The sequence below is a fragment of the Ceratotherium simum genome, chromosome 7, assembly GCF_057802395.1.
Source record: "Ceratotherium simum simum isolate JZ-2026a chromosome 7, ASM5780239v1, whole genome shotgun sequence".
NCBI classification, from domain to species: Eukaryota; Metazoa; Chordata; class Mammalia; order Perissodactyla; family Rhinocerotidae; genus Ceratotherium; species Ceratotherium simum.
The window spans coordinates 45,440,073-45,512,161 of NC_141906.1; positions in this window are offsets into that span (position 1 = coordinate 45,440,073).

A 72,089-nucleotide genomic window follows, 5' to 3' on the forward strand; every position below is an offset into this window, starting at 1 on the left:
AGGTAGGCCTAGCTGCATTTGGGCTCAAATAAAGGCAAAAGCTGTTTTTCCACTGAGAGTATTCAAATTTAAGTTCCTCAGGGCAACCTCTGCACTTTTTGCCTGCCATCATCATCACAGCTCCTTCTTCAGGAGAGAACTTCTTCTAGCATGTCAAAGAAAAGTCCCAGAATTGAACGTCTGTGGCTACAGTCCTGTGTTCATTCCTCAGTCAAGGAGCTTAGAGTAGGAAGGCAGCTTCACTAGAAGCAGATGCACTGAGATGACAAACATTTCCATCGCCCCTCAAATTTTTCTCATGCCCCTTTGTAATCCATCTCTACCTGTACTCCTGCCTTTAGACAACTACTGATCTTCTTTCTGTGATTATAGATTAGATTGAATTTTATAGAAATTTATATAGATTCAATCATACATATGTATTTTTTCCGACATTTCATTCAGCATATTGACTTTGAGATTCATTTATATTGTTGTATGCGACAATACTTCTTTACTTCATTTTATCACTTAGTATCATTCCTTGTGTATGAATACACTGCAGTTTGTTTACCCATTTACTTGTTGATGGACGTATGGGTTGTTTCCAGTTTGGGACTATTACAAATAAAGTTGCTATAAACATTGATGTGAAAGTCTTGGTGTGGACATATATTTTTATTCCCCTGGTAAATACCTAGGAATGGAATGACTGGGTCATTTTTCAAGTGTATGTTTAAATGTTTAAGGAACTGTTATACTCTTTTCCAAAGAGATTGTACCATTTCACATCCTTGCTAGCAGTGTATGAGAATTTCACATCCTTGCTAACGCTTGCTATGGTCCATTCTACTAGATGTGTAATAGTATCCCAGTATGGTTTAATTTACATTTCCATGATTATTAATGATGTTAAGCATCTTTTCATATATGTATTGGTCAGTATATCTTCTTGTCAAGTGCCTGTTCAAATCCTTTACCAATTTCTTAATTGGGTTGAATTATTATTGAGTTTTAAAAGTTATATATTCTGAATGCAAGTAGTTTGTCTTATATATGTGTTGTAAATATTTCTTGCAATGTGTGGCTTATCTTTTCATTTTCTTGATGGTGTCTTTTGAAGAGCAAATGTTATCTATCTAACTACATATACATATACAAGAAATGCTTTGAATCCATTTCATGGTATAGATTTATTTAAGATAGTTGCCATTGTGTGTGCATATATATATAATAAAAATTGCAAGATTATATATATTTTATATACATTTTATATATATAAAATTTTTATTTTCTAAAAAAGCAAGATATTTTCATAGTAGAAATTTTATAGTTTTAAAATTTACTTTTAGGTATATGATCCATTTCAAGTTAATTTTTGTGTATGGTATGAATTAAGTGGTTGATGTTCAATTTTCTCTATACATATATCTTGTAGATCAACATCATTTGTTGCAAAAACATTCTTTTCTCCCATTAAATGACCTTGACATCTTTGTTGAAAAATAATTGACTATATATGGTTCTATTTCTTGACATTTTGTACTGTTTCTTTGATCCTAATGTCTATAATTTACCGATACCAAATTGTCCCGATTTTTGTATCTATATATTAAGTTTTAAAGTTGGGTACAATAATTTCTCCAACTTTGTTTTCTTTTTAAAAATTGTTTTGATCATTCTGTATCAGTTGTATTTTCATATAAATTTTAGAATCAGCTTGTCAATTTATACAAAAAGACTGATGGAATATTGATTGGAATCCATTTGATGCTATAGATTCATTTGAGATAATTGTCATATTAGTAGTATTGACTCTTTCAATCTCTAAAAATGGTATATCTCTCCATGTATTTAGATATTTTTAATTATTCTTATCAATGTTTTACTGTTTTCAGTGTAGAAGTCTTGAACTCAAATTGTTATATATATTCCCAGGTTTTTATTTTGGGGGGGACACTACTATAAATTAAATTAATTTTTTTAATTTTATTTTTCAATTGTTTCCTCATAGTACATAAGAATAAAATCATTTTTTAACTAACCTTTAACCTGTGACCCTGATAAATTTATTTGTTTAGTTCTACTCATTATTTTAAATATTCCCTGGGACTTTTTATTTAAACAATCACATGATCTCCAAATAGGGTATACTTTACTTTTTCCCCTCAAACTTTATGACTTTTATTTATTTTTCTTGCATTCATTGCAATAAGCTACATCCTCCAGTATAATACTGAAACGAAATGGTGAAAGCAGGTGTCCTTCACTTGTTCCCAGTCTCAGGGCAAAATAATCTTCAGAATTAAGTAAGATATTGGCTGCAGGTTTTTCATAGATGGGCTTAATCTGTATGAACACGTTTGTTACTTTTGTTAGTTTACTGAGAGTTTTCTCATGCGTGGTTATGGCATTTTGTCAAATGATTTTTCTGCATCTGTTGAGTTAGTCATGTGAATTTTCTCTTTTATTCTGTTAATAGGTGAATTACATTTTTTTATTATCCAATGTTAAACTAACCTTGAATTCCTGCAGTACACCCACTTACCTCATTATATATTATCCCTTGCATATATTTTTGGATTCGATTTACAAATATTATGCTGAGACTATTTGCTTCTATAGTCACGAGAAGAATTGATCTCAAACTTTATTTTTAATGTGTTTTGTAATAACTTTGTTGAGTTTTGGTATTGCAGTTATGCTGGCCTTATAAATCCAATTGAGCAATGAGACCTCTTTCTTTGTTTTCTAAAAACATTTTTACAGGATTGGATGCTATATCTTCTTATACGATTGATAGAATTCATTAAGGAAAACACCCCAGCCTAGAGTTTTATTGTTGAGAAAGTTTTGATTAACAAATATGATTTCTTTAATAGATAAAGCGATATTCTGATTCTCTATTTCTTCTTGTGTAAATTTTGGTAACCTCTACTTTCAAGAAATACGTCCATTTTACCTAACATATCAAATTCGTTAGTATAAAGTTGTTAATTATTCTTTTAATATTAGTATGATCTGGAATTATAATTCCCTTTCCTTTCCTGATATTGGTGAATTGTCTTCTTGCTCTCTTTTTAATTTTTTTCTCAATGTGACTGTCTGGAGGATTGTCAATGTTGTTAATCTTTTCACAGACAAACTTTTTATTCATTAATTTTCTATGGGTTTTTTTTTTTTTTTTTTTTACTTTTTTCCTCCTTAATTGCTCTGCTCTTATTTTTATTATTTCTTCCTTCTACCTAATTTGGATATTCTTTTCTCTTCTTATTCCCTCTTCTTAAGGTGGAACCTTAGATCATTTATTTCAGGTATTCTTCTTTTCTAATATTAGCCTTTAAAGAGATATGTTTCCTTATAAGCATTATTTTACAGCATCACACAAATTTTGATGAGTTTTAGTTTTATTGTCATTTGGTACAACATATTTTCTATTTTCCCTTATGATTCTATCTTTGACATGTTAATTACTTAGAAATGTGCTGTTTCTAGATATTTGGAGTTTTCCTAAATATCTCATCATTATTAGTTTTTATTTTACTCCATTGTGGTAAGAGAATACATGCTTTACGAATTTGATTCTTTTGAATTTACTAGGAGTTGACTTATGGTTAAGATATGATCTGCCTTGGTGAATGTACCATGTACATATGAAAATAACATATATTCTGCAGTTGTTGGATGTAGAGTTCAATAAATATCAGTTAATTCAAGAAGTTAATTTTGCTGTTCAGATATTTTATGTTGTTACAGATTTTTTTTGTCTAGTTCTATCAATCAATTGCTGTGAGAAAGGTATTAAAATCTTCTACTATGATTGAGGAATTATCTATTTCTTCTTCTAGTTTGTCTATTTTTGCTTCATGTATTTTGAGTCTTCATTAATTGGTGGATACACATTGATAATTGTTATATCCTCCTGATGAACCTTCTCTTTTATCATTATGGAATGTCTCTATTCATCTCTAGTAACATTCTGACATGAAGTCAGTTTTATTTGCTATTAAAATAGCAATGTCATCCTTTTCATCCTTATTATTTGCATGTCGTAACTTTCCCCCCATTACAGGATTAATTATATTCCTCTAAAAATCCACATGTTGAAGTCCTAACTCCTAGTACCTTAAAATGTGACCTAATTTAGAAAAGGGATCATTGAAGATGCAATTAAGTTAAGATGAGGTCGTACCGGAGTGGTGTGGGCCCCTAATCCAATATGACTGGTGTCCTTATAAAGGAGGAAAATGTGGGCACAAAGAGAATGCCATGTGAACATCAAGATGACCCTCTACAAGACAAGGAAACAGGAAGTGTAACAGATCTTTTCCTCACAGCCCTTGAAAGGAATCAACTCTGATTCCTTGATTTTGGACTTCTAGCCTCTAGTACTGTGAAACAATAAATTTCTGTTGTTTAAGCTACCCAGTTAGTGGTAATTTGTTAAGCAGCCCTGGCAAACTAGTATACTCCTTTTTATGTTTCAAAGTATCTGTATCTTTACAGTTAAAGTAGGTCTCTTTTTTTGTATCCATCCTCTCAATTCTCTCAATCTTCTCCTTTTAATTGTATGTTTAAACATTTTTTATTTAATTTAACTGTTGATAGAATTGGATTAAGTCTAACATATTTTTTCTATTTTTTTCTCTATCCCCACAACCTGTCTTGTTTCATATTTTTTGGATATTTTTACTATTCTGTTTTGATTTATCTTGTGGCTTTTGGGCTATATATATTTGTATTATTTAATTGGTGGTTGCTGTATGGATTTCCATATGCATTCCTAATCATCACAGTCTACTTAGAGTTAAAATTGTACCACTTCACATAAAGTGTAGAAACTTTGCAAACATATAGGCCCCTTTACACCCTCTGCTCATCTTTACATTACAGCTGCCATATGTATCACATATGTATTCACTGACCAACCCACCAGAAAAAATGTTTTCATTTTTGCTTAAATAGTCATACGTATTTTAAGGTTAGGAGAAAAAAGAGTCTTTTGTATTAACCCAGCTATTTACCATTTCTGTTGTTGTTCCCTAATTGAAGAAGATCCAAGTGTCCTTGTGGTATCACGCCTCTTCAGCCTAAACAATTTTCTTTAGTATTTCTTGTAGAACAGATATGCTGGCAACAATTTCTCTTGATTTTCCTTTATCTGAGAATGTCTTTATTTTGACTTCAAGCCCGATGAATATCTTCTCTTATTTAGAATTCCAGATTTCAGTTATTTTCTTTCAGCATTTTAAAGATATGTTCTACTGGTCACTGGTCTCTACAATTTCTTCCTTGTGCATAGGTTGTTTTTCTGTAGCTCTTTTCACTATTTTTTTTTTTTTATCTTTGATTGTAATGTATCTAGGCATAATTTTTTAAAAATTTATCCATTCTGATGTTTCCTGAGATTCTTGAGCTATAAATTTATGTTTGTCACCAAATTTGATATTGTTTTTTGCCCTTTATACCTTTAAATACTTTTTGGCCCAATCTCTTTCTCCTCTCCTTTGATGACTCTGACTATTCATATGCAAAAAATTTTTACATTATTCTACACGTTCCTGATGATTCCTTAGTTTTTTGATAATCTTTTTTTCTCTGTTCTTCAGAACGAGTAATTTCTATTTTTCTGTCTTCAAGTTCATTGATTTTTCTTCTCATTTCCATTTTGCTAGAAATTTCCTTCAGTTTTTAATCTCATATACAGTATTTTTCAGTTCTAAAACTTTCATTTGGTTCTGTATTGGTGTTTCTACTTATGTTCTAATCTTAGTTTTTTCATTCATGTCAAGTGTATTTTCTGCATGGAACACAGGTTTAGTTGTGGATATAAAGCCTTTGTCTCATAGTCACAACACCTGTGTCATCTCAGGATAGGCATTTGTTGGTTGTCTTTCCTTTTGAGAATTGGTAATATTTTCCTGAGTCTTTTGATGTTGAAGATATTTGTATTGTATTCTAGACATTGGAAATGATATGCACTAGAGGTGTTGGGTACTGTCATGATCCTCTGAAGAATGTTGATGTTTCTGTTTTCATAGGAAATCAATTCAATTCATACCATCAGTTCTAAGTTTATAAATTAGTATATATCTATATAATTAGATATATAGATATATATATATCTATATCTATATATATCTGCTCAGGGTGCCATACAAAATGCCATGGACTGGGTGACTTAAACAACAGAAATCTATTTCTCACAGTTCTGGAGGCTAGGAAGTCCAAGATCAACATACTGGACAATTTGGTTTCTGGTAAGAATTCTCTTCCTGGCTTTCCGATGGCTGCTTTCTTGCTGTGTCCTTACGTGGCCTTTCCTCAGTGTGTGCACACGGAGAAAGAGAGAGCAAACTCTCTGATGTCTTTTATTATAAGGACAAGAATCCCATCATAAGGGTTCAACGTTCATGATCTCATCTAACCTTAATTATATCCCAATGTCCCCATCTCCAAATAGCATCACGTTGGAGGTTAGGGCTTCAACATATGAATTTGGGGGAGGAGGGACACAAATATTCAATCCATAAAATTCCACTCTTGCCCCTCCCCAAGACAAGTCCTTCTCACATGTAAAATAAATTCATTCCATTTCAACAATCCCAAAAGTCTTAACTCGTTCCAGCATCAACTCTAAAGTCTAAGATCCAAAGTGTCATTGAAATATCATCTAAATCAGGTATGGGTGAGACTTGAGGTATGATTCACCCTGAGGCAAAATTCCTCTCTAGATGTGAAATTGTGAAACCAGATAAGTTATGTGCTTCCAGAATATTATGGTGGGACAGGCGTAGGATAGACATTCCCATTCCAAAAGGGAGAAATAGGAAATAAGGAAGGAGTGAAGGCTCCTAAGCAAGTCTAAAACCTAGCAAGGCAAATTCCATTAGATGTTAAGGTTTGAGAATAATCATCTTTGGCTTTATGCCCTACCTTCCAGACCCATTTGGGTGACAGTCCTATCTCCTGCAGCTATGCTGGGTAAGAATAATGTCCCCAAAGCTCTGCCAGGCAGTGACCATGCCTCTACAGCTCTGCAGGACACACTCACCCCAAGGCTTTGGTCAGAGGCTGTCTGGTCTGTTGAAATCTAGGTGATGACTCCACTCTTTGAAATCAAGGAGGCAGCTCTGATAACCTTTGAATCACCTTCAAGGTCGTTCTTCCATTTTCTAGAAGAATAGCGCTGATTTGCAACCAAATAGTTGTATAGTCCAGTCTGGTAGGATCTAAGATGTCCAACAGTCTTCCTTCATTTTGTCCCACTTTCTGTGTCCTGTTTAACTCAGTGTCTTTGTTGGTCTAATTCCACCTCTATTTCTGGCCTTTGCTGAGATGGCTGATTAAGTTTATGAGTCACACCCATGATCTCTTTGTCAAATAGTTGTTCAGCCACACCCTTAGTATTCTCTTCAGAACAAGCTTTCACATTTTTTACAATGTGGATAGTCTGAGAATTTTCCAAATCTACAAGATCTGGTTATTTTTTGCTTAATAATTCCTTTTCAATTCAGTTCTCTCCTTTTGTATTTTACTATAAGCAGTCAGGAGGAACCAAGCCTTTTCTTCAACACTTGGCTTAGAAATCTCCTCAGCTAAATATTCAGTTTCATTACTTACAAGTTCTACCTTCTACAAAATACTAAAACACAGTTTAACCAAGTTCTTTGCTACTTTATAGCAAGGATCATCTTTTCTCTAGGTTCCAATAACATGTTTCTCATTTGCATCTGAGACCCCACCAGAGTTGCACTTAACATCCATATTTCTAGCATGTACCTCAGAACTCTTCCAGCCTCTATCCACTACCCAATTCCAAAGCTACTTCCGCATGTTTAGGTTTTTGTTTCAGAAGCATCCCACTTCTCAGTATCAAAATTTGTATTAGTCAGCTTTCTCCAGAAAACCAGTAGCAATGAGGTGTGTGTGTGTGTGTATGTGTGTGTGTATGTGTGTGTGTGTGTAGATAGTTAGATTTCTTATAGACAATTGCTCATGCAATTATGGAGGATGAGAAGTCCCAAGATCTAGAGTCAGGAAGCTGGAAACCCAGGAGAGTGGATGGTGTACTTCCAACCTGAAAGCAGACAGGCTTGAGATGCAAGAAGAATCAATATTCCAGTTCAAGTCCAATGGCAGGAAAAGACCACTGTCCAGCTCAAATAGTCAGGCAGGAGGAGTTCCCTCTTACTTGTGGAAGATTCAGCCTTCTTTTTCCATTCAGGCCTTCAGCTGATTAGATGAAAGCCATCCACATTAGAGAGGGCAATCTGTTTTACTCAGTCTACTGATTCAAATGTTAATCTCATTCAAAAACATCCTCACAGACACATCCAGAATGTTTAACCAAATATCTGGGCACCTCATTGCTCAGCCAATTTGAGACATAAAATTAAGCATCACGGTTCTCTTCTCTAGTCTTTATCTGTATTGGTTTGTGTTTATTCCATTTACACATAGCTTACTGGTTAGTCTGAGACTTGTGCAAGTAGGTCACATTTCAGTTCAGTTCTCTGCAATTTTTCTATGCTAAATTGGATCTGCCTTTTATTTATATTGCTCAAGGATTAGTTAGTTTGAGACTTATATTGTTTCATATATAGAATTAGAGGATCTCCTTCTCTGGATACCAGCCAATAATGGTCCTTTTTCCTTGTTTCTCTGGCCAGAAAGATGGGGTTTTTCTTGGAGTTTTTCCTTTACACTCTAATGCCATGCCTTTCCATGATTAGGGCCCACCTTCAGGGCAAAGCCACAAGGGAAAATAAACAAGAGAAACACGCATGTCCAGGTTGCTCATGTAAGTTTTGATTTCTCTCTATAATTTGCCTACTTTGTTAACTTTCAGAGACTTCAAGGTGTTGCTTTTTATTTTGTTGGAGTTTTCAGGTGTAATCAGCAGGAGGATTGGGCTGTAGTGGGCTTACAGCCACATAGAAAACTAGAACTCTATACTCTGTTGGTTGTTTTAGTGTTGTTTTTCCGTTGGAAAATAAGAACTAGTGTCCGTTACATCTACCATTGTTTCTCCACAGGTAAGAACAATGTCTGGAAACTAGGAGTCCCTCATAAAAGTACTTTTAGGGACAATGCTTTTGAATTAATATTTCTTATGACACCAATTGCACTATACTTGCCTTTCAAAAATATATATAATATACATAGTAAAAACCACAACAGTAAAATGTCAGAATGAGGATAAAGTATAAAATCTTTGTTATTAGGAGCCTTATTTAAATTATCAACCATAGATACAACCAACTGTTGTATATTCTACTGTTTTTCAAAAATAAAGAAACAAATTATGAAGTATAAAATGAAATGGATTTAAAAAAATCACAGATGAAAAACTTTTTTCAGCTTTTAGCCCATAAATATATATATATTTATGTTTGTACAATATACAATAGAATATATAAATAGTCTAAAACTTTGCATGTGCATAGCTTGCAGAAATTTAAAAGGCTTCTAAATAACTGTCAGTACCCTTTGGTCACATGATTTATTCTTTTGAGGCTCTAATTTCTCTCTTGGAAAAATGATGGGGCCTAGAAGAAAAAATGTGAATATCCTTTAAAATTCTTTGTATGTAGGAGCTAAAGAAATCATGAAAAATCCAAATATGATTAAATTTGAGAAGTCCAGGTAAAGATTAGCTTTTTCATGGCCCACAGTAAACAAGTGAAATATCTTCCCATTAGTTCTCAATAAATTTTAATATCATTAAAAAGTGTAAATGTGTTAGATAAAACACTGCCCTTATTTTCATTTTTCATTATAAAAAAATGACAATTAAAACTGCTGTTTGAATGAGGTAACACAGGTATTCTTAATTTGATCATGAGAGTATAATTCATAATAAACATTTTGTGAAACTTTTATGAGTGCATATCTAAATATACATTTATAATATATATATGCACATATATGGATTTATCTATTTATATCTAATAAATATATCACATAAATATTATATTTGAATAATATATAATAAATAACAACTATATAGATATAGTAAATAATATAAATTATATCAATATGTAAAAATAATACAAAATAAAAGATCAGTGCAATCCTAGCAAATAGCTTGACTGCAACCTCATGCAAGACCTTGGCTGAGAACCACCCAATTAAGCTGCTTCCAGATTCCTAACTCACAGAAACTAGATTATAAATAATTGTCATTTTAAGCCATGCAGTCTGCTGTAATTTGTTAAGTGGGACTAGATAACTAGAATTCCCTCTACCTAATAAAGAGCATCTATGAATAGCAAGTAATAGCATACTTATTGGCGAAATATTGAATCTTCCCTCTTACATGAGGAACAAAGCAAGCGCAACTGCTCTCATAATTTCTGTTCAACTAGAGTTTTTAACTAGTGCAATAAGGAATGAAAAAGAAATATTAACATCCAGATTGTAAAGGAAGAAATCAAACTCTATCTGCAGTTTTCTCTTCTATGTAGAAAAGGCTATGGAATCCATAAGTAAGCCAGTAAATATAATAAGTGAGTTTATTAAGGTTGCAAGATACAAGATCAATCTATAAGAGTAAACTATATTTCTATTATGAGCAATGGAAAATCAAAAGTTGGCATTTAAAAAATATCATTTATAAGATCACCAACAATATGAAATATTAGGGATAAATGTAACACAAGGTGTGCATACTAATACACTGGAAACTACAAAACATTGCTGAGAGAAATTAAAGACCTAAATAAGTGTTCATGGAATGAAAGACTTAATATTGTTAAGATGTCAATTCTCCCTAAGTTGATCTATAAATGCAATGGTTTCCTAGTCAAAATCCCAGCAGAATTTTGTAGAAATTGAAAAGCTGATTCTAAAATCCATGTGGAAATGCAAAGGACATAGAATATCCAAAAAAACTAACCAACTCTGTAAAAGAGGAACAATGCTGGAGGATTTCACTACCCAACTACAATATTTATCAAGAACAATCAAAATCCAAACAGTGTTGTATTGGAAAGTAGATGGAAAAATAGATCAATGGAACAGAATAAAGAGTCTAGAACTACACATACATACACACACTCAATTTATTTTGGCAAAGGTGCAAAACCAAGTCAGTGGAGAATAGTCTTTTAAACAAATGGTGTCAGAATCTTTCGATATCCGTATGCAAAAAAGGAACATAAATTTATACCTCACACGGCACATAAATTAACTCAAAGTGGATTAAAGACCTAAACAGAAATCCTAAAGCTAAAAAAGCTTCTGAAGTAAAACATTAGAGAAAAACTTTGTGACCATGGATTAGGCAATGATATCTTAGATAAGACACTATAAGCACGATCCATATAAGAAAAAAAATTATAAATTGAACTTCATCAAAATAAGAAACTTCTGTTCTTCAGCAGATACTGTTAAGAGAATAAAAAGATAAGCTAGAAACAGAAAAATAAATATTGCAAACCTCATGTTTGACAAAATTCTTATATCTTGCAGAACCATCAAAATTTATTAATAAGGAAATAAACATCCCATAAAAGATGGGCCGAAGATTTGAACAGACACTTTTCTGGAAAAGATATACAGATGGCTAATACGCACATAAAAATATCCTCAACATTTTCAATCATTAGAGAAATTACAATTAAAACCATAAGGAGAGAACACTACAAACATATCAAAATATCTAAAATTAAAAATACTGACCAGACCAAGTGTTGGTGGAGATATAGAGGACATCAAAATCTCAAACACTGTTGAATGGAATAAAAATGGTGCAAACACTTTGGGAAACAGTTTAACAGTTTCTTAAGTATTAAAACATACACCTACCATATGATATACTTACTACCACATACAAATGCCACTTTTAGATATGTATACAATAAAAAAATATGCAAAAGCCATGTGTAAGAATGTTCATAACAGCACGATTCAAAAGAGCCAAGAAATTAAAACATCTCAAATGTCAAATAACAGAATAATTGATATGTAAATTTTGCTTATTAATATAATCAAATAAAATACAGCCGTGAGAATTATCAAATGCAACATACAGAGGAATCTCACAGCCATAATGTTGAGCAAAATAAATCAGACAAAAATGAACTGATTGTATAATTCCGTTTATATAAAGTTCAAAAATAAATAAAACTCATCTATGGAGTTAAAAATCCGGATATAGTTACCCTTGATGAGGTGGGGGAAGACACCGGCTGGGAGGAGGCATGAGGGGGCCTTCTCTGGAACAGATAATATTCTGTTTCTTCATCTGGATGTGCATTAAACAAATCTTGTATATTTTAAACAAAATAACATTATTAAAGTGTAATTGGCATATGATACACGGAAATATTTAAATTGTATAATTGGATAAGTTTTGACACGTATAGATCAATGAAACCATCACCATAGTCAAGTTAGACCATATACTCCTCCCTCCTCTCCTTCCCTTACACTTGCCAGCATCTACTGATCTGCTTTCTGTCACTACAGAAATTTATTGGCATTTTCTAGAGTTTTATATAATCATTCAGCTTACCCTCTTTTTTTATCTGGTTTCTTATAATCAGTATAATTATTTTCAGATTTATCCATGTTGTTGCATGCATCAATAATTCATTGTTTTTCTTTAGGAATAGTATTCTCTTATACAAACGTATTATAATTTGTTTATCATTTCACCTGTTGATGGACCTCTGGACAGTGCCCAGTTTGTGGCTATTACAAATAAAGCTGCTATGAAAATTTGGGTATACATCTTTTCATGGATATATATTTCCTTTTCTCTTGGATAACTCACATTTTGAAAATTCAACTTGCAGTGCACTTATAACTTGTGCTGTCCTCTGTATGCTATATTTTAATTAAAGTTTACAATAAAAAAAGACTTCATGAGAAAGTAATCAGAATATTTAGCACAGAAGCAGTAATGAAGACATACTTTGAGAAAATTTCTAGAATTAGAAAATAAAAACAAATATGTCTGAGTATAAAAATGGAAGCTATTCCATGTCAATAGAAATATTTTACACAAAACAAATCTATGCTCTTGTTTTCAAAAATTGTAGCCAAATATTTGAATCATTCTAGTAAAGAATTTTCTACAGCTGGTATACAAAACTCACACAGACATAAAACATGCTGGAGAGGCCACAATTATATGATGTTCAGTTAGATAATCCCAGTTGAGTTCCATCTTCCAGTCATCACTGCCAAGATGCCTGTCAGGTGAATAAAGCCATCTTGGATCTTCCAGACTTGCCCATTTGCCAGTACAATAACTCCAAGTCATCTCTGCAATGTTATGTGTGATGAAAGTTCTCCCCATTGAACCCTGCCCAAATTCCTAACCCATAGCATCCTGAGATAGAATAAAATGATTACTGCTTTAAGACACTAAGTGTTGATGTAGCTTATTCTAATAGGTAACTGAAACAAAAGGCTTGGATTGGATTTGTGTGATGGATAAGAGAAGGAGGACAGTAAAGAGAAGAGAGTAGAAAGAAGAGGAACAGAGCACTGATTTTCAATCTTAACGGAACATTGGAATCACTGGGGAGTTAGTTTTTTAATGTGAATGCCTGTGTTCCACCCTCAAGTTTCTGATTTAAGTGGTATTGAGTATGGCCTGGGCATTATGATTTTTAAAATCATTTCAGGGGATACCACTAATCAGCCTACATTTACAACCACTGGTATAGAGTATATTTATTCCTCATCTTTGAAGAGGAATGAAAATGTATATTTTATTATTTTATTTGATAATCAGAGAATACAGATCACACGGTAGCTTGGAAAAACTTAAAACTAACTCCTGATATATTTAAAAATCACTGAAAAAAACATACTTCTTATAGAAAATAGTAGAAAACCATAAAATGAAAAAGCATAATTGTGTAACTAAACCAAACTCAAATCTATCAGTTAAAAACAAAAAATATTCTCATAAAATGCTTTTGTTAAACAACAAGGATTCTCACAATGAATTATTAAATGCAAAATACATCAAAGAAATATCCAGCTCCTATTTTCCTCAGGCAAATGGAGATAAATAGAAAAAAAATTAATGTTAATTTTTAACAGTCTAGAAAATCCACTGAACAGCAAAAAAGAGGATTATTTATAATAACTAAAAGTAAAAAAAAATAATGAAGTATTGCTCCCCAAATAACAAAGAAGAAAAAAGAAATAAGACTTTATACATATCTTTGGTTTTTGTCCTAAGAAGTAGACAAAAATTAAATAGGAATGAAGAATTTGAATATTAGGACTAATAAGTTTAAATTAATAGATAATACATCAAACTTGATAGGCAAATGAATTCAATTTGCCCTTATCAACCTCAAGCCATATATGTTGAAGTCATCTCTGAAATTTTACTTTATATGCTACATCTTTGCAACCACCAAGTACAGTGAATTCTACAACTCAAGCACGTCCTAAATATACCAGCTTCTCTCCACTTCACATGTATGTACCACTGTGTGCCCACACCACAATCGGCTCTCAGGTACACCATTTACTGCCTTTGTCTCCTCTCTGGGCCCTCCACATTTTGACTTGACCCTTGTCAAATTACTTTCCACACTGAAGCCAAAGTGTTCTAAAAATGCTAGTCCTGGGCTAGCCCCAGAGGCCTAGTGGTTCAGTTCAGCATGCTCTACTTCAGTGGCCTGGGTTTGGTCCCTGACTGAGGACCTACACCGCTCACCTGTCAGTGGCCATGCTGTGGCAGTAGCTCACATACAAAAAAAAAAGGAGGAAGATTGGCAGCGGATGTCAGCTCAGGGCGAATTTCCTCAGCAAAAAAAAATGCAAGTCATATGCTATCACTTCACCGCCATTTTCCTGTGATGCAGTAAAAGACAGAAGCATGCTTATATATGAAATTTTTCTCTATGTGATTTCTTTTCAAGTGAAAAAAATTGCTAGATGAGTTTTCACCCAATTTTCAAAGAAATTTTTGATCCTCTAACTTGAAAAATAGGCTCCCTGAGGTATACAAACTCACTGCTGGGAAGCCCCTGAGGGTAACTCAAAGAAAGAAGCAGCATCATTCTCCACAGCAGTTTGGAGCATTGATTTGCTCTCGAGCTGATGCTGCGCGTTGGCTTGTGGATACACAATTCTAGGATCTGAAGCAGAACGTTTATGATGCTACTCAGCAGCATTGTGTGTCTATAAAATATAAGTTAAAAGACATGAATGGATCTGAAATATCTTCTATCAAAAAGAGTGAATAAACACTGATGTTTGAGCTTGAGTGTTTATTCATATTACATGTACATCTACATATATACACACACAAAATAAATGCATTAAATGTTCCAAACACCTTACTGTGGTAAACAAGACAGATTTATTCTTGCCCTCATGGATGTAAAATCTAGGGTTGGAGGTTAATTATATACAAAAAATTGTACATATACTTTATTAAATTACAACTATTAGGAAGGATCTTTATTTAAGTCCTGATTCTCGGCTATACTCTCTTCTAACAAAATTGCTGCATAAGAAACCTTTACATGACTATTACTGTATATGTTGATGATGGCTAGATGGGGCCAAAGGATTCTGGGCTTTCGCAGAAAGAAGATATAATCGCCCCTTTCCCAAACTTATTATATATCTCTACATTTGATCCTGCAGGGATGTGTCTCATGGTACTATCACAATGAAAAGGACATTTCAGAGTAAAATTACGAAAAAAGCAAGCCTCATTCCAATTCTCTCCAAAGGAAATCACACAGAATTTTAGAACTAGAAGTATTCACAAATGATCTTTTCCTCCTTTCAGGAAGTAACTGAAACCCAAAGAAGAGAAATAGCTTGCCCAAGATCACTCAGCTGTTCTGTAGCAGAATCTCTCGATTCCATTCCATCAAAATAAATATCATGTGACATTACTTTTGGAGGGCAGGAGTATGGAAATAAGATTACTTTCGAGGATCTCTAAATTAATCTTAACTCTTTAATCCATTCATTTAATCAATAAGTATTTACTGAGCACCTACGAGCAAGGTTGCAGGAAGGCTAAAGTTCAATGAGACCTGTTCTGTGCCTTTAAGGAGATCACAATGTAGTTGCAATGATAAATCAGATAAACAAACCATTTTAACAAACTGGAGATTGAATAATAAACACACAGCTTATTACCTCTGTAAACTTGGGCTCATTTTTATTCAGTGAGGGTATGAGAATTAAATGAGATAAAGTATATCAAAGTGCCTGAAATAGTAGGTAATTATCAAATGTTTTTCTTTAAAGTTACTAATTGCTATAAAATCATTAAAAGATAAAAACAACAACCACAAAGTCTTGGTAAAAGACAGCACATCAAAGAAATAGGTACCGATACATTTTCATTGAAATGCAGAATTGAGCTTATTCTCCAGATAATTAAACAGGGCAACCTATAAATCTCAGTGATCTGGTCCATTTCCCTGCCTTGGAGGCAGCAGTTTCCCTTCAGAATGGAGTCTCAAAGCCCCAGCCTTCATTGTTTACTGATTCGGCTGATGGACACGACCTGAGCTTCCATGGTAATGCACTGATTGCTATTTGCTTCTAGAAATAAATGTGGCTCAACTGGGCTTTATTTATTGATTAGTTGGAATAGGCCCAGACTGCCGATAAAGTCTGGAGGAGGAAGCCTGCTTTCAGAAAAGGAAACTTTAAAAATGCCCCTCTATCTGTGTTGGTGCTGAAACAAATTTTCCAATGCCAGGCATGCCCTGGGATGTCCCTTTCACTTTTGTTTAAACCAGTCTATATGGTTGTAACAAGAAGAGAACAAATACTACTTGATGCCACAGAAATGAATTCAGCAAACTCTCCCACAACTTTGGAGGCAGGGGGGATGATGCTGCAGATGGTAAATTGCCTGACATGAACACAAGCTGACAAGGGTTCCAACCTCCAATGATTATACAGAATCATTTTCTCTTTAATGCAGGATTCCCACCCCAGAACTTCACTTTATATTATTATTTGCTGTAGGGCAACTGTCAGCTTCAGGGCAGGAGTGCTTACGAGACTGCAGTGAGCCGCTTAGCCACAGCTGTTTTCAAAACCGGGAGATAAGATAAAAGTGAGGAATGACTCCACTTGTTCAGGGGAAGAGCTGTGGGTTAGCTCAAGAGCAAGAACAATCCAGTGTCAGGAAATATTACAGCAGTCTCTCCATATTGAACTCTCCTGAGCGGGCAGCAGACAAAACAAGAACAATAGTAATGTTAATATCTACTACATACTGAGAGTTTTCTATGTGTGAAAAGCTTTATATCCATCATTTCTCATCTTTACTCAACTCTGTGAGATATCTAGGATTATTCCCATTTTACATATGAGAAAACTGAGGCTCAGAGAAGCTAAGTGGCTCATCTGCAGCTAATAAATGGTTGATCCTGGAAATAAATACAACCTGTCTCATTCCAAATCTAATGTGTCTTTCAAAAGATCATATTATCATACCCTATCTTGATGCACACCAAATTCAGGATAGTGATTACCTCTGTAAGAAGTCAGAAGGATAGATGAAGAGTCAACTACAATTGATCTATAATGTTTTATTTCCTAAAGTCTAATGATACAAAACAAATATATGGCACAATGTTAGTATTTACAATGGATTTTTGTTGTATTATTTTCTACGGGCTTGAAGTATTTCATTTAAAAAATTGTTCCCACTAATAAATGGCAAAGCTATGGTTACTTCCTTGTTAAGGGAATTATGTCAGGAATCCAAAACATTACTCATAAATGAAAATAGGATGACTCTGATAAGAAATTAAACCCCTTCTGTCTTCTTCCTACCAATACAGATTAATAACTGTCATGAATACAGTCAGCTTCCTTCACAAAGGATAAGGATTTTCTTTGATAACAATTCTTTAATGCTATGCAGTTCTAGCTTTGTACAATAGTTTGTTTGTGCTTGGTCAAGAATGTTATCTTTCTGTGCATTAATTTTTGCATCTATAAAATGGTGAAATTAATAGCTGTTCATCTTATCTCATGAGATTGCAGGAGAGATAAAATACAATAATGTACGTGAAAGCATTTATTTAAGTATATTAAATGAGAGAGAATTTAGATTCAAGACACAATCCGTAGCTTATTTACTGTGCAACTTTGGAGAATCCACTCAACTTTTATGAGTTCCAACTTCCAGTTGTGAAAAAATGGATATATTATTAATATCTAGTTCATGTGATTGTGTGTCAATATATATCTGATGTGAAAGTGCTTTGTAAAAAGCAAAGCATCAAGCAAAGTTAATTTCTCTTATGGTGTAGTTATTATCAGAAGATCTCTATCATGAACTTTTCCTGAGCCAGTACTTTCTTCTCAATGCTCTCTACTGGAACACTGGTACCAGATTTAGATTCCTTGGGACCACTGTTCTAAAGTACGGCTCCCAAAACAGCAGCATCAGCAACACCTGGGAACTTGTTAGAAATGAAAACAGTTGGGTTTCACATATCTAGATTTCTACCAAATCTGAAACTCTGGAGGTTGAACCCAGAAATTTGTGTTTTATCAAGCCTTTCTGATGATTCTTACACACACTAAAGTTTGAGAACCACTGCTTTAGGACAACTTTGATTCTAAGACTTACCTGCATATTTGTATCAACTAGAGTGCTTTAAACAATATTGATACCTGTTACACCCTCAGATTATAATTTAATTTGTCAGATGCAGACTAGACGAAAGCCGACACTTAAACACATAAAAAAATAATATAAAAAAGCACTAGACTTCAATATTTGTCAAATTCCATAATGATAAGCATATCAGGGGTGCAGGGACTATGGAAACCAGAAAAAGTTCTTCAGAGAAGCTGAGATTCAAAATGATCTAGACAAGAGGGTAAACTGTGTTAAGTGGAGAGGGATAGCTCTATATGGGCAATAGGAACATTGGCATCAAGACAATATAAAATGACTCTTGAAAGAAAGCTACAAAGATATAAAATATATAAAGATAAGCCTATTAGTCCATCAGTAATACAATAGTTCATTGAATTTATTCTGCATTGTGAAGAAGGATTTTTTTTTATTATTTTACAAAGATGCCTATAAGGCAACAAGCTAGAAAATGTTGTAAAGTCCTTTTTCTTCAACAGAGATATTGGATCAATTGTGGTTATGTCAGGGATGTAAGCTTGCTTTAATATCTTAAGATTTATCAATGTCATCCACCACATCAACAGGAGAAAGAAGAAAAGTTGCATGAAAATATCACTTAATGCAAAAAAAGCATTTGACAAAATTCGACACCCATTTATAATATAAAAACTCTCAGAAAACTAGGAATACAGGGGAAATTTCTCAAATAGATAAAAAGCATCTTCAAAAATACTCAAGATAACATCATACATGTTTGTAAAAGACTGAATGCTTACCCCCTAAGATCAGAAACAAAGCAAAGATGTTCACTCTCACCACTGCTATTCAACATTGTAATGGAAGTAATAGTGTAAAAAATCAAAAGGAAATAAAAGGCATACAGAGCAGAAAGGAAGAAATAAAACAGAACCTATCTGCAGGTAATATAAATATCTATACGGAAAACCCCAGGAAAACTACAATAAAATCACAAAATGCTACTATAAATCCTAGCCAGAATCATAAGATAAATAAAGAGAAATGAAATGTATCATACTTGGAAATTAATAGGCGAAAATGCTCACTATTTGCATAAAATATAATTGCTACAAAAAGCATCAAGGTAAGACTTAGTAAAATTTAGAACATTCATCAATCTTTCTAGTAAAATTTCACTCTCTGGTTAACAATAGCACTCTTATTAGTCTTATTAATAGCCAGTGCAATAATAATAATAATAATAATGATAATGTTACCAAGTAACATCATTATGAGATGCCTGCAAACAAACATACAGAAAGAAGTGAAGATTTTGTTCAAGAACATAAAAAGACGTGAACAAATAGAGATACATACCATGTTCATGGAAAAGAGGATCCAATGTCACAAACATGTAAATGTCTCCAAATTAACCTATAAAACTAATAGAATTGTAATTAATATTTTAATAGGTTTTCGACTTTTTTGTATAGCCCCAATCATAAATTCATATGAAAGTAAAAAGAAAATACAGTATAGTTTACAGGAATCAGGTAGTAGGGTTAATCTTACTAAAGATAATTTTATAATAATGAGCCCAGAAAGAGAGCAATACCTTTATACAAATTTGATTTAGGACAGTAGTTGCATTAAAAGTCAGTAGGAAATTTCAGATTGCTCAAATTATGTTGGTTATCCTTGTGGAAAAAATAACTATACATTTAAAATAAAATATTTCAGATGGGCGTAAATATTTTCTTTAATATTTAGATGTACATATTTAAATTTTTACCAAGTCAATATAAGACAATATTTTTATGATCTTAAGATGGGAAAATATTTCTTAAAGAATTCATGAATAGCAGGACATATAAAGGAAAATATTAAGAAAAGTTAGTACATTAAAATTTCTGTGAACAGGGGGGCGGAGTCAAGATGGCGGCGTAGGCAGACTCTGAACTCACCTCCTCCCGTGGACACAGCCAATTTACAACTACTTGTGGAAAAATTACCACTGAGACAGAACTGAAAACTGGATAATAGGAACTCCTGCAACAATGGACAATCCTAACTGAGGTGGAAGAAGCAGAGACTCCCTCCTGGAGCGGAAAAACGCCGCCTTCACAAGCCGCCAGCTTCACGGCCTCCAGGAGCAGCGCACAGGTACGCAGCCTCCCTGAAGGCGCAGGGTACTGAGCCGGGGAGCGCCCCCGCTGTGGGCATTTTGTGGACCCAGCACAATTGACACAAGTGGCATAATATCTGACTTTGCCTGCTACTAAAGCATTGGGTAGCACCCCCAGAAAACCCGGTCCACAAAGAAACTAAAACTGGCTCTTAAAGGGCCCACACACAAACTCACCCATTCCAGAAAGCATCTTAAAATCACCAGAAAGAAAGGTGCACAGTGCTTCGGTGACAAGAGACTCACCTAATAGGCCCTGAGTGCATCTCGGTGAGAGGTGAGACCTCTCCAGGGACTGGGACATTGGCGGCGGCCATTGTTGTGGCCTGGTGTGAGCGTGCTGACACAGACGCCATTGGAGTTCTCCCTGAGACCTGCTAGCCCAGGGTCTGCTCCACCCGCTAGAGCACCGATTTAATCCAGCTCAGCCAGGGCAGGCAGCCCACCCTAGAGACTGGCCCGACCCAACAACAAGCCCTCAGGCAACTTGTGGGCCTGCATAGATTGGTGACTGGATTCTCTGCAGCCTGGCAACTGAGCTGACTTGAGCGGGGCAGGGTGTGCACAAGGAGCTGGTGGAGAGTGTGGGGTGGTGGCGGAGTGTGTGGGGCTCCCGCCTTGGAGAGACTGGGTACGCTTGGAGGGTCAGGGCGCTCACACGGGGCAGGACTGTGTTGACTATGTGTGTGGACCTGTGGGCAACAGGGCTTGTCAGCTGCAGAAGACTTGTGCTTCTCAAAGACCCACATAGGAGGTTTGCCCCACCTTCCAAAGCCTGAAACAATTGGGTGCTCCTATGCCTGAGGGCAGCCCCACCCAGCTGCAATCCTCAGAGAGCTGACAAGAGACCTAATAGGCTAGAGGTTTACAGCAATTGTAAGGCCCTGAGCCTAACAACCTGCCACACTAGGGGCCTACTCACTTAAAAGAAATACTGCAACACAAATGTGGTATTAGAACTTACAGCCTACTGTGCTGGGGCTCCCCACACCTGATAAAGAGACTGAAGGGCCCACAACAACTACAAGCAGCTGAGCATTACAACAGCTGGCCAGGAGCATAACTCAGCCTCCCTGGGCGCCTATAGGGAGAGCTAACAGGCCACAATAGAAGGACACACGTAGCCCACATAGGGGCCACCCCTGGAACATTGAGAACTGAGGGAAGCATAGTGGAAGCCTCCTAAGGCATCATTTACATAAGGTCACCTATCCAAGAGCAGGGGACGTAGCTGACCTACCTAATACGTAGACACAAGCACAGGGAAAGAGGCAAAATGAGGAGGCAAAAGAATACATTCCAAGTAAGGGAACAGGACAAAACCCCAGAAAAGGAACTATGTGAAACAGAAATGAGCAACCTACCTGACAGAGAGTTCAAACTAAGAGTGTTAAGGATGCTCACTGATCTGGGGAGAAGAATAGATGAACTCAGTGAGAATGTCAACAAATAAATGGAAGATATAAAAAAGAACCAATCAGAAATGAAGAATACAATACTGGAAATGAAAAATTCATTAGAGGGACTCAAAAGCAGAGTAGAGGATACAGAAGAACGGATCTGTGAGCTGGAAGAAAGACTAGAAGAAATTACCCAAGGTGAACAGGTAAAAGAGAAAAGAATTCAAAAGAGTGAGGACAGTCTAAGGGACCTCTGGGACAACATCAAGCGCACTAACATCCGTGTTATAGGTGTCCCGGAAGGAGAAGAGCGAGACAAGGGGGCAGAGAATTTATTTCAAGAAATAATAGATGAAAACTTCCCTAACCTAAGGAAGGAAACAGACATCCAGGTACAGGAGGCACAGAGAGCCCCAAACAAGATAAACCCAAAGAGGCCCACACCAAGACACATCATAATCAAAATGTCCAGAATTAAAGATAAAGAGAGAATCCTAAAAGCCGCAAGAGAATGTCAAGTTACATACAAAGGAAACCCCATAAGGCTATCAGCTGACTTCTCAGCAGAAACCTTACAGGCTAGAAGAGAATGGCACAATATATTTAAAGTGCTAAAAGGAAAAAACTTACAGGCAAGAATACTCTACCCAGCAAGGTTATCGTTCAAAATGGAAGGAGAGATCAAAATTTTCCCAGATAAGCAAAAATGAAAGGAGTTTGTCACCAAGAAACCAGTGTTACAAGAAATGTTAAAGAAACTGATTTAAGGGGAAAAGAGAAGACCACAAATAGGAAAAATTATCTATTTCCACGATTAGAACGTAATGGACACAAATGCACAAAAAAGGGGTTAGATATGATATCAAAAACATAAAAGGTGGGAGGAGGGTAGTTAAAGAGTACAGGTTTCAGACAGAGGTCAAACTAAAGTGACCATCAATTCTGTATAGAAGAAGGAAGGAACAGAGAAGGACTACTAAAACACGGAGGAAAAAAAAAAAAAAGTTAAAAAATGGCAGTAAGTACATACTTATCAATAGCTACTTTAAACGTCAATGGACTAAATGCTCCAATTAAAAGGCAGAGGGTGGCTGACTGGATAAAAAAACAAGACCCATATATATGCTGCATACAAAAGACACACTTCAGACTTAAAGACACTCACAAACTGAAAGTGAAGGGATGGAAAAAGATACTCCACGCAAATGGCAATGAAAAGAAAGCTGGGGTAGCAGTACTCATATCAGACAAAATAGACTTTAAAACAAAAACTGTAAAAAGAGACAAAGAAGGGCATTACATAATGATCAAGGGAACAATCCAACAAGAGGATGTAACACTTGTAAATATCTCCGCACCCAATGTAGGTGCACCCAAATATATAAAGCAATTATTAACAGACATAAAAACAGAAATAGACAGTAACACAATAATAGTAGGGGACTTTAACACTCCACTTACACCAATGGATAGATCATCCAAACAGAAGATCAATAAGGAAACATTGGCCTTAAACGACACACTAGAACAGATGGACCTAGTAGATATATACAGAGCATTCCATCCAAAAAGCGAAGAATACACGTTCTTTTCAAATGCACATGGAACATTCTCCAGGATTGATCACATATTAGGCCACAAAACAAGTCTCCATAAATTTAAGAAGATTGAAATAATACCAAGCATCTTTTCTGACCACAACGGTATGAAACTAGAAATCAACTATAGGAAGAAAATAAGAAAAGCCACAAATACGTGGAGATTAAACAAAATGCTACTGAACAAAGACTGGGTTAACGAAGAAATCAAAGAAGAAATCAAGAAATACCTGGAGACAAATGAAAATGAAAATACGACATGCCAGAATTTATGGGATACAGCAAAAGCGGTTCTAAGAGGGAAGTTTATAGCGATACAGGCCTATCTCAACAAACAAGAAAAATCTCAAATAAACAATCTAACAATTCACCTAAAGCAACTGGAAAAAGAAAAACAAACAAAGCCCAAAATCAGTAGAAGAAGGGAAATAATAAAAGTCAGAGCAGAAATAAATGAAATAGAGACCAAAAAAAAATAGAAAAAATTAATAAAACCAAGAGCTGGTTCTTTGAAAAGGTCAACAAAATAGACAAACCTTTAGCTAGACTCACCAAGAAAAAAAGAGAGAAGGCACAAATAAGTAAAATCAGAAATGAAAGAGGAGAGGTTACAACAGACACCTCAGAAATACAAAAGATTATAAGAGAATACTATGAAAAGCTATATGCCAACCAATTCAACAATCTGGAAGAAATGGATAAATTCTTAGAATCATACAACTTTCCAAAACTGGATCAAGAAGAAGTAGAGAATTTGAATAGACCAATCACCAGTAAGGAGATCGAAACAGTAATCAAAAACCTCCCCAAAAATAAAAGTCCAGGACCAGACGGCTTCCCTGGTGAATTCTACCAAACATTCAAAGAAGACTTAATACCTATCCTTCTCAAACTCTTCCAAAAAATTGAGGAGGGGGGGAAGCTCCCTAACTCATTCTACGAAGCTGACATTACCCTGATACCAAAACCAGACAAGGACAACACAAAAAAAAGAAAATTACAGGCCAATATCACTGATGAACATCGATGCAAAAATCCTCAACAAAATACTAGCAAATCACATACAACAATACGTTAAAAAGATTATACACCATGATCAAGTGGGATTTATTCCAGGGATGCAGGGATGGTTTAACATTCTCAAATCAATCAACGTAATACACCACATTAATAAAATGAAGAACAAAAATCACATGATCATCTGAATAGATGCAGAGAAAGCATTTGACAAGATCCAGCATCCATTTATGATAAAAACTCTGAATAAAATGGGTATAGAAGGAAAGTACCTCAACATAATAAAGACCATATATGAGAAACCCACAGCTAATATCATCCTCAATGGTGAAAAACTGAAACCTATCCCTCTAAGAACAGGAACCAGACAAGGATGCCCACTGTCACCACTCCTATTTAACATAGTATTGGAAGTCCTAGCCAGAGCAATCAGGCAAGAGAAAGAAATAAAACGGATCCAAATTGGAAAGGAAGAAGTGAAACTGTCACTATTTGCAGATGACATGATTTTATATATAGAAAACCCTAAAGAATCCACCAGAAAACTTTTAGAAGTAATAAACGAATATGGTAAAGTTGCAGGATACAAAATCAACATACAAAAATCAGTTGCATTTCTGTACACTAACAACGAAGTAGCAGAAAGAGAAATTAAGAATACCATCCCATTTACAATTGCAACAAAAAGAATAAAATACCTAGGAATAAACTTAACCAAAGAGGTGAAAGATCTGTACACCGAAAACTATAAAACATTTCTGAAAGAAATTGAAGAAGACACAAAGAAATGGAAAGATATTCCGTGCTCTTGGATTGGAAGAATTAACATAGTTAAGATGTCCATACTTCCTAAAGCCATCTATAGATTCAATGCAATCCCTATCAAAGTTCCAACAACATTTTTCACAGAAATAGAACAAAGAATCCTAAAATTTATATGGAAGAGCAGAAGACCCCGAATAGCTAAAGGAATCCTGAGAAAAAAGAACAAAGCTGGAGGGATCACACTCCCTGATTTCAAAATATACTACAAAGCTATAGTAACAAAAACAGCATGGTACTGGCACAAAAACAGACACACAGATCAATGGAATAGAATCGAAAGCCCAGAAATAAACCCACACATCTATGGACAGCTAATTTTTGACAAAGGTGCCAAGAACATAGATTGGGGAAAAGAAAGTCTCTTCAACAAATGGTTTTGGGAAAACTGGATAGCCATATGCAAAAAAATGAAAGTAGACCCTTACCTTACACCATACACAAAAATTAACTCCAAATGGATTAAAGACTTGAATGTAAGACCTGAAACTGTGAAAGTTCTAGAAGAAAACATAGGCAGTACGCTCTTCCACATCGGTCTTAGCAACATCTTTTCAAACACCACATCTGACCGGGCAAGAGAAACAATAGAAAAAATAAACAAATGGGACTACATCAAACTAAAATCTTCTGCACAGCAAAGGAAACCATCAACAAAACAAAAAGACAACCTAACAATTGGGAGAAGATATTTGCAAACCATACATCTGATAAGGGCTTAATCTCCAAAATATATAAAGAACTCATGCATCTCAACAACAAAAGAACTACCAACCCAATTAAAAAATGGGCAAAAGACCTGAACAGACATTTCTCCAAAGAAGATATACAGATGGCCAACAGACACATGAAAAGATGTTCAAAATCACTAACTATCAGGGAAATGCAAATCAAAACTACAATGAGATATCACCTCACGCCCGTCAGAATGGCTATAATTAACAAGACAGGAAACAACGTGTGTTGGAGAGGATGTGGAGAAAAGGGAACTCTCATACACTGCTGGTGGGAGTGCAAACTGGTGCAGCCACTATGGAAAACAGTATGGAGATTCCTCAAAAAATCAAGGATAGAACTACCATATGATCCAGCTATTCCACTGTTGGGTATTTATCCAAAGAACTTGAAAACACCAATTTGCAAAGGTACATGCACCCCTGAGTTCATTGCAGCCTTATTCATGATAGCCAAGACTTGGAAGCAGCCTAAGTGACCATCAAGGGACGAATGGATAAAGAAGCTGTGGTATATATACACAATGGAATACTACTCAGCCATAAGAAACGATGAAATCCAGCCATTTGTGACAACATGGATGGACATTGAGGGTATAATGCAAAGTGAAATAAGTCAGAGGGAGAAGGTCAAATACCGTATGATTTCCTTCATTAAGTAGTAGATAATAACAACAATAAACAAACACATAGGGACAGAGATTGGATTGGTGGTTACCAGAGGGGAAGGGGGGAGGGAGGAGGGTGAAAGGGATAATTCGGTACATGTGTGTGGTGATGGGTTGTAATTAGTATTTTGGTGGTGAACATGATGTAGTCCATGCAGAAATAGAAGTACAATGATGCACACCTGAAATTTTTACAATGTTATAAACCAACGTTACCACAATAAACAAAAAATTAAAAAAAAAAAAAAAAGGAATTTAACAGACAAAATAGAAATCAACCAAAAATATTTGTTTTCTCATTAGAGGTAGTAGTTCTTTAAAAAATCCCTTCAAAGTGAAGTGAAAACACTTAAATTTTTTCAGTTCTTTTTTTTATTCTAAACTAGTCCCATCTTTGGTCAGTGGGAATCTTTGAGTTGGTTCTTGTGTCCTTTTGACATGGTCCCACTAGTCTGTGGTACACTTACTCGTTTTCTGATATTTCAAGATTTCCTGCCCTACACCTGAATTCAGCCATTTTTTTTCCCCTTAGTAGTCCTGATTCTTCTTAATGGTGAATAGTTTTTAGAGACTATACCTTTGGTTAGGGATTGCTATGAACAATTTTTTTGGTAAATATTTATTTAAGTGTTCAAAAGGATTTTTCAAATTTTTTAGAATTGGTAACAACTTAGTCTTCCTGGCTCACATCCAAACTGGTTATTGTCATTTTTAAAAATTCCAATTTTATAAAGAAAAAAGAGGATTTGCATTGTTTTTTATTAACATTTATGTATTTATTAGCAAGATTGAATGTTTTGTTAGGGTTTATCAGTTGTTTATATTCTTTTGTGACTTGCCTGTTCATGCTCTCAGGTTGTTGACTGTATTTTTTTTTAATTTTATTTATTTTTTTTATTTTGGATGAGGAAGATTGTCCCTGAGTTAACATCTGCTGCCAATCTTCCTCTTTCTGCTTGAGGAAAATTATCCCTGAGCTAACATCTGTGCCAATCTTCCTCTATTTTGTGTGTGGGACACTGCCACAGCATGACTTAATGTGTGGTGTGTAGGTCTGCACCCAGGATCTGGGCCTGTGAACCCTGGGCTGCTGAAGCAGAGTGTGTGAACTTAACCACTGCGCCACGAGGCCAGCCCCTGTTTACTGTATTTTTTCTTCATATACCAAAAATAGAACCCCTTGTCTAATAAATGTTTTTAAAATGAAAAAAAAAAAAAATTTCTGTGAACAAAAGAAAACACTAAAAAGTTTAAAAAATCAAGTAATGAAAGAAATTACTAATGAAGGGAAAACATCAATAATTTACTTTTAAATACTCTACAAATCTTAATGAAAAGCACAGATAATTCAGTGGAAAATTGGCAAGGCCTACAAAAAGGCAATTTATAGAAAAGGAATCCAGAATAGCTAATAAGGTCATAAAAATATTTTAATTCCACTGATATCCAGGAAATGCAAATTAGACAAGGTGAAATATTTTTTAATATCTAACATGTCAACAAAATTTAAAAGTCTCAAATTTTCAATTAATGATGAATATATACAGTAAGATATCATATACATTACTAGTGGGATTATAAATTAATATAATTTCTTTGGAAGGTAGTTGGTCAGTAAAAGATAAAATGGAAGAGTTTGTATGCTTAGAGCAGCCTCCGCACTTGTGGATGTACAGAAAAACCCTAGCACACATCTCCATGGAAATATAAACAAGAATGTTCATGTGGTTAATAACAAAAAGTGCAAATGATTGGGGCCAGCCCAGTGGCATAGTGGTTGAGTTCACGTGCCCCACTTCAGGGGTCTGGGGTTTGTGGGTTTGGATCCCAGGTGCAGACCTACACACCACTCATTAAGCCATGCTGTGATGGAGTCCCATATGCAAAGTGGAGGAGGATTGGCACAGATGTTGGCTCAGCGACAATCTTCCTCACCAAAAAAAAAAAAAAAGGGAAATGATTTAAATGCTCATTAAAAAGAGAATGAATAAATAAATGGTGGCATATTAACCCAATGGAATAAAGTAGAGCTAAGACATCTGTACAGATAATTCCAATAAACATTATCTGAAATGAAAAACTGCTATCAGTTTTATAAATTTTGCAAACTTTCATTCAAAAACAGTTATGAATATGAAACATAGAATATCATATTGTATATTTTTACAGATATATGAATGAGTAGAAATTATGTGGCCATAAACATTGTCTCTCCCTTTCCACGATAAACAAAATGAATTTGAGGTATTAAAATTCTGTGAGAAAAACAGAAAATAGAATCAAGGAGGGTATCTTGGGGGTTTCACTTCGATCTGTAGTTGTTTTGCTTCTTAATAAATGAATCTGAAGTAAATAGGGTGAATGTTAATATTTCAGAAAACTGAATAATAGAAATGTAATTTTTTTAGTATTTACTCTCTATTATGTACGTTTTATATATTTTATAATAAAAATCTATTGACAAAGGGAAAATAAAAATTTAAATCTCTACCAAGAACAAGTTTCTTTAAAATGTAAGTTTTGTCATGTACACCATCCCCTTTCTTCCCCTTATAAAAGTCCACCATGATTAGGAAGTGTGAGACTAATGCTGAAAAGCAAAATTTTCTTTTTTTCTAAAGGCAATTAAATTTAACACCTGGCCGCCTGTTAATCAAAGCATTGAGCTCGGTTGTTCTCCTGACAGATCTTTCTTCTCCAGGTTTCCCATTTCACACAGCAGGGAATCAGGTTTGCTGAAATCCACAACTAATTTCCAGAGCATAACAGAACTACTTTATCAAAAGTCACACATAACACTTTTTCTAACCCACCACAACAACAAAAACTCTAACTTTTCACTCCAGTTTTACTGCAAAGATACATACAAATCACATATATATGAAAATTGTGATAAGCAATTGCCTTTCTTAAACAAACTAAACATGCATCTCAGCTCTGACCCCACCACAACCCATGGAGTTTTTTTTTTAATTTAAACTTTGGATTTCTAAATTCATAAAACTAGGCTAGAAACACTGGCATGATTTCTGATTTTTTGTCTCTCCTTTATCCTATCTTTCTGTCACAAAGTCCAGTAGTAAGGACTTCCTCAACATGTATCACCGGTGTTACCAATCTCAAGCTAGAAAGAAATTTAGAAAATATTATAATACAGACAGGTTGATTGGAAATCTCAGGAGTTCCCCTGGTGAAATCTGAAACTGGTCCCCATACATGGAGGGCAAGGAGAGACGGAAGAAAGAGACAGAGCACTCCAGGTTGGTGGGTGGCAGGTTTAGTAAGCAAGGGAACTTGTTTATGAGGCTTGCCTTGGGCGGCTGCAAGATGAGGAGATCTCCACACCCGCCCACCAGAATCTTGAGTTTATACAGAGACCTTAGCGGAGTTCAGTCACAAATACCATCCAGATGATCTCAAGAACACATTCATCTCTCAAGGCTGAGTCCTTGAAAACAGTTCCTGCTATGGGAACAATGGGTGAAACTTACATTCCAAGGACAGGGGAGGGGAGGAGGAGCCTCTGACTGCCTGGGTCCAGCTCAAGGGTCAACTAGCAGTCATATCCTCTCCAACAAGACATCATTTTGAAGATGAGCTATGTCCAGAGAAGACAATGGCTTGCTCTCGGAGACACTAACAAACCAGAGCAGAGCCGGGGCTAGAACCCAAATAAGTCTTCTGTTGCCAAGGATTGCTCATTTCATGACATCTTACATGCTCATGTTTTTTCCATACTCACAGCCATCACCTTAAACCAAAATAAATGCTTTAACTTCACTTTTAAACTTCCAGATGGTCTAACTGCAGGCTACCCGTCCCCTATACTAATTTTTTCCTTTTTGTTCTATTACTTCCTTACCTTAGTATAAGCTCCTCTGTTGAACTATCAAGGTCCTCTATAATCTTTCCCCAAACTTATTTCCCCCTGTTCTCTAGTCTCCTCCATCTTGTATTAAATGTTCTCTTTAGTAAGGACAATATTATGTGTGACTACATTATATTGAATGTTCTTTCTTTTGAATTCTGGAAGCCCTACCCATCATTGTAGGCACATACTAATTCCTAACCATTCCATGAAATCTTCTCAGACAATACTCACTCATAATTCTACTATCATTTAACTATTGTACTTACATCCTATGCTGCAGAAACAAATAATTTGTTTACTGATTATCTCAAATGCATTGTTAGTTTGTTCCCCAACCATTTTCTAAACTCCTTTAAACCTAGTAATATATCTTATGATTGTTTTGTAATCTCTACAGAGTCTAAGTTAGTGATGATCCACAATAAGTGCTCAATTAATTGATTAAACTTAATTTAGAAAGTCAAATTGCAGAGGATGACTAGTAAATGAAGTGGACAGTAGATGCCTAAATTATTTGGATTAGCTATTGTAACAAACCTGTTGCCTAAGTACAAATACATAACATGAAACATACCATTTTATCTCTTGCTTGTATGTACTGTCATGATTATGCAAATATAGACTAGGAGGAAATCTTTAACCTTATTTTTTCATTGTTTGTTCATTTATTTATTTATCTATAAGTAATATATTCATATGATACAAAACATAAAACTTACTGAATCTACTTCCCATCAAGTCTTTCAAACCACCCATCATATCTTCCTCCCCAAATCAACATTGTTATCGATTTCTTGTTTATCATTCCAAAGATCTTTGATACCTAGAGTGGGCTTTTTTTTTTCCCAGATTATAGCATACTATGAGCATTGTTACATATCCCGCATTATTTTACTGAACAATATATTCTGAAGACGAGTACATATAGATATTCATTTGTAACAGCTGCATAGTATTCCACCGAGCAGCACTGTGAGTATAAAATTAGGTTGTTTCTAATCTTTACCATTAAAAACATGCAATGATGATTATGTTTCATCATGCATCAGCTCTGACATAAGCAAGTGTATCTGTCGAATGTTACTAGAATAAGACTTGCTGGATGAAAGTATATGTGCATTTTAAATTTTGATAGATTTAGTAAAGTGTCTCCAATAAAAGTCATATAGATCTACACTTTGACAAGCAATATGTGAGTGTGGCTGTTTCTCCATCCCGCACCAATGCAGCATGTTAGCAAACCTTTCAGTCTATGTGATTTAATTTGCAATTGTCTTATTATTAGTGGTTTAACATTTTTTTACATCTTCAAGAAATCCATTTGTATTTCCATTTTTATGAATTATTATTATTATTATTTTTGTGAGGAGATCAGCCCTGTGCTAACATCCGCCAATCCTCCTCTCTTTTTGCTGAGGAAGATTGGCCCTGGGCTAACATCTCTGCCCATCTTCCTCCACTTTATATGGCACACCGCCACAGCATGGCTTGCCAAGCAGTGCGTCTATGCACGCCTGGGATCCAAACCGGCGAACCCTGGGCCACTGCAGCAGAGTGCACGCACTTAACTGCTTGCACCACCAGGCCGGCCCCCTATGAATTATTTATATGCAACCTTCGCTCATTATTTGGACTGAGGAATTAATTTTTTCCCTTACAAACATGGAGGAGTTCTTTATGAATTTAAAGAAAATTAATGTGATAAAAATGTAATACTGTATTTTTTATACTTTTTTCTTGATCTATTAGTCCACGTGCCAATAACACAGTTTTCATTATTATGATTTTATAATCTGTTGAAATTTCTAGAATGGTCAGTCTCTCTCAGAACTCATTATATTTTTTCGTAATCACCTTGCTTAATTATTCATAATTATGAATTGTAGAAGTAGTTTGCTATGTTCTAAAATATATTTATTTGTATTATTAATGGGAATCATATTAAATGTATATGTTAATAAAGGAAAAAGTGATGTCTTAATGATGTGAGTTTTCTTATCCAAAAACATGTAAGACTTTCCATTTGTTTAAGTCTCCTTTAATGTCACTCAGTAGAATCTAATTGTAGAAATACTGCATATTACATTTCTTATTGAAAGGTTTTATTGGGAAAAAAAGTGGTTCTGATAACAAGAAAATAAAGCACATGTGTACTTTTTTTACACTTTCTATAATTGATGAACCAATATTGATACATTATTATGAACTAAAGTCCATACTTTACTCAGATTTTCTTGATATTAACCTAATATCCTCTCTCTGTTTCTGGATCCCACCTAGGATTCAGTATTATGTTTGTCATGTCTGCTGGGGCTCCTCTTGTCTGGAACGGATTTCTCTTGAAAACAATCACCTGCTTTTGGTGACCTTGATACCTTTTCAGGAGTACTGGTCAGGTATTTTGTAAGATGCCCATTAATTGGAATTTGTTTGATATTTTTCTCATATTAGAATGGGGTTATGGGTTTTGGAAGGAAGACTTTAGCATTCAAGTGCTGTTTTCATCATGAGTTATCAACTGTACATAATATCAACATGATTTATCATTGTTGGTATTGACCATGATCACACAGTTGAAGTAGTTTTTGTCAGGTTTCTCCAATATAAAGTTACTCTTTTTTTTTTTAACCACTTTCCACATTATACTCTGTGGAAGGAAGTCACTTATGGCCAGGTCACACTTACGGTGTGAGAAATTATGCTCCACATCCTTGAGGTTAAAATATCAAAATAAATTATTTGGAATCTTTTACATGGAAGATTTGTCTCTTCTCTGTCATTTATTTATTTATTCAATAATTTATTTATGTAACTGTGGGCTCACTGATGTTTATTTTATGCTTTGAGTTATAATAATACATTACTACTTCATTTATTTTGTTGTCAAATTGTTCAGAGCTCTTTCAATTGGCTCCTGTCTCCCTTTGCTATATCTCCAGCATTGTTGGCTTTTCTCTTCAGTACTTTCTTACTTTCATCCATGTCTTTTCATAGCTTGAAAAGCTTTTCATAGTTTGATAGCCCATTTATTTTTATCACTCAATAATATTCCATTCTATGGATATAACCATAGTTTGTTTATCCATTCTCCTATTGAAGGACATCTTGGTTGCTTCCAGTTTTTGGTGATTATGAATAAAACTATAGTGAGCATTTGCACGCATGTTTAAGTTTTCAAATCAGTTGGGTAAATACCTTGGAACATGATTCCGTACTACTACTACTTTTTAGTTTTAATCTTTAATATTCATTACAAAAGTAACGATTGTTATAAAAATAGAAAATTTTATAAAGCAACAGGTAGAAATCTGCAATTCTACTTTCCCAAATCAATACCCGTAACACCTATGATAAAACTGTTATCAATTTGTTTGTGATTTTCATACAAAATTAGGATCATAATAACACATCATTCTACAACTTGCTTTATTGTTTTTTCGCTTATCAACCAGCCATAAACTTCTCTCCAAGTCAGTTTGCATAGCTTCATTTCATTCTTTCTAAAGACTGAAAAGTATACAATTAATAGCTGAGCTACAAATTGCCAAGTCTCTCCTACAATGAATCCTATTTAGTTTTGGTCCTTCATATTTTCTATTTTAAACAATTCTGCAGTTTTAAACATACAGCTCTCTGCTTATAGGTATCTATTTCTATATGCTAAATTCTTCAAATTAGAATTTCGTGGTAATGAAATACATATTTACAAAGTTTATGTATGCTGTTTAATTAACTTCCAAAAAAATTTGTACCAATTTACACTGATATTTTTAAGTATAAAAAGTTATTATTTAAAAACCTACATATTTTAAAACACAACCTGGGTCTTGAGAGACCAATGGTAATAAAAATAGATAAATTGAGATTATATTTCACCTATTATGCTTAGATCTATAGATGGAATTGTTTAGAAAAATATTTATCAGTAAAAAATAATTTTGCTTTCTGTAACTGTTGAGCTCTTTGAAAATTAATCTTTAAAAGAAAAAAACTGTGTTAAAGTCTGTTACGGGCTGAATTATGTGCTCCCCAAAACTCCTATGTTGAATTCTAACACCCACTATCTCAGAATGTGACTGTATTTTGAGATAGTGCCTTTAGAGACGATTAAGGCTTTTAGGATGGGCCCTAATTCAAGCTGACTGGTGTCCTTATAAGAGGAGGAAATGTGGACATACAAAGAGACATCAAGGATGCATAAACGTAGAGGAAAAGCCACGTGCGGACACAGTAAGAAGGCAACCATGTCTGCCAAGAAGAGAGGCCTCAGGAGAAACCAAACCTGCTGACATTTTGATCTTGGACTTCTAGTCTTCGGAAGTGTAAGAAAATAAATGTCTATTGTTTAAGCCACCCAGTCGGTGGAATTTTGTTATGGCAGCCCTAGCAAACTAATACAAGGCCAGAAATTGCTAAAGCACTAAGACAAGGATTTCCATACTTTTAGATCTAGAACAGCAAGGCCCTTTCTCAAACTCTCAGGATAGTAAATTCTTTAGAGAAGTTTTAAATTTTGTCAAGTGGTCAGTTTTGGGCTGTGATTTCCTCAGAAATGTATATTTCACTATATTCCGCTGAGGATTTCATTCCAAAATTGTAGTTTCCTGGAGTAGGAAAGAATAGTGGGTGATGTGAATTCAGTGTCTTAGTAATCCCTAAGGCCCAATAGCCCAATTTCAGGGTCTCTACTTACCCACTTTCTAATCCCCCTTCCTTCTAAAAGGATTATATACCCTCACTTGTTGCAGTGTAGCTTAAATTGCCACCCACACCCACACACTCCACCCCACACCCATTCCCTCCTCATTGATATTGAGCTTGACTATGTGACATGCTTTAGCCAATTGAGTATAGATGGATATACACCCCATCCAAACACAAGTTTTATGGGACACCCCATCTTTCTGTTCTTGCTTTCTTCCCTCTGCCATGAAGACAGCATGTCTCGGACAGAGAATGCTCCTTTAGGCTGAGGCTGGGAATGAGGTCACATATGGAGCACGACTGAAGCAGCAGACCCACAGCTGGAACCTGATAGGAAATAAATGTGTGCTATTTTAAGCCACTGAGACTTTGGGATTGTTTGTTATTGCAGCAAGACTGATTTATAAAACCAAGTTAATAGAATTAAGTGATTTGGATTTACATAGCATAAAAAATTAAATGGCAATAGTTAATGAGTACTAAAGCTACACAAACCACTTACTAGGAAAAATGAAGAATACAAAGATGATTAGGATACATCAATATCCTCCAAGAAACTTGAAGTCTAGCTAAGAAATCAGATAAGTAAATATTTAACTAGACTTCAAATCCGAATAAATTAAGTGCTATAGTGGCTAAAAATTATTAGGGGAACAAAGTGAGGAGAATTCATTAATTCCAATTTTGAGAATGATCTTCAAAACTGGTTTCACAGTAAAACAAATAACAATTTTCAATCAAGATACAGTGTCTAAGGATTAATATTGGACAGAATGGTCCCAGATTCTCAAACCGGGAGTTCACTATGAGGCAGCAATTTCACTGCATCTTCAAAGGAGAGAGAATGCTGTATTCCCATTTGTGGCCTGCTTGCTTTCTATTTGGGAGATGCTGTTGTGAGTAGTTTGCTCGTATTGCTTCCTTTAATTCTCATAACCTCTATGAAGTAAGTATTAATACCCTCATGTAACTGAATGTGAAAGTGAAGCCCAGCTTAATCAATGATTTTCTGCCAGTAATTGGCAAAGCCAGAATTGAGTCTATCCAACTTAAAGCTCACTCTCTTACTAACCACAGTATGGTCAATAAAAAAAGAAATTGACACATCATCAGCACTCAGAGAAGGCTAAGCCTATGCTGATTGAGAACACTGCACCCACACTACCTTGAGCATGCTTAGTTCCTTTTGATCTTTGAGACTAAGCAGAGCTGGGTCTAGGTAGTACTTGGATGAGATGCTTAAATCAGGATAATCCTAAACTGTACAGGATTAGAGAATGTACACTCCTAAGCGAGTCTTAATATATATTTGATTGCCTCTTGTCAGATTTGTCCTCTATTAGAATGAGCATCTAAGAACTGTGACTTTGGTCACCCTGCACCTGCTCTTGTTTTTCTTTTTCCCAGGTCCTAGTAACTCTTGCTCCTCTCACCATAGAGTCTGCCTCCAAGTACACACCAGCCTATACTGTTCCATCTTCATGCAGCATTTCTCTCCCCTTTGGAAAACTCATTGGCAATATCTGTTACACATAACCTTTGACTCAAGAGTTTTGCCTTAATATAACCAAAATGAATACACTTTTCCACCAATAGACAAGTACAACAATGTTTATAAAAGCACTGTTCATAATAATCTAACTGGAAAGAACAAAAATGTCCACCTACAATAGAGTGGACCACAAAAGAAAAATGATGGTATATTCACAACAATAGAATGAATAAGTTACAACTGTTTGTAGGAACATGGATAAGTCTCCCAAACATAACACTGAGCTAAAGAAGCTAGATACAAAAGAGTGTCTAATCTACGATTCTATTCATATAAAGCTTAAAAGTAGACAAAATTAATCTGTTGTGTTAGAAGTGGTTACCATTTGGAGAGATAGTCATTAGATGGCGTCATTAAAGGGGCTTCTAAATTGCTGGTGATGTTGTTTCTTCCTCTGGTTTCTGGTAACATGGATGTGTTCATTTTGTGAAAAATTATGGAGCTCTATTCTCATGATTTGTGATTTTTTCCCTATGTTATATACCAATAGTTAGCTTAATAAATAAATTAAATGAATTATGAGTAATGCTATCAAGCATGTTGCAGAGAAAACAGAGAAAAACACTTATAGAATAAGAAAAGGAACAGAAGAAAAGGCAAAAGTGATATTTCAGATAGATTTTACAGTATATAAAAAGCTGTTACATGTGTCTACTGTGGTAGAAGCCAAGTGAGACTGTTTAGGCAAAATGAAACAATGGTCATTAGATACTGGAATATATTTCTGCAGGATACTGTGACATCTTTTCTAAGAACAATAAAAAAAGAAATTGACACATCATCAGCACTCAGAGAAGGCTTAAGCCTATGCAGATTGAGAACACTGCACCCACACTACCTTGAGCATGCTTAGTTCCTTTTGATCTTTGAGACTAAGCAGAGCTGGGTCTAGGTAGTACTTGGATGAGATGCTTAAATCACAGGAATGAAGCAACTGACTTTATAAGATCCCTTCAAGCCCGAGTTGTCCACATCTGTGCCAGGGGCTTTCCTGTTTACTCTGAAGAGAGACAAAGGTGGCTACCTTCTCTTAAATTGAGTTCCAGATCATAGAATTAAGGCAAAAGAAAGTGACTGATAAGACTTTGCAAATTATATGGATTAGGTTGATGATTCAGCAAAATGAATTAGGAAATTGAACAGGACCGTGTATAGTTGTCCATATCTCCCAGAATGTGAGTGGGCCACCTCCTGGAAGACCTAGAGCCTTCGACTTCTATGTATTTGCTCTCATTGCACAGCTTTCCAACAAGAAAAAAAAAAATGAAGGTAGGAATCATATTCTTATCTTTTGCTTAGTATTTCAAATACTAGATTTTAGTTAATGAGATGTCCACACAGATGGGTTAGTTTTCTCTTTGAGATTTCCTTTGCAAATTATATACGGTAAAAATAAATGTTCACCCATCTCACTGCAGTCAGAACTTCTCCAGCAGGTGATGTGTAAGCCTGGTCCTGAAGGAGGAAGGACAAGGGTGGGGCAGGAGGACCAGGAGGTCTCAAAGAGGAGGGAACACTGTGGTCTAGGGTTAGGTGTCATTTTGTCATTGAGACCTGAGCATGATTTTTTACAAATTATAGTAAGGAGAAGTGAGGCAGCAGGCTGGGGAGGAAACGATGGCCACTTCCATGAGAGTTCTTGAATGAGATACTAAACTTTTTACTTACTCTTCAAAGAGAGAGGATCTGTAGGAGATTTTTAAACAAAGAGTTGCCTTAATCAGATTTTTGTGTTTGAAATACCCTTCTGACTGTTGTACAAAGAATGACACAAAATGAGGGCAAATAGATGATAAAAATAACAATTTTTGCTTTCTGGATATTTTGAGTTTGGGGTTCTGAGTTCATTCTAGAGGAAATGTTAAGAACTTTGGCCTCAGGGACTAGAGAGCAGGAGAGGGTCATAAACTTGATCTCTAGATAGTTTAAATAACTATATATAAAAAGTACTGTTTATAGAACTGGGAAGGTGATCAGCACAATGGCCAAAAAAAAAACAAAAGATAAGACTACCAGGCAATTTCTGAAAATTCAGGTTTGTAAGGAAGAGGCTACAGCTCAGAGATTTCATTTTAATTTCCTTTTTAAGGATGTTTCTGCCCTTGATCCCTCTAATCTTCCCTGAATTTAGGCATCAGTACAAGAAGAGAAAATAAATATTAATGAGGGATACTTCTTGAAGGGTAAGGGATGGGAAATTTGCTGTGTGCCTGTGCTGTACTCAAGAACACAGTATTTAATCCTCAAACTAAATAGTTTAACATGTGAATGAAGTGAGAATCAGAGAATCTTTGCGACTTCATCAAACTCACACAAAAAAATGAGAAGGAATGCTAAGATTTTTGTTCCCAGATTTGTCAAAAAACAAAGCCACTCCTATTTCACCACTCCACACTGCCAGCCACAGGAAGTTCTATCACCGTGTGGTACTGACTCACGTTACCAGTAAAAGAAAATTAAATTAGAATCCAACTAAAACTGCCAAAAAGAATACAACAAATCATCCACTTAGCCTAAAGGCACATGAGCCTTTTAATCAAAGAGAAAGATATATCTATGACCAAATATCAATACTCACAAAATATGCACCTGTCATTATCTGATTCAGAAATTCATTTGAACATGAACTGCTATGTTGATGTGCAGGCAGTAGCATTCTTCTGATTAATTAAATATATCTTACATGAGATCAAATTCTTTGTTTTTTAATAATGATTTGATTTAAAGGAAGCATACATGAGCTTCGCTCGTATGTATTTTTGGAACAGAAATGGGTCCTCTTCTGCAAACTAGAATGGACATAGCTCTATTAATACTTCAACTCAAGAAAGTCACTCCCCATCCACAGAAAAGCTGCAAAAACGCATCAGCTAACCAAGTCAAGACTGAGTTCCCACCTCCGACAAAGCTGTCACTTAAAGATCCTGTATGATTCAGCCTGCAGAATTTAGGTCAGTCCTGTTATTCTTCAGCTTTCTCCTATGGCTAGACTTATACAGTACTTAAAACAGGTCTGTCTTTTTACTTAGACATAAAAAGACTAAGGTTGTGGTAAGAAATCAGGACCTGAGAAGAAAAATAATGCAAAATAATTTTCTTTAGGAAAATTGCAAAGATTAATTAAATTAGTGTAGTTGAATGGTGCTCTCTTGGAGTTGCTATTAGGGAACTGTGTATGTGTAGTATAATATTTGAACAAAGATTCCAAACAATGATAACACAATAACAGCTGCTACATTTTATTAGGCACCTACTCTATGAAGAACATGGGTTCTGGGTCAGTCAGATCTGGCTTAAAGCTGTGTAACTATGCGCAATTTGCTCTTAACATTGGCATAGTAGCGCCGTTCTTGGATGGTTATTGGAAGATAAAAGAGATAATGCATGCAGATGATGTATGTCTGGCTGTATATGGTATATAGTAGATACTCACTTTGTGCTAATTATTGACCCCTTCCCTGGTCCCATTTTTATTTTTTAGTGGTTAATTGTATTCTTTCTGTTTTCCTGCTAGAATCTAAGTTTTCCAAGGCAACGACTATGTTTTTTAAATTTTTCTTCCTCGCTATCTTGTAACGTGTCTGCTATATATTTATTGAATGGAAATGGAAGAAGTAAAGTCCTCATTTCATTGCTACTACTAAAGAACATTCACAAGGTGACCATGGGCTCTTACTAATAAACAATTGCCCTTAGTGGTCAAAATTTAAAGTTCCATTGAGTACACTAGAAAGTATGGATATGAAGAATACTTCATCAATATCCTCTTTTCAGATATGTTGTCAGGATAACATGAAATAATGTTTGTAAAATGCTTATCTCAGTTTTGGCACATCATAGGTCCTTAATAAATGGGTGAGTTTTTCTCCCTGACTTGATAAGGCCCCATGCCCATCCCCACATTGGCGCCTTTTCTTATATTTTTCTACATGAAATAAACATCATTCCCTCTTTCTAAAGTAGACCTTATCCCACCTTCATGAAGAGGCTTTGTGCTAAGCTCTCTCTTGTTCTGAAATCCCATATCACTTATCTCCAGTGTATGGGCTGAGACATATCTGTGGCAAAAGGTTGATGCCTGAATCCCTCTTCCAGGTTGTCTGCTGTGTGCCTTTGGATAGGTCTCTCTGCCTCCTTGTGCCTCAGTCAGGTCCCTTCTGCCTTTCAATACAGTCTACAATCCTACAAGTCTTATGGTGTTTGTATTATTCATCGTTTCAAATGTGTTAATTTTGTTTCTTGATTATCTACTTTTCAAATGTCAGTCTCTGGGTCATGTTTACTTGAATGTGCCCTTCACAATGCCAAGCTGATTGATACTTAATAGGTACTTGCTGATTGTTTCAAGTGGGAAAAAAGAACAGCTCTAACCAAGTTTGACTTTGTGGGAAGTACAATACATCTACTGGTGGCCTTGCCTTCTAAGTGCCAGCCAAACGTCATGAAGAAACAACACAATAAGACTGTAGAGCCCAGAGAAACTCAGGCACAGACAGTGAAGGGTAGCCCTATAGAGTCCTCATTCGGACTCTATGAAGAACAGTAAGAAACATAAGGAGAAGTCTTCTGAGGCCTCTGGAACTGGACTCCAAGGACAACTTTTGCCTCTGTACTTCACTGGCTTTGTGACTTTGAACAAGTCCTATCACTTCACTGAAGCCCAGTTTCCACACGCACAAAATGGCAAAATATGTATTTTTGTTTAGCAATCATCAAAACAATGTGCAGAAAACATACATTCAAACTGTAAATCACAATATAACCTTAAGGTGTTATATGATTTCTCAGCCAAAGTTTAGCATTTCTATAGGGTGTGGGTACTGAAAATACCACTAGGCTAAAAGATTGCAACTTTAGTAATGATGTAGATGCTAATGTTCCAAGATAAAAAATTAGCTTTGCAGCCAAAGCACTTAATAAAACATGCATATTATATCATAAATATTTTAGGGTGAAAATAATTTACCATACAATTTTAAGGGGAAAAAACACTGTAACACGCTTAATAGCTTGCAGCTGACATTGTGAAATTGGAATTCAGGTTTAGCTGACGGTAATTATGGGAAAAATAACCAAATTAACTGTGTCATACATTTCCATGCTTGAGAGAAAGTCACAAGGACATTATTTATTTCTCTTCATAGTGAAGGTTTCTTGGGACCTAAACGAACACACTCACGTGCACATGAACATGTGTGTGCACAGACACACACAAACACACACAGAAAACTAAAGCAGGCAACTTTAGGAATTATAAGTAAACATTGTAACTTTCCAGATAAGAATTCAGTCAAAGTTCTCCAAAGCAACTTTTGTATTTCTTTGGGAAATGAAAGCCCAGGCTTTGTACTATCATAATTCTAGAAGACCTGGGCATGAGGTGGGCTCTGCCCCAGCAATCTGCTGATGGAAGGGGGCAAAGGCCAGGATTAAGAGGAAATCTTAACGAAATTTAACAGCCAGAAATGAACCTTGCTGATAAAGAGTAGTTGGGCATCACTTACTGGGTGAGAAGCCCAGGTAGAGTGCAAATTTTTGTCATTCTTTATGAAGAGGAAGTGTAATCCTCTTCTAGAGTAAGAGTAAGTATCAGAATCTTCTAGACCCAAATTCAGGCAGAATGATAGTTCCAGATGGTCAGTCTATTTACAATCATCCCATTCACCAAATATTTCTCAAGTGCCTACACTGGATAAAATGGTGAGGAAAACCATGAGCAGACATAGCCCTTTTCTCATGGAGATTATAGTCCAATAGGACGTATGGACGTTAAACACATAATCACACAAATAAGTATATGAATGCAAAATGGGATAATTATTATGAAAGGAAGTTAAACAATTCCATAACAATCTATAATAAAGGAACTAGATCTTGTGTGTGGAGGGGGGTGGTAAGGAAAGACTTCTCTAAGGAGGGGATTCTTAGCCTAAGTTCCTCAATTAGAGGGTGAGGAAAGGACCGGTGCTATTATAAACATCCTCAAACACTAGTGACTAAACTTACATAAAGTCAGCATGTATACTCCTGGTTGAGAAGCATTATTTCTGGGAGTCGGTCCTACAAACAACAGCTCAGGCACCCAGGCTTCTTGTATCTAATAGTTCTGTTACCTTCAATATGTGACCCCCATGAAGGGGAAAGAGAGGACGTGAAAATGACACACCCACTCTGACTTGCCTCAGCCCAAGGTGACACATAACTTCCACTAACCTTCTGTTGGGGAGAACTAATTACATGGTCCTACTCTAAATGTAGAGAGATGGGGAAAGGAGTTTTAGCTATGTGCCCAGGAAAAATAAACAGATTTAATGGGCATCTTTCCAATTCTGCGCCACATATATGAAGGATGAGTGGAAGTTAATTCATTAATTGGTTGTTTGGGGGAGGACAGGTGGAGAAAAGCATTCCCAACACATGATACAGCACATGTAAAGGTCCAATGGCAGAAGGGAATAGGCAATGTTTAAGGAAAAGAAAGATTATTGGGGCTGAAACACAAAAGGTGTGCATGGAAAGACTTGAGTTAAGGTTAGATAGGGAGGTAGTGTTCACATAATTCAAGGCCTCTGTGATATTGTGATTTATAACAAGAAATATATATTTGGTCTTCATCTCCATTTCTGGCACAGAGCTCCTGAAACTGTTGGAATTTCCTAAATGATGAGAGCAATAAAGGTGTCTTTTGTTATAGTAATGAGGTGACTTTTGGACCACATCTAAGGATGGGGGCTGGTTGTCATAGGAGCAACCGTGTGATTAGAGGGTTGGAAATTTTAGTTCCACCCCCTGGCCTCTGGGGAGAACAGAGGGGCTGGAGGTTGGATCAATTACCAATGGCCAATGATTTAATCAATCATGCCTATGTAATGAAGCCTACATAAAAACCCAAAAGGACAAGGTTCGAAGAGCTCCCAGATTGGTGAACACGTAGAGATTTGAGGAGAGTGGTGCACCTGGAGAGGGCAGGGAAGCTCCATACCCCTGCCCACATACCTTGTCCTATGTATCTCCTGCATCTGGCTGTTCCTGAGTTATATCCTTTTATAATAAACCAGTAATCTAGTGAGTAAACAGGTTTCCTGAGTTCTGTGAGATGCTCTAGCAAATTAATCAAACCCAAGGAGTTGGTTGTGGGAACCTCTGATTTATAGCCAGTTGGTCAGAAATACAGAAGTACAGAAGTACAGATTGGCATCTGAAGGAGGGAGAGTGGGAATCTCGTGGAATTGAACCCTTAACCTGTGGAATCTGATGCTATCTTTGGGTAGATAGTGTCAGAATTGAGTTTAATTGTAGGACACCCAGCTGATATCAAGAGAATTACTTGTTATTGGTACGGAACCCCCTCCAACTCACACTGAAATTGAGTGCAGAACTTTTAGCCTCATAAGACATGATAAGGATTTTGTACGTTATTCTAACTGCAGTGGAAAGTCACTGAAATGTTGGTAAGTGAGGGAATGATGAATGAGTATATTGATAGACTTGTGCTCATTATTCTAGGTACATTGTAGAAACTGATTGGAGGGGTGCAAGATTTGAAGTAGGAAGTTCAAAAAAGAGGCTATTGCATTGGTCCAGATGAGAGAAGTCTCACGTGCTATCTACATTTTTGTCAAGAAGACCTAATTGCAATTCTTTCTAGATGGTTGGATGGAGGCTGTCAGTAAACAATGTATGAGCTCTTACAGGACATGGGCCTTGTCTTTTTCATCCTTTCATCCTCAAACCCTACTATACCCCCTAACACGAATATATACTCATTATAGGTTTATTAAATGATATGCTGCATATCCTTATCTTTATTCAATAAAGAAAGAGCTATGCAAGAAGGACATTGAAGAATTCAGATATACCTCAAATTATATTTAAAAGTGTTTTAACCATATTACCTTGGGTAAGCTATGGTGAGCTAGACTCAGCTCAAGAGAGAGAAACTGGAAAGAGTTTTCAGTTTCATTTCTCACATCTTCTTGGGGGAAAAACAACACAGGATGCAGCTATTCAGGGAAAGCAGCAGGTTAGTCACAAGGCGCGGGAGAAAGTGGAGCTGTGGGCAAGCACATGTTTTGTGCTTTCCGCAGGAAAGAATGGGCAAGGCAGGGTAAGTAGGCTTAGGATTAGCTAGCTGTGTTTAAAAGTGTGCTCCACAAAATTCAGATTCACTGTTGCCATTAGCACATGTGGTTTGGAGTTATCTAAATTCTCCAGATTTTTTGGGAGGTCAGGGTTTACTTGAGAACAGCTAGTGGCCATTTTGCAGATGCTAAAGTATCGATTTACAGAAACTAAAAGTATGGTTAATACAAAATAACTCCCAGAGTCATAGCTCCAACACTGAATATTTCACTTAGGTCTAGATTAATGTATGCACATTTCTTCTTGGATATATAACAGGCATTGAAAAAATTTAAATGTCCAAAAATAACTCTTGACTCCTACCCACCTACCCCAATCTATTCCTTTCCTATTCTATTCCACCACAGTATATGGTGTCCTCATATAACTCTGGCTTAAACCTAAAACCTATCATTTTAGATTTCTTTTGTGTCACTCACTATAGCTAATGCACCAAGTGGTAATAGTTCTATTCAAAATATATCTCGAGTCCCTCTGATCCTTTCTATCCCAAAGTTCTTCATGGCTGCCACTCTAGTTCATACCCCTGGCTCAAGCCACATCACTCCTTTGCTTCAGATTACATCTGAAATTAAATTCAAACTCCTTAATATGGTATGTAAACTCTACACACTCTAGTACTTGCCTAATTCTCCAGCTTCAACTTCCTCACTGTGAGCCAGGATTCATCAACCTCTCTGGCATTTTTCCTTTTCTGTGCTTAAACATTTCCAATTTTTCTCTCCCTCCAGAGTTTTTGTGTTTGCTGTGCTCTCTGACTGGAATGCCCTTTTTTCACACTTATCATATGGCTTGATATTTCCATTGTTCGGTCACAACTCATTTGCAACTTCCTCAGAGAAGCTCCCTATAACTAACCTATCAATGGTAAGCTCTACTCCCACGCTCATCATCACTACAGTTCCTCTCTCTTAGCTTGAGTGCTCCCTAAGGAGAGCCCAAGACAATAATTTGCACTCAGGTAGTTTATTTGGGAGTTATTTATTATAAAGAAATGGAGTAAGGGAACAGAAGAGGGAGAAAGAGAAGAAGAAAAAGCCAATAAAAGTTGTTTTACTGAGCAGATAGCATCTGGCTCATTTCCTCTAGGGACCCTTTGAGAAACAACATAGAATGAGTTTTAGAATTTTCCCTCAAAGGAAAAGAGGCTTGGACATTTATCACGAACTCCTGTCCGCCAATGGTAGAGGGCTGTCCTATGGGCGTTAATTCCTGTTTTTGCTGGCTCCTGGTGAGACAGCTCCAAGGTTTTAAAGCAAGCCCTGAGAAAGAGAAGCAGAGAAACAAAGATAGCACACTTAAGGGATGTTGGCATTGTATAGGAGATAGTTCATCAAACCTGAAGCTAAGTTCATAGATAAGCAGAGGAAATACGATGCAAAGCACCAAAAGTGTTGGCTACACTATCACCAACTATGTTTCCTTTTTTATTTTTGGTACATCCAATAGGAAGTCCAGAAAATTTAAAGGACATGAATGACATCATCTGACTTTTTAAAAATAATTGGAGCTCAAGGTCATTGGTTTGAATTAATCATATCTTTTGTTCATAACATAATCTTGTCCTGGTTTCCTCCATGGCCCACTTTCATTTAGTTAGTTAGTTATTACTTATTCATACTACTATTATAAGTAACCATCAACCATTATCTAAAAGAAGAGTTAAGACTTAGATATCACCATAGAATTCATCGCCAATTCTTCTCCCATGCTGTCAGCCCCAACCACTGAGGCACCCACCACCATGCATCGAGTGGTTTTCACTCCTCGCTTTCCTTTTTTCATAATTTTTCATCTCTACGTCTTCCTAAAAAGTATGTATACATTTTATATTTGTTGTTTTTACCTTTGTAGAAGTTGCTTTATGATGTACGAAATATTTAGGAACTTGTATCTTAATTTAATATTAGAGTGTTAAAAGGCATCCATGTCACTGTAAATCATTTGTTCTAATAGCTATACAATTTTATGTTGTGTGATTATAATATTCACTCTTCTTTTGAGGGTTATTTGGTTGTTTACAGAGTTTTACTGTTGTGCACGGTTCTGCAACAAACAACCTGGTACTCATATCTCCTGTTAAATATGTGCAAGAATTCCTCTTGAGAATATACCTAAGAGTAGACCTACTGAGTTGCAGCAAACTTGATTGTTTACATTTGAGAGATAATTCCAAATTGTTTTCCAATGTAGTTGCACCAACTCACACTTCTAACAGGAACATTTAAAACATCTTGTAGATCTGTATCTTCTCTAACTCCTGTTATCTTTTTTTTTTTTTTTTGTGAGTTCAGCCCTGTGCTAACATCAGCCAATCCTCCTCTTTTTTTGTTGAAGAAGACTGGCCCTGGGCTAACATCCATGCCCATCTGACTCCACTTTTTACAGGATGCCGCCACAGCATGGCCTGCCAAGCAGTGCGTTGGTGCGCACCCAGGATCCGAGCCGAAGAACCCCGGGTCACCACAGCGGACAGCGTGCACCCAACCACTCGCGCCACCAGTCAGGCCCTAACTACTGTTATCTTTAGATGAACAAAAGTTTATCTGCTCCATCAATGCTTTTTAATCTTATTTCAGAACTGTTTTTATCCAACGTTCTAAAGTATACATACCTACATTTTCTAAGTGTTTATATGTAATATTCAAGTCCTTTGAATATCTGGAGTTTGTCTTTATTTGTAATAACTAAGTGGCTGAGATCCAACTTTATCTTTTTTCCATATTGATAATCATTTGTTTTTAGTTTAATTTATTGAACAATACTTCCCTCTTACACTGATCTTCCATGCTATCTCTCTCTTGTACAAAATCGCATGACATTTGAGTCTGATTCTGGGCTTTCTGTTCCTTTGGTCACTTTTTCTTTCCCTCTGCTATCTTCAGAAATGTTCTAGTTGTCTTGACCTTTATTCTCCATGTCAATTTTAGTATCATCGTATCAAGTTCTGTGAAAAACTCAGTTGAGATTTCTATTAGACTCAATCTTTGAATCAATTTGGGAAAAGCTGTCATCTTTTTGGGAAAAGTTGACAACTTTACGACATTCAATGAACATCGTCTATTTCTTCATTTATTTAGGTATCTTTTAATATCTCTTAATAAAAGTTTATATGTTTTCCTGTGGAAATGTTGAATACCTTTTGTTAAATTTATTCTTATGTACTTGATAGTCAAAGATATATTGCTATATATTTATATTATATATAGATTTAATTCTGCACCAACATTAACATTTTTTCTTTTCTTTTTGTTCTATAGATTTTTTCAGATGATAAATTTTAGTCAGGTATTTGATCACTTTTACTTCATATGCATTTTCATATACTCTGAATTGTTTCTTCCTCTTCGTTAAGAACTTCATTCCAAAATATTTTCAATATAGGTCTTTGTCCAGCAAAACTCCTGAGACCTTGTATGTCTAAAAGATTTTATTATGCCCTCATATTCTAAGTTCTAAGCTCCTTACATTCAATAATGTGTGAGGATGGGGAGATTATTCCATTATATTCTCACATAAAGTGTTGTCTTAAAAAATCTAAATCAATATCTATGTTAATCACCATGAGCTTAGGGGATAGGAGTGGGGGTCGTCAGTGAGCTTCGGGATATAGAGACCCAGAGACCAAAAAACCACAATCAATCCTTCCCCACCTCATAAAACATTTCTTTAGGTCAAACTTTCAGTCTTTCCCCTCTAGGAAGAAATATCATTAGGAAGAGGTGCAATTTGAATTGTAATTCTCCAGGCTTAAGAATTTGGAAAGGGAGAGTTAGAGAAGAAATTGCCCTGATCAATTATTTGCCAGCAGTTTTTCTCAGTTTCACACAAGCATAGCATTCTGAGCGACCCTGATTTTACTCTTGGGGACACTTGAACAAGAGGCCTGTATCAGCAGGTGTGGAGGCAGGCATTGCTTATTATAAGGGAAAATGGTGAGCTGGGAGGTGGTGGAGTAAAGCAAAAGCAGAATTCCCAGCCTACCTGGACTGCTCCTCGCTCCAGAACAAAGGCATCGCCTGTCCCTCCACCACCTCTCCCCACCACAGACACACACCAGTTCACAATACCATCTCTCCTCATAAATCTTATTTAAAAAAAAAAAAAAAAACACAGGTTTTTTCCATGATCTCTTTTTATTCTTTTAGAGTTCAAGCGAATTGAGCATCTTGATTGTAACTGGAGTCAAGTGATCTGATTTGATATTTTATACACTCACCCTGGCTCTTATGTGGAGAATTTATTGTGGCTTGGTAGCAGAGAGAAGATGCCAGCTGGGGCTAGGATGGTAACAGTGGAAATAGAGAGAAGTGGGCATGAGGCATTTTGGAAGTTACTTTATTATCCAGGTAACGTAATAATGAAAACCACTAAACGAAACACTGTAATGTGTTAGCGAGCACTAGGATAGAGTACTTTTTCAACAGGATGAGTAGGAAAGCACCTCCGAGCAAATGACATTTGAGCTGAGACATCATTGTATCACCCACACAGTGGTCTGGGGAAAGCAAATTCCAGGAAGAGGGAATTGCAAATGTAAATAATCTGGAGGTAGAAAGAGATTGAGGGTATCTTTGATTAGGGTGGTCATTATGAAATTGTAGAAAAATGTAAATTCAGGTTATATTTGGAAAATAGCACCAACATGACTTACTGATGGATTTAAATTAAGGAAAAAGGAAGAAAATCATGGACAACTCTAGATTTTTGTTCAAAGTAATACTTATTTATCTGAAATTGTCATATTCATTTATTTACTCATTTACTATTTATTTCCTCTATATTATTTATTTTTCTCTCAGTTTTATTGAGATATAATTGGCATACAACATTGTATAAGTTTAATGTGTACAGCATAATGACTTGACTTACATATATTGTGAAATGATTATTACAATGATTTTAGTCAACATTCATCACCTCATATAGATACCAAAAAAAAGAAAAAAGAAAAAAAATGAGTTTTCCTTGCCATGAGAACTTTTAGGATTTACTCTCTTAGAAACTTTCAAATATACCACATAGCAGTGTTAACTACAGTCATCATGTTGTAAATTATAGCCCCAGTATTTATTTATCTTATAACTGGAAGTTTGTAACTTTTGATGACTTTCGCCCATTTCCCCCATCCTCCATCCCTCACCTCTAGTAACCACAGTCTTATGTCTTTTTCTATGAGTTTGGTCTGGTTTTTTGTTTTGTTTTGTTTTTTAGATTCCACATATAAGTGAGATCATGCAGTATTTGTCTTTCTCTGTCTGACATTTCACTTAGCATAATGCCCTCAAGGTCCATTCATATTGTCACAAATGGCAGGATTTTCTTCTTTTTTATGGCTAAATAGTAATCCATTATATATATATTTTATACATTCATCTGTCAATGGACACTTAGATTGTTTCCATGTCTTGACTATTGTAAATAATGCTGCAATGAACATGGGGATGCAGATATCTCTTCAACATAATGGATTTGTTTCCTTTAGATATATGCACAGGAAATGGAATTGCTGTATCATATGGTAGTTCTATTTTTAATTTTTTGAGGAACTTCCATACTGTTTTCCATAGTGGCTGCACCAGTTTATAATCCCACCAGCAGTGCATAAGGGTTCCCTTTTCTTCACATCCTTGACAACACTTGCTATTGCTTATCTTTTTGATGATAACCATTCTAAGAGACATAAGATGATATCTCATTGTGGTTTTGATTTGCATTTCCCTAGTGATTAGTGATGTTGAGCACTTTTGCATGTACCTGTTGGCCATTTGTATGTTTTCTTTGGAAAAATGTATATTCGAGTCCTTTCCCCCTTTTTAAATTGGATTATTTGCTTTTTTGCTATTGAGTTGTATGAATTCTTTATATGTTTTGGATATTAACCTCTTATGAGATATATGATTTGCAAATTATATTTTCTATTAAGTAGGTTGCCTTTTCATTTTCTTGATTGTTTCTTTTGCTGTGCAGAAAATTTTTAGTTTGATGTAGTACCACTTTAATTTTTATTTTATTGCTTGTGCTTTAGGTGTCATATCCAAAAAATCATTGTAATGAACCATGTCAAGGAATTTTTTTTCCTATTTTCTTCTAGAGGTTTTATGGTTTCAGATCTTACATTTAAGTCTTTAATCCATTTTGGGTTAATTTTTGCGAGTGGTGTAAGATAGGAGTGTAGTTTCATTCTTTTACATGTGAAAATCCATTTTCTCAGCACTGTTTATTGAAAAGACTGTCTTTCCTGCATTGAGTGTCCTTGGATCCCTTGGCAAATATTTCATCATTTATTATTTATTTATATATTTGCTTTTTTATTTTGAGAAGAATGAAAACTCTTCAAGAACAAGGTCTTTGGTGTGATTTTCACTATTATACCCTCAGCAACCAGTGTACTTGAAACCCAGAAAGAGTTTAATCATATTTGCTAAATGAATGAAGAAATGAATAAATGATGCAACCTTTCCCTAGAAATCTTCCCAGATTTCCCTAGAAATCAGACTTTCTCAGAAAACACAAATCTATGCCCTCATAGAACACTTTCTTTTAAATTATCTATCATCATAATTGCTAAATTACATTGATATTATCTGTTTTTGTAAATGTATATGTTACTAGACTATAAATTTATTGATGATAGGGTCAAATCTTAGTCATCCTCATCTCTATAGCACGTATTCATTCATTCATTTATTTAATAAGTATTTCCTGGCCACCTATTATGTACCAGGCAATTCTCATGTCAAAAAGCAAAGATGAAGTCTAATTATAACTGCTCTCACTCAACTTATATTTTTCAATGGGGGAAGACAGATAAATAAGCAGGAAATTATAAGAGCTACAATAAGGATGTTCGTTTCACCTCATCCATGTCACTTAGAGAGCACTGAGTACAAGTTTGTCAAACCACTTAAACCCTAAAGAACTGGGAAAGTGAGCAATTGACAGAAGCTATGGAGGATATTTAATGAATCTTGCTTCAATATTTATAATGGTCATCAATTGACTGATTTGAAAACAAAGGGAGGTGAGATAGTCAAGGACTAGGAGTGAGATTTTCTAAGAACTAAGGATAAAATAAAAGACAAATAAAATGTTTAGCCCAAATGCATAATAGAATGTGAGCCTTTCAGAGGACCCAGCAAAGGTGAAAGTGTAAAGAGGTTAGGAAGACAACCTGGCTTTATAGCAGAGGCTTGGCCATTAAAATTAAATAAAGGAGTAAGTCAAACGATAAAAGCTAGACAGAAGACAAGGTTGGATGCGCTGAACCTGGGGAAGATAATTCTGGAAGACAGAGAAAATAAATACATAGACCATAAAGGAAGATAGAGCAAAATAGATGGGAGGCTAGGAGCACTGTTCTAGGCAATATATAGCTGTCACTTTGCGAATTCTTGTGGGGACTCAAGTGAAGGATAAATGTGGTTTCAGTGATTTTCTGAGGATGGCATCTTGAAAATATTGCCAAAGGACAAAGAGAAAGCACATAAAACACAGTTAATTGGCATAAAACAGCACAGCAGCGTACATTTCCAGGGTGTCATTGATTTTTCACAGGACTCTGATAACCAAAATCTTCTTGTTGACTAAGAAATCCTACCACCAAAATTCAACGACCATTATTACCACTATGCATTGGGAAAAGTTAGTCAATCTGTAAATGATTGTCAGTTCAGTATTTTCCAGAATCTTTCTTCATTTATTGGCGACAATTTCTGGATCCATTGCCCACTTCGAAAAATGTATTATGGTTTACATGGAATATAATTTACAACACAATGAAATAATCAAAATTAAAAGGAAAACACAAAAGTAAGCAATTAGAGGAAATAAAAGAGAAAAACATTAGATCAGAAATCCTAGACTAAGGGAAGCTATTGAAGATAGAGTTGGTTAGAAGAGGAGGGCTGAGTAAGGTCTAAAAAGTAGGATCTCACCCTGAGAAGAAAAATTACAAAGTCAAATTGACCTTGAAAATTCCTTAAAATATTTCTAGATGACCAGAACCTGGATTCTTAGCAGCTCAAAATACAATATTTATTTTTCTGTCCCCTAGCCTCCCATTTTCTTGACCATCTTAGCTCAAAAGAGTTTTCTTGCACTCCATTTCAGCCACCACTTCACATCAACAGTTATACAAATACCAGAAGCTCTTTTTCACACATTCCCCCTCCAGCCACTTTCTCTAGAGCTACCATTCATGTCCTCACTTCCTTCCTTACCCAATTAGATGTCACAATCCATTTTATAACCACTCTTTGAGAAAATAAAATACGTATTCCATTCACATATGTTAAACTATTATATCCATGTGCGTATATGCACGTTTGCACAGGAAGATAGAATTTGCAACACAAATTAATGTTTCCACCATGACTAACCATTGCACATAAACTGCCCATGTGCCTCCCTATCTCAGCCCTGCTGTTAATTCCTACATAACTTACATAGTTAACTTTAATTGCTCCTTTGAACTTCCAGTCATTCCAATTATCTTTTTATCTTCAGAACTAGATATCCTTAGATTTCATCGGCATTCTCCCCTTTTCCTTTTATCACGCACATATTTTTCAAAATTGACAAGTTAAACAAATTTCATCAGATCCAAAAATGGGAAGAGAAGGTAGGGGTATAATGAAAGAAGCATTCTAAACTAAAAAAATAAGTAAGAAAATGCACAGGAGCAGGAGGTCCATCGCACATTGAGGAAATTATTGGCACAGTGATATAACTGGCCACATCACTTCCTTTATGTAGGGATACACATTGTCTGGTTCTACTGACAGTTCAGCATTAAGCCTCATAGATTCTTCTTATCCCATAAAATAGACTTTAGAACTAACTGATTATTATTATAAACACCAACTTTACTCAATACCTGGAGAGCAATTAAAATACTTGCCAACCAAACAGTACATTCTATTAAGTGACAGAATATCCTCCCTGCCTGATACCTTCCCTGAGTATATCTTTAATGATTTAAGGAAAAGAGAATCAAGAAAATAGAAACAAGAAAGGAATGAGTTGGAGAATAAAATCAGTAATAAGAATTGTTATTGTGTGGACCTGCCTGGTGGCGCAGCGGTCAAGTGCACGTGCTTCGCTTCAGCGGCCTAGGGTCCGCAGGTTTGGATTCCGGGCGCACACAGACACACTGCTAGTCAAGCCATGCTGTGGTGGCATGGTGTATAAAGTAGAGGAAGATGGGCATGGATGTTAGCCCGGGGCCAATCTTCCTCAGCAAAAAGGAGGAGGATTGGCATTGGATGTTAGCTCAGGGCTGATATTCCTCACACACAAAAAAAAGAATTGTTGTTGTGAATTCCTTAACTATCATTCACCTTCAGTGAATTTAGTTCACCAAACAATGCTATTTTGTTCTTTTCAGACCAAATAATAAATTGGCAAAATCAAAGTTCTGTTTAATTAGTTTATTTCCTCTGGTTTAAATTTCAGCTAAAAATTGAACAGCATTTGATTGCTTATTATACTCCATCACTGAGGTCTCAGTGAATCACCAAAGCTAATGTAGAAGTATAAAACCATAATCCAAAGAGCTATGAAGAGGTTGGCCCTTTGTCCTCTCTCAGGAGGTGAGTTTTGAATCTACAAACCAGAGACTGACTCACAAATCAATTATATTTTAGGTATGCTCCACTAGTGCTACTCAAGAAAGACTATAACTCACTTAAACACCATTCACCACAAAGGAAACCACTCATTTCTTCCAAAAAATTACTTTGGGTAAAGACAAAACAGTAAACTACAAGCTATTCATCTTCCTAATTAAATCATGATATATTCTTGTGTTTTCTTCTCCAAGTTGCATACTTGATATCACTTGTCAATGCCTCTGTCAGTGAGACATTTCTAACAGCTCTCATCTTTATTTCAGAAATCCCTCCTTCTACTCTATGTTATAGCAACTCCTCTCTTGTGACATATATTCCGTGAACTATCTGATTTCCTGGCTGACTTTTTGGTATACGGCTACCTCCAACAGCCATATATTTTCAATGGTCGTATGTTTAAACCACATGTTCTCATTTTTATCTGGGTGCCATTCTTTTAAATCCTTATGTGTTATATTTCAGCTGTTAAAATTCATAATAAAAATAAATTGGAACAACAGGGAACAGAATAAACCTTCTCTACTGCTCCTTCCCTCAATATATCTAACACAGAGGATTTTCATGGTCTTTAAAGAAATGCTCCCGAATTTAAAAATCAACAGTAACAACAACAAAATTTCAAGTATTTTTAACATTCTTTGAGAATGGGTACACTTAACATATTTTTAAGAGTATAGCTTTTCTTAATATAGGTAACCAAAATCTTAGTAAGTTGATTCAAGTTATTTTGGAGTTATGTTGGACTTTTTTTAGATGGAGTTCAAAAGCGTACATACAGAATATGCTAGACAAAACTTAAACAAATCATTTGTGTTGTTAAAGCCAACATATTTTGTAAAATCCTAACATTGTCTCTTGGGCAGAAGTTCCTATCTTCTCTTTGCTTTTTTGTGTGAATATCATCTAGAGACATATTTTGATGGTCCAGTTTAATGCTTTGTTTGAATAAGTTACAACAATTCTCTATCATGAGATTTTGCATAAGAATCTGGACTTCAGATATCTTTTGAAAATCATAGGATTTGACTACGTTGGTTCTACATTCCTACATCGCAAAAATCACCAGCTCTCAGGGGCAGCTGTTCCTTTTAGAAAGGCCAAATCCTGTCCAGAACCCACCCTGTTCATATACCTGACACATTCACTTACTTGAATGGGAAAGTACCACCACAGTGTGGCATTATGTATGTGTTGTGACAGACACCAAAGTGTAATGTGCCACCATAGGCATTTGCATTGTGACTCTGTAATAAGGCTTTTAGTTCACATAGGGATAATCACTGCATTCCTTTGTCTTTCAAGGTTGCCAGTGAGACGGCTTTGGGGAAACTGCCTGCCTTAGAAGAACTGGCATGGGTGGATTAGAGAAAACTTCTCACTAGATGCTAGAGACATTCTCTCTCTCTCTATCTCTCTGTCTCTCTGTCTCTGTTTCTCTCTTAGTTGCCATTGGAATCAGAAATAGGTATAGACTCATGGGAAAAGAAGTCCAAGCACAAAGGACCTCCAATCTGGTTCAATATCACTCATACTAGGTTTTGGGAAAAATCTTCATTATAAAGAGTGCGCTTTTTTTCTGGCCTTGATCTCCATGTATGTATATCTCTTCCAGGATGGTATATAGATGATGGCGGAATGAGATTCAGATTCTATGCCCAAGCCAAATAGCATCATTCCAATGAAATTTAAAGTCGGTCAATTTATGAGGATACATACATGTAATAATTATAGGTGTCACCTACAGTGATAATTAGGAATTATTCATTATTAATATCTACTCCATTAGAATTATGAATCCCTATCAGTGAGAATCCTGAAGAAGAGACCTTGTTCTATCAACTTTTCTGAAGAGAATAGTAAGTTGGTATGCAAATACCATTGTGCTGAATAGAATAGAAGAGTGTTTTCAAATGAGACAATGAATAAGTGACCAATATTTATACTAAAACAAAGAAGGAAGAATAAGAAATTCCTGGGGCAGAAAATTTGAGAAAGTGATGGTGAGAAAAAGCTAATTTCAAGAGGGAAAGAGAACTGGCTATTATGTGCTAGAAAATTCACGTGGGTCATCTCATTTAATCACCACACCACACCTAAGAGGAAAGTATGGTCACCTTTGTAGAGACGCACAGAAAGATTAGGTGATTGAGCCATGATCATACAGCTTGTGAATGGGGAAGGGGAATGCAAACATGATTACCCGACTCTTAACTGTGCTCTCTTCCCACTGTACTATGATGGAGTAAGTAAGTGGCATTTTCAAGAGAGGGTTTTCTTATGAAATGAGTGACCCCAGGAATTGCTGCACTTAAATGACTTACTTTGTTTACTCAATTTTTCTCTAATTTATGTGACAACAGACATTATTTTTAGTCTTAAAAATTCACTCAATAAACTGGAGAAAATGATTGTATACTCTAATATCCCTCAATTTATAGATGAGAAAATTGGTCCATTTTTGCTTACCTGACACTCATAAAAAAAAGACCAGTACATTGTTAAGAGCAGAACAGAAATGGGAATTTAAGTTCTCAGATTTATTTTGAAAAGTACTTTCCATAAAATTATCTTCAAAATCATGAGAATATTTTATATCTTGATTAGAAAGTATACCAGAAAGATTAGACTAGATATAGTTAGAATGAAAGATTGTCCAGAAAAAGAGAAGTTTTTACAAAGATTCAAAATTGTTTTCTGTAACTTAATATATAAATAACAAAACAATTTATTATTTTGCTTGTTTTAGAACTATGAACAATCTTACCCCTTAAGAAGAACTTATTTTAAATCCAAGAGCTTTTATCTACAGAGGAAAAAATATGTAACTTTGTTGGTGGCAAAAGATTATTAATTGAAACTTCTATTATTGACCTAAGTTGTGGATGTAATTCACTATTTTCAGAATCAAACAAAATATTTTTAAGAGAGGGAAAAAGTATTAAAAAATGGAATGAATATATATATAGGAAAGGGAGAATGGAAGGGTTCTTGAAAGATTCACGGATATTGGCTCCAGGTTCCAGGGAATAAAGGGAAAGACAAATCAGTATACCTCAGTCCTTTTTTTACTTATAGAATTTACCCACATGTCCTTTAATTTGTGTGGCTCAACTATCTTCTAGCCCCACCCATAAGTCCTATCCTTTAAATTTATCATTACACCTGTGTCAGGGAAAGTCATGAATGTGAATGGGAAAATGTGGCATAATACGTACCAGTGTTAAATTAAAGAAAGTAGGTTTTGTAAGGTCACCTCAAATTGGGAAGGGGATCAAAATTATGCTATCATAGAGGACATGAATATCATAATGTAAGCAAGAGGAAAACAAGTGGCCACAAGTTGAATTCTGCACTGTTAATCCTGTCATTTTTTTTAAAAGACACAGACGATCAAAGAAGAGAGAGAGGAAAGCTTCCACCCAGAAGTAGAAAATAAGCTCAGTATTTTTCTTCCTTTCTTCCATTCTCCAGACATGAATTTTCTCTTTTTTCTCAAAGCAGCACTGAAAACAGTTATAGCAGAGAATGGCTATGCCATTAAAAACATTATCCAAAAGTTGGAGACAGGGCAAAAACATTAAGATGTGCCCTTTCAGTGTCATACTGAAGTGTTGTCTAAATCTACCCAAGGGTCATAGTGCACTGTGGAAAAAGGTAACTTTACTTGACTTGCTACTTAGTATTTATTAAGTCCCAGATTCTATAGCATAAGATATTAACTTTTAGAAGATTGGTAAGTTGTAGATAATTTTTATCTGATATAGCTATAAATGATTTATGTCTGGTATAAAGATAATCCCCAATTTTCTATTTATTGCCCTGGAGAATATTGACAAGTCTTAGTTCTAACGCTCTCATATTGGAAATGTTTTCAACTTCCTTCAAGTACTGTCCTCTTCTGGACATTTATGTGAAAAGAATAAAAACCCCTATCTTATTTAAGCCAAAGCATTTTGAATTTTTTCATTGTTAAGAAATCTCATCTCCAACTTACAAAGTAAGTGTGTATTGGCTTCTCACAGATGTTGGACTCTGTGCAAGATGATAGGATTGTGAGATGATTTTAGCTTTCAGACTGCAAGGATTTCTCAATCAAATGAAGAAGATAGACAAGGAGATCCACAACTACATCATGAGAAAGACCGTGCAGCAAGCACAGAAAAGGGCATATAAATAAGTCTGAATATCAAGGAAGCATTTACAAAAGTGGTAATATTTTACCCGTCTATTGAAGGAGTAGGAAGTAGCCAAGCAATAATTCCAGGCTGTGGGAAGAGTATGAAGAAAAATATAGTACCAGAACTATCTACCTGTTCGAGAACTGAAGGAAGAAAAGGATGTCATGAAAACATTTGCAGTGGCTGAGATCAGATAGATAGTCCAGGACCAAGTTCTAAAAGGCTTTATGTTATGGCAAAGAGTTTAAACTATGAAGCTCATAAAAGATATTATGCAACAACATGCTGTGAACAGATCTCTATTTCAGAATGTTCACTCTGACAGACCAGATGTGAGGATCAAGTATTGGAGGGAAGCAAGACTAGAGGTAGGGAGACCAACTGGGGGGCGACCAACGTATTTCAAGAGAGGTAAAGGAGTCTGACCTGAAAGATTATGGAAAGTTGCTTTAGAGACATTTAGAAATTAAAAACAACGGTTCTCTCTGACTGATTAGATGGAAGAATGAAGGGAATTAGGAGCTGAACTGAGGGCTTATGTGGATAGATGCACCTTATCAAGTTAGAAAGTGCACAAAGTAGAGAATTCTTGGTGTATTAATTTTCTATTTCTGTGTAACAAATTAGCACAATTTAGCTCCTTAACACAACACAAAAGTATTATCTCACAGTTTCTGTGGGTCAGGAGTCTGGCTTATTTTAGCTGGGTCCTCTGCTCAGGATCTCACAAGGCTGAAATTAAAGTGCCTACTAGCTGTAGCCTCATCTTGAGGCTTGACTAGGAAAGAATCCACTTACAAGTTCCCTCAGGTTGTTGGCAGAATTCTTTTTCTTGTGGCCATATGACTGAGGTCTCCATTTTCTTGCCAGCTGTCAGCTGAAGGATGCTCTCAGCAACTAGAGCAGTTTACTCCTCCAAAGGCAACAGGAGGGTGTCTGCTGCTGCTCTGAATCTCTCACTTCTTTTAACATGCTATTACGTCAAACTCACCTAGAATAATCTCCTTTTGATTAACTCGACTGATGAGGGAATTTAACTATATCAGCAAAATCGCTTCTACCATACAAGGTAACAGGATTACAGAACTGATATTCTGTAATATTCGTATCCTTCTTTCACCCCGAAGGGGAGGGGATCATGCAGGCCTTGTATACAAGAGAGCAGGAATATTGGAGGCCATCTTAGAATTTTGCCTGTCACATTGGGGAGGAAGATTATGAATGGGAATCAAAGCCTTATCAGAAGATGTGATTGTCCAGGAAGAAAGAAAATGAGAAAAAAATGCATAGACAGGATTGAACATAGGGATAGAAAAATTACTGATTAGGCAAATAACAGGTTAATCAATCTTAAGGCACTTACAGTTTTGAGTATTCATTGTCTAAAATTTGCACCCAAAAACATCCCAAATTTCAAATTCCATACAACTTTGTAATAAAAAATGTAAGTAGCAAAGAAGATGTCCAACAAAAGCAATATTAAAAAAAGTGATTTCCCCACTTCAAATTGGATTGTCCCTATTGTTTTCACATTTAAAGAGGCTCTTTGCTAACACCCTTATCATTGTTTTTACATTTTACTGGAGCTGCTCCAAGCTTCTCACGTTTAGCTGAAGTTGTGAGACCCTCAACTGTCATAACAGTACAATAAAAGCCTGATGGCTGCTAAGTACAGAGGATTGTCTCACAATTTCTACAGACAATTCTCCTATTTATACAGCCTGGAATCTCAGCCTCATTTTAAACAACAGTACCAAATCACATTTTTTAACCTGCCCTGCTCTTCTAAACATTTCTTCACCATTATTTTTACAATAATGTCTTTATTTCAATCAGCATTTCTATCACTGAAAACATTTACCGAAGCAGTGGCTCTCTGAAGTTATACTTCATAGAGATCAATTCAGTATGGGATCATTAAACTAAAGGAGCTCTCAAAAAGCTTATATCCTTTTGTTTCCAAGCAACAACAAAAAAGATAACCATTCTATTCTAGAAATCTCTCTCAAAAACGAAATTCCGCAGTCATTCCTTCGGCAGCTTATTCCTGTGTCTAATTACCCTTGCAGTTAGGGACTTCTTGTTCCAGTCTCTCTGGACATGTAGAACAGCTGGTAACCACACTCCTTATAATGGCTGTTCATAAATCTGCAACTTTTCTTAAGTCATCTTAATTATCTCTCTTCCAGACCAAATACATTCTTTGTTTAGTGGTCAATTTCACATAGCTTCAGCATTCGAGGATCAGGCTCTTAGCAAATTCATAAATGATGCCAAATTTCCTAACTTCTTGTACATGTAAAAGAAAGAAATACAATTTTAAGACAAATTAAGATGGCACTAGTACCATGCAAACCAATTGTTTGCCTAATTATCTGTCTTTCCAGCAGCCCAAGTACATACATAAGGTCATATTCACAAACCATGCAAGGAAGGCAATAATTAGATTACTGTTCCCATCGTCTCCTCATCCTATCTGGTAACTATCTTAACTTCTTTGTTAGAGTCCTCCTTCTGTAAAGGATCTGGGTTGCAGACAAATATGGTCAATATGACACTGGGACTTAGCAATCCTCCTTTGCTCCCTTCAGTTCTCTGATTGAATATGTAATCAAATTCAAATGCAGTGCCTTTGTTCCAATATTATCCCAAGCTAGTCTTGAAAATATATGTAAGAATCACTATACTTTCTCTATACAATATCAATTTCCATCAATTTTTATGCTTTGTATTTCTGTCAATATTTCAACTTTTTCACACAATAGTCATTATAGTCCATTGCGCCAGCTCATCATGGAAGCTGTTAAATTGACAGCCACATCTGAGTTTGAACTTCTTAAATACTATTTTTTGGTTTGGTATCAACACTGTCCAATTGAATTTTTTTTCTTTCTGCTAGTTCTGAACAAGATAGTGAACTACTAAAATTCAGTCCAACATGGCTCTTCTTATTTATGTAGTCAGAGACTATTTTCATCAATATTGAGACAAGGAACAAAACTTAATGAAAATAATATTGCGTTTTAGTACCAGTACTGGATTGGGATCAGGATTCTAAGCGTCAAATCCTCCTTTGAAAATAGAATGTTACATATTTTGAAGAAGTCTATATATATTAATGGTATATTATTTTTAGTTGTCCTTTTCTTTTTTTGCATTAATTTGCACATATGTCCCTGAATACTAGTGTGTGTGAATAGTGAACATACTTATATAATTATATGTATAATTTTACTCTCCATGTAATTTTACTCTCCTTTGTTATCAATTAAAATCTTAGTCTATTTTCTTAAGTTATTGCTCATCTTACTAATTTGTTAGAGCTTTGTCTATGTGCCGTCTGTGTTTCAAATATGTTTTCCAAACCCTTTCAGTTGTCTATTCATTTTGTTTATGGTATCTTTTGATATACAAACTTTTTATCTTATACTATCACATATGAGTAGTTTTTATTACAGATTTTGAATGTCTTATTTGGTCAAGAAAATCACTTCCATTATTGGGTAGTGCATGTAGTCTCAGATTTTCCTCTAACGTAGTCATTATGTATATGACTGTATTAGGAGGAAATATATAATTTACTTAGAATTTAGGTTTATAGATGGACTGAAATAGGGATATAATTTTATTTTTCCAATGGATAGTTATTTCTTAAACAAGCCATCATTTTCCCATTGAGTTGAAATATTAATTCAATCATATACAAAATACTCAAATATATCAGATTTATTCCCGGAGTCTCTATTGTGTTGCATTATTTTGTATTTTTTCCATTGTTGTTACTGTTGTTGCTTTGCTGATTCGCATGCCAATATATATTATTAATTTGAATATGATGCATTTATAAAATGTTCCTGTATTAGGCAAAGCAAATCATCTCCCATTTCTCCTTTCTATTTTTTATAATTTTCTTCATTGTTCTTGAGCATTTATTCTTCCACATGAATTTTAAAGTCATTTTATCCATTTCAAAGCTAATGCAACTCCCTCAAAGAATCCACTGTTTACCAGCTGGCAGATAACTACATTCATATATTAATTTTTGAGAGAATTGATATTTAAAATATTTCATTCAAAACATAAGGAATTGTTTTATTGTTTTACAATAAAATGATTTAATATCCTTCCTGTATCTTTCTCATTTCATTTATTCTTAAATTTATATAGTCTTTGTTACTATTGTGAACAGATTTTTTTCATGTAGCTTTTCTTGGTTTTTAATTAATTGAAAAACATCTTTGATTTTGATATGATCTTGTGCCTAGTTACATTAGAAATTTCTTTATTAATTCAAATAACTTTGAACTAGAATCTCTTGGATTTTCTAAGTGTAAAATGCATCAGTAAAAATAGATCACTTTACTTTGTCTCAGTTTTTTCTTCCTTAAAATGGTGATAATGATAATAACTACTGTATAAGGTCTCTATGAGGAATAAATGAATTAAAATACATAAAACGTTTTGAAAAGCACCTAGCATACTAGTCCTTAATAAATGTTAATGGTAATAGTAGGCCTTCCTGTCTACTTTCTCATTTTAGTTAAAATAGCTTAAGTGTATTTCCATTTACAAGGACATTTCTACTGCAATTTGCTTCTCTCATTCTTGGCTAGATTCAGAAAGCCTGTACCTTTTTCTTTTAAGCTTGTTTTGAATGCCAGTGTCCTAAAAGAGAAAGGACAGCAGTTGTCCAGAGTCAACAAGATATAGTTAAAAGTCACAATTTAATATCCAATATTTATGTCAAAATGTTGGGCAAGTTACTTAAGCTCCTTAACTTAAGCTTTTATTTTATATATGCAAAATGGGGCTAATTGCACCTCCTAATCATGAATCTTGTGAGGATTAAATGAGATCATGATCACAAGGTGCTAAGCATCATTTCTGGTAGAAAGTAGATGTTCAACACGTGCTAATACTTCCTTTCTCCCTCATTTCCACCATCTTGGGAAGGCCTCTTATACACAACCCTCAAATGACCAATAGAAATACTGTATTGTCTTTTTTCCAGCACTTAACTATCACTATTAACCTTTATCTGATTGATTAAAAACAAACAAGACCCTTGTGTTTTATTACCTAAACATGTCCCTATATATAGTCCCTGCAATAGACAAATTAGATCCAACACGCGTCTAAGAGTCTGTGCTTAACAAATGGTAGGCCACAGAAATATAAACAGGGCTTTTGACAGATCATTTAGAATGAAAAATATCCATTCAAAAATATATTAGAGTCTAGCATTGATGGTGGCACCGATTTTTAGTAATCGAATGATTCCATCATTTAATAATTCAATTTTCCAAAATCCCATGTTTGCACATTTAAGATGAATGCTTACATAATTTATTATTTTAAAATTACATATACACACACAAAGTTGTTCATTCATCACAGGCACAAAGGCAACTCAAAACCAGAGTGCCAGATTTAGCATTTTGCAAATAAGTGTCTCTATTCTGTACACTGAGAGTAGGATTACAATCACTAAATCATCCTGTCCCTGGGAACACATATGAACTGCAAACTAACGAGGTAAGCAATTTTGGTTAATTAGAATCAATAGTATCATCTTTTAATTAAACAATATTGATTGCATTATACAGAAGGCAGCCTTTTGAAATGATATGCTCTTACGCAATAAGTCTTTGCCTTGCAAAAATATGTCAGGGGGCAAGTTCACTTTGACATGGGCTATCCCCTTTCTACTCTTGCCAATATAATAGCATTTTAAATTTATAAAGTCAGAACTGGAGAGATTTCCAAACACTAACTGTATGACTTTTGCTACCACAATACGTGAGGTTGAAGTTTCTTTTGAAGTGACACGGAAGCCTCTTTATGGGAAGAGAAAGATATCATTGGCTAGTCATGAAGAGCTTAATTTATTCTGGCTGTAACTAAAAAATATGACGACGACTTAATCAATTATTACATAATTTAATATTTTTTAAATAGAATTTTTCCTTCAATTATCTCAAAATTTTATGGAGAAGTATTATTTTCACCTGAATGTTCCACTATATTTTAAGTGCTATGAAAGCAGGAACTAAGTCTATCTTGCCCAACATGGTTTACCTTTTGCCAAACACATGCTTGGTACAAAGTAGGTATGCAACAAACATTAGTGCGTTACCAAGTTACTTTCTTGAGTGTTCCATTTGATGTATGTGGACAGCCACAGAAGCCAAGAAACATGGGGCCAACAGAAAGTTTAATGTCCTGTTACCCATGCCCACACTTGCTTGACTACATATTTATAAGGATCACTCCAGTCATTAAAGATTCACTGTGTCGTCACCCTCAGTCTGCCAATCTACTTTTTCACCATTCTCACTTTCAAGAAATCTTTTCTTATATGTAATCTAAATGTCTCATGGTATTGTTTTAAGTCTATTTTCCTTTGTTCTCTCAGCGATGGAAATGGAGAACAGCTAGACATTAAACTTACATCTATTTGAAGACCATTTGCATAAAACCATCTTAGAAAGAGGAAGAATTTACTAAAATGTTACATTTCCTTGAAGTAAATAAGAAATTATGAGTGTATAAAAAGAACAAAACAAATATGAGAACATTTTAAGAATACACATTCTCTTCGGTCGGTGAAGTTATTCCAGATCCTTTATCATTTTCCCATAGGCTTTATGTTGCAATTGTTTGAAATGAATCTTCGATAAATGCAATTCAATTTATTGTAATTGAATGTCAGTTTGGAATTGGCTCTGGGTCACGTACTGTGAGAAAATCCAAAGAAACACAAGAAAAGGAGCAAAGTCTAGCAGTTGCGGACATGGGGATAGCAAAGAGACCTAGACTAAAGTCCTAGCAAGCTTTGCTATTTGCAAAGGATATGATTTTGGGCAAGATATCTGACTTTGCCAAAGTTTGTATTTTTCATTTATAAAATGAGGATAATGACGGCGTATACCTTATTAGCCTGTTGTAAGAATTAATTGGAATATTGTACTAAAAGTGCTTAGCACAACATCTGGTACGTTGTAAATCTTAGCCGCTTTTTATTAGCCATGCTTCTTCTTGAAAAGCTTATTTCAGGATGGAACTCTGGTCTATTGCTCCTTAGATCATTGATGTTTCTATTATACCTCTCAGGTTGTTATACAGCCACTCATTCCATTTCATTCCATAAACTACTACATGAGCAATTTTTTTGTAATACAGCTTATTGTATATTAGCAGGGAAACATATGTGAATGCGATTTGCGCCACTATAAGCTAAAGTAAGCAGATCGTTACCAAAGTAAGTAGCATGTAGCAGGACATTTTGGCTGGTCAAGGCTTGGCGTTCTGATACTATAGCTAAATGGCTGGTTAATGAATGCAGCACAAGTAAAACTGCTTAGCTGAGTGGTTTGGACCTTCTGCTGGTGTCAGAGGGTAAGGGGTACAGGTGGCCAATAGCATGACATCTTTTACCCTCAAATTTGACAAATGAGGCAGCAGTGCTTATACATAGTCCCTTAACACTGAGGTAATTGGGTAAGGAAACATGGCATGGTATGGGAAATGCAGGAGTTGTAGCTCAATTTATTATAAGACATCCTGCCAAGGTCTTTGCTGGAATTGGGCCTATATAGGCCAAATTATTTCATTTTTGCTACTGAATCGAGATCCAAAATTCCAAGATCTAATAGCCCTGTTAATCCCATCTGCTATTGAGGATGAAGAAGATTGTCTTTGGTTACTTTCCTGAGAGAGACTACTCCATATATTGGTCATCATTAGCAGCAGCTGAGCAGAGATAGGCAATGATGCCAGAAGGCATCATATTACCATGTTCATATTACCATGCCCCTGCCAAAAAAAGGACAAGGGATGTGGCAGGATTTGACGTGGTATTTGCAGCAGAAATTAGGGCTCTTTTGAGATTGATGAAACTGTGAATTTCCAACCAAAAGAGGGACAGACCTGCCATTTTATGGGGAAGAAGGAAAGACAAAGAAAACTCACCTTCCACCACAATTCCAAGTTTACTTATGAAAACTATTTTTCTTGCCTAAAAAAGGAGAATCATTTCTAACATTGCAATATTCAAAAGCCAAATCATACCTCAGCCCAAACCGAGATTTCAGTATCCTAGATTTTATTTCTGACATCTTCCCAAAGGTAGGATTCTATGTCTTCTCTTAGGTGTCTATACTAATAATTGTTCTAGTAAACCAAACTTCATGGTTGCAATACAGCAGATTAAAATCCTAATGACAAAAGTATTCTGATTTTAATTGATATGTGTTGAGATAGGATTTGAAAATACATTCTTCATAAAGTTTTTAATGATTTGCAGCATCTTAATTTTATTGGGACCCTTAGGACAGGCAAAGCTCAGAAAGAGTTTGAGCTCACGTAACATTGAGCTCAAATAACACATTCGTAACAAACTTCACCTTTCACACAACCCATGAAGGAAAGCCAGTATAAGACTTCACGGAAAATTGCCTTCCCTGCAACCACTGGCAGTTCTGGCTTCAGATCTATCAACAGCAAGTTGTCACCATTATCTTTGTTATTATGGAAGGAAACAAAGGAGCTACTGGAGAAAATTCAAAGTTAAATTGTTTTCTGAATTATCAAGGATCACAGATCTTTCTGAGAAGCAAATCTATATAACAGTCAATGATGAGCAGCCTAGGAACAATATAGAGAAAATATGATTGGTAGTAATCAACTATTTTGCTTCTAGTTGAAGGCCTGGTATCCTGGAGATCAAAGTTTTTGCTTTCATTTTCAGAGGAAGTGAGCTATTATTCAAGAAATGCTTCTTGTCTACTGTTCTGTGCAAGGCATCATTCGAGGAGCAATGGGGATATGGAGGAGGCCTTCTAAATGTCAACTGTAAATAATTAGATTGAGGCTGTTACAAATTGGAGGTCAATTTATTTAGAAAATATTTCTTTATTTGGACTCCGTATATTCACATAGGTGATTATCAGGTATATATCAAAGATAATATTTTAGCCAGATGAGTTGATAGAGGTGCTGGGAAGGTTTCCATTTCATGGAGCAATGAACCTCCAAACAAATGCCTCCTTTTAATGATAATTTCTTTCTTTGATCAATATTTACCAAAAATTTCTTAATATGTTACATTTCTTTGGAAGTAACTGGAAAATTATGGATATATAAATAGGACAAAAAATATGAAAATATCTTAAGAGCGGATCTTCTCTTTAGTAGACTGAATTATACCAAATCCTTTATCATTTTCTTATCATCTTCATTTTGCAGTTGTGTGAAATGAGTCTTCAATAAATGCAATTCAGTTGATAGTAACCAGATGTCAGCTTTGAATTGATTACATGTCATGTACTCTCAGGAAATCCAAAGAAATGGAAAGACAGCAGCAAACTCTAGCAGCTATGGGCATAGGGATTTAGTCCCCTAGTTAGATGATGCCTGTTGCGCCTTCATTAATAATCAAGATGGTGCAGCTTCCTTATAGTGCCCTTGTTGAAACGTAGGCACAACCTCTATATTTCATTTTTTAGAAACTAGTTGGCTCTTAGGCATATCCTTCAGAAAGATTGATGGGTTATACGTGCCTGGGGAAGAGGGGCAGTCCATAATTGCTGATTGTTCCCCCAAAGACTTATGACTACATTAAAAAATTTTTTTCTACGGTCCCTGGGATAATTTGAAGTTATCAGACATGCACTTTGGTTTATGCTGCTGTTATGCCAGAAACTCTGATAAAACTTCTGTCTTTCTCTTGAGTGAACAAGGTGGCAGATTTCAGCACCAGGACCATGGCAAACCCTTTCTCCATGCATCGTGCTTCCCCAGAACAATAATATCAAAACCCAACCTCTGCCTGGGCTAGGGGTGCCCACCTTCCTCCTTGTCTGGACAGGAGGTAGATTTTTTCAGTTCTTCTTATGTCTACTCATGTGAGTAGAGAAGGGAATGTGTTCTTCTGGATGTAACTCTAGAACTCTATGTTATCACTTTGTTATTTGAATGAATTAAGTGATCAACTAAATAGTAAACTGAATAGGAAATGAAAAAAAATTAATGATTTTATAATGCTATGTTTTATGGCTATCAAGGGGAAAAAAAGCTACCATGAGTATGCTTTTGTAAATGAGGTACATTGTCTTTTCTAACAAACTGAAACATCTGTAATGTCTTTATGGATCAAGGAAACTATGAAATAAGTACATTATTTTTTGATTAGATTATAGCTGTTCCACTCAGAGAATAGGAAATGTTTGTTTGCATGTATACGTGGAGATATGTGAAGCATAACTGTGTAATTACAGCATTTTTTATCTGGGAAAAAAAAAACACACCATTTGTTCACTGGCCATCTTCTCTGAGCTTTAATTTCTTTTCCCTTTTAGCTCACTAGAGGATTCCTGCGAAAATGTTATTTCTCTCTCTGACTTAACACCAACTTGTCTCACATTGCAAACTGGTCTTAATAGAAGATTGTTTCAATCTCATTCGCTATTTTTTGAGCATCAACAAATATTTGCAACAATGTAGGCTAAAACAACATGCAGCTCATTCAGTCTTTAATGTTTGGAAAATTGCATGATAATATTAAGAACACATACGAAAGAAGCTGGAGGTTTAATGGGAATTTCTCATTCTATTTGTCATGATTATATTGTAATTTTCACGTTGTTGTTGTGGTTGTTTGGTCCATGTTCCAAACTACACTGTAAGGCTATTCAAGGCAGGAATTATTTCTTATGGATTTATGTTAAAGCCCCAGCACCTAGTACAGTATGTCACACATAAAAAGTGCTCTGAAATGGCTCTCTGATAAATGTTGTTTATAATACTTTTGAGGGTTTTGAAGTTAGTTGTAGATAACAAGAACTTACAATTCAACCTAATTAATATTAAAATAAACATTATGAAGACAGATATGAATACTATGTATTATGTGTGCATATAAATTGTGAGAATCAACCCTAATATTGCAGGCAAATTAGAACCATCAACAACTCTGTTTCCATTCATTACGCAGGTACCCTTATTTTCACTAAGGTTGCATGCATTGATTAAATCTGCTGGTGGCTAACAGCAAATTAAAATATTTGGATTTCTTCAAGTTTATTTGAATTTCATTTGGCACAAACCCAACCATGTAACTTACTCTTTTTTTATTTATTTATTTTCTTTTTGTCTGGAGCATATAACTGAAGCACAAGGCCTTTCAAAATAAATGTATAATCAGAATCATTCTTAAACTATTAATTATTCTTTTCTGAAACAAACAACTGGAATTGAGTATTCATCTGGACTAGACTCAGTTACGATGGGCAAATCACTGTTAGCAGAGTTGCGGGAGATTAAACAGTGAATGAGAAAGATATGATTCCCAACCTTTGGGAGTTTACTGTCTAATAGATTGACCTTTTACACACACAAACACACACACATGAATACACATGTGTTATTCAGCAACAAGATGAACACATGTTGCTCTTCAGTCGTGAGTAAAACTTAAGAGTTGACCATTGTTCTAAAAGTATGGTGGGGGAGCTCATCATACTGTATTTGATACCCAGTTGGTGAAATTTTTAGATGGTCCATAGATGAACTGTTTAACACGTGCTATTTATTGTAATAATTAAACCCCAGTTACTCTTTTCTTCGCTTTTATGCTCTCTTGCCTTGTTCTCACTGTTTCTTTCTCTTTTTCAAACTCAACTATCATTCACAAGATGGCAAGACTAAGACGATGCTCATACAGTATGAATATTAATCTAGAGAGGCAGTGCCACCAGTAAAGATGCCCCAGGGGAAAGCAATTGAAGAGGTGAGTGAAACAATAGAGAAGCATGTGATAGGGAAGTGTTTTGTCTCATTCTTTACTTTTGGTTACTTTGTTTCCGAGTTGTCTTTTACTGGAGCATGCTCTTTTTTTTCACATTGTGCTAACCTGGAGGAATTTTTTGTGCAAGTTAAGCAACAGCTTTACTGAAATGGGTGCGACTTTCATTAAAATTTTTAGAATACTTCTTAATTTCAGAAAATGTGTAGATTTTACTGTTTTAAGAAAGAACTTGCTAAATAAATTGACATGCATTCAGTTTCATAACAGATTCATGGAAAAATTGTAAATTAGATGAGTTTCCTTTGACTTCAATTTGTGATGGGTCTCTGGAAAAGAAAGTTTTTCTATTATTATTCTGAAACTTTGCTATACATTTCTCTGCCTCACTTCCCACCGTCTCTATCATAAGAAGTAATTGTGGAATCTTTAGCATTAGAGAAACTATATAGATCATCCAGTCTTCAAATTTATAGTCTTTTCACCATCAAAGACTCCTTTCAATATCTTCATCTATGAAAGTCATTTCTGAAAGAATCCTGCCTACCAAGAAATGAATTACTAATAATTTTCAGATTTTTATTAAAGACATCTGAAATAAAGAAGTATAGTATGTGTAGACTAACATCATGCTACACAAGGAAGATATAAATTAAATGTTTTGAGGTTAGCATGTGTAGCATCAAAAGGATTGATATATAATTTCTATTAGAGTTTTCACAATCTTGTTAGTATTTTGCATTCCTCCATTAGTTTTTCCGAAGGGAAATCCTGGTATACAAGAAACCTCAGCTGTGGAACTTCTGATCCCGCTGGCCAGCTCATCTGTCTATAAATTAGAAGTTAAATGTAATCTGGTAACTCAAATAAATGGCACACTGTAGAGAATGCTCTTGCAAGGCAAAGTATTGTTATATTTTAAAATAATTTAAGTATAACACATATTCAGCAGATTACACAAAACATAAAGATATAAGTCAGTGAATCGAGACAGAATGAACATCTTTGTAACCATCAACTATTCTCAAGAAACGGAACGTTTCTAGTACTCCATTTGTGCCCCTTCCAATCATTCCCCCACCCAGGAGCAAAAGGTATGTGTAATCGCAACTTTAGTAGATAGTAAAAAACTCATTTCCAAAATTATTGTACCCATTTAAACTCCCACAAACAGAATATGACAGTAATCTTTGCATCAAATCTTTTCTCATACATGGTATTTTGGCTTTTGTT